We start from the raw sequence: 60,948 nt of genomic DNA, 5'->3' as shown, positions 1-60,948 counted from the left end.
TCATCAACCACACTGTTAACTCTTGAAAAACCTTAAGCAAGTTAGTTTAACATGATTTTTCCTTAACAAACTTGTGCTGGCTTTCCTGAATTAGCCCACATTTGATTAAGTGACTATTAATTTTGTCCAGAAATATCACTCCCAAGGCTAAACTGACTGGTCTGGTAGTTGCTGGGCTGATCATTACACCTTTTTGAACAAAGGTGTGTGATTTGCCATTCTCCTGTCCTCCGTCACCACTCATGGGTCTGAAGAAGATTGGAATAATATGGTCAGTGCCTCCACAATTTCCACTCTGAATTCCCTCAGTATCCTTGGATACATCTCATCCAATCCTGGTACCTTGTCAACTTTATCAGACAGCCTATATAATACCTTCTCCTTATCAATATTAAACACCACAAGTGTTTGAACTACCTCCTCTTTAACCATGACCTGTGCAGCATCATCTTCTTTGGTCAAGACAGATGCCAAATATTCATTTATACCTCAGCCATACCCCCTGTCCCAATGGATAAATCGCCTTTTTTAAAATCCCTAATCAGCCCCTTTCTCCTTTTACCGCCCTGTTACTAGGTATCAGCCAGAGAAAGCGTTTTGATTTCCTTCCATGTTAGCTGCCAGTCTCTTCTCATACTCTCTCTTTGCTTCTCTTACTTTCTTTTTCCAATTTCTCTCTGAATATTCTTTCTTTATCCCGTCTCTCAGTTGTATTAGCCACCTGATATCTCTGTTAGCAGACTTATTCATCTTCATCTTAATGTCTTCTCTTATTTAGTGAGCTGTGGATATGTTAGCCATACCTTCCTCATTTGTAAGAATATGTCATTACTATGTCTGATCTATTTCCTCTTTAAGGCAGCCCATTCCTCAATTACAGTTTCTCCTGCCAACCTTTGATTCCACTTTACTGGGTCAGATCCATTCCCACCCTATTGAAGTTGGCTTTCCCCAGTTAATTATTCTTTCTTCTACAATTAACCTTTGCCCACAGACAGGCCAACTGTTTACCTTCCAGATTTAAAGGCCGATGATATTCAGGTCCTCACGAATCGAGTGACTCTGCCAGATCTGAATTGATGTTTGATTTGAGTTTCCCATCTGTCAACCCTCCACTTCTAAGATCCAGTATCAGAAATTTACAAAAACACTAACCGTCAGTCCAAGATAGAAATTGAGAAGAGACAAACATTTCTCTTGGTTTGAGTTTGCTGTGTGTAAATCCTCCCCTTCTAACCCCCTGTAAAAGGAGTTTCTAAAATCCATCCCTGTCAGTCCGGGATAGAAATGCACAACATTTTCTCCTCCTGTTACCTCGACCAGGATGACCGCGCATGCGCCCTGCTGCACATTGCCCCTGTGAAGATGGCGGTTGTTAACTCGGGCCTGTCTCCGAGAGGAGACGCGAGTCAGAGTTGTCCCCTCTCCATTCGGTGTAACAGCAGGACCGGTAGCTTCTTATTCAAGATTTCAGACCTTCACAGGGTCTACATGAAGCCTCCCCGCCCACTCCGCCGCTTCCATCCCTCCCCACTCACCGGCTCCTTTTACTCGCCTGTGTTCGCCATTTCTCAGCGTCTTCCACCAGCTCCAGGTACAGATGGTACTGCGCATGCTCCAGTCAGAGAGCGCAATGCGCATGTACCAGTCACTGCCAGCTACTGCGCTTGCGCCAGGAGCTCCTGTAGTGAGGATAGGGCACATTCTGCACCCCCACTGAATACTGGGTAAACGTACCGCCATTGAAAGGCCTTTTCTGATAAGATAATTATGTTTTATGATCCGATGATGATTGGCACCACAGGGCCATCATGTAAAATTATTAAGTCAATTGATAGGGCAACCAAAGTGCACCATAGTTCTGTCCTGGGTGTAATTAAGATCAGAACAAACCCCGACAGTTAGATCTGAACTCACTGGAGTCTCAGCAGCGGCGCAGACAAGTGATTTGTGGACAAGGGATTTTTTTCCCATACTGACTACTGAAACTCCGTCTTGTCATTTATAATGTAGCAATTGTGGATCCAATCCTTTGACCTTCAGAATGAATACTTCCCACCACCAGCACCAACCCCCCTCCCTGTGAACTGAACATTCCTTTACCCGCTCATCCACCCAATGGCTCCCAGCCTGGATTGACATTCAGCATGAACCCAGTGAGAGGGTGAGCTGGCCCACGGGATGTCAGAATGGTCAAGAGCTGGAAATGGTTTCGATCAATACATTTAATGTGTCATTGTTAAAAACAGGAAACTTAATATTTTGTCAAACCCCATCATGCACACACTTGGTGATTTACAATTTCTCGCCCAGTCCTTCCATCTGGCTTCAACATGGTGCGTCCTGTGTAGGTTCAGCAGAGGTAGAGACAGGCTGCTCGGGAGATGGGGGCAGAGTGTCGGGAGATGGGGGCAGAGTGTCAGGAGATGGAGGCAGTGTGTCAGGAGATGAAGGCAGAGTGTCGGGAGATGGGGGCAGTGTGTCGGGAGATGGGGGCAGTGTGTCAGGAGATGAAGGCAGTGTGTCGGGAGATGGGGACAGCGTGTCGGGAGATGGAGACAGCGTGTCGGGAGATGGGGGCAGAGTGTTGGGAGGTGGGACAGTGTGTCAGGAGATGGGGGCAGCTTTTTGGGAGACGGGACCTGTATACTATCCACGTTCATCTTCATAATTCACAACACTATTCCTGATGTTCATGAGCTGCCTCACTTTCTTTCCCATTAATTCCATTTTATGATCTATCAGCAATGGACTTACTGCCATCTCGAACAAAACTGTTTTCACCACTAAGTCTCCGCTGGTATTTAATAGTCTTCATGACGTCATCGCACTGGGACTGGATGACATCATCGCACTGGGACTGGATGACATCATAAGAGTCCATTGTTTCTTAATGATCCACATCAATAACAAGAGGAAATATTAATAAACCTGAGCACATTATCTAGGCTGACACTCCAGGGTGACACTGAGGGACTGCTGCACTGTCAGAGACAGCATCCTTCACATGGAACTTGTGGAGGCTCTGGTCACAATCTTCCAATCCTCCTTATATAGTAGTGGTGACAAAGGACTGACAGATTGTAAATGTTACACCCATGTTCAAAAACACAGCAATTCCAGGACAATCAGCTTCATATCAGTTGTGGGGAAAGGCTGGAGACAATAATCTGGGACAAAATCAGGTGGCACTTGGAAAAGTATTAGTTATTTCCAGCATTTTCTGTTTATAATACTGATACTTCCCTGGATCCCAAGGCTCTCTGGGAGGTGTGGGGAGCTGGAACTTATCCATGAGAGTAACCAAAGGTCTGAGAACTGAAAGAATCTGGGGTTGGAAAGGAGACAAGATCCAAAAATGGAGCAGTTGGGAACAGGACATCAGTCTCCTCTTATCCTGGAGAAATCAAGGACTCGACGTTCTGAGAGTTTGAAACAAAGCTGATTTATTTAACAGACATCAAGATATTAAACTTCAGCCCAGCTACAGGGATTATTAACATCAATAGAAACAAACCACAACTGTCAGAATGAACATGGTTAAGTTCTGGATGTGATTAACAGCAGCAATAACAGCAGAATCCAACCTCTGCAGTCACTTGTGAACTCACTGCTGTCTGAGCAGGTGAGATGACCAAGTGAATCCCTACCCACATTCGGAGAAAGTGAACACCTCTCCCCAGTGTGAACTCGCTAGTGTCTCAACAGTTTGGATAAATGAGTGAACCCCTTTCCACACTCGGAGCAGGTGAACGCTCTCTCTCCAATGTGAATTCACTGGTGTACACTGAGGTGGAATGAAGGTTGAATCTCTTTACACAGGAAGTGCAGCGGAACGGCCTCTCCTTGTGTGAATTCGCTGGTGTTTCAGCAGGGTGGATAACTGAGTGAATCCCTTCCCACACTGGGAGCAGGTGAATGGCATCCCTCCAGTGTGAACTCGCTGGTTCAGGTTGGATAACCGAGTGAATTTCTTCCCACACTCAGAGCAGGTGAATGCTCTCTCCCCAGTGTGTACTCGCTGGTGTGTCTGTAGGTTGGATGACTGAGTGAATCCCTTCCCACACTCGGAGCAGGTGAAAGGCCTCTCTCCAGTGTGAATTTGCTGGTGTACTTTGAGGTTCGATGAAGTCCTGAATCTCTTTCCACAGGAAGTACAGCTGAATGACCTCTCCTCAGTGTGAATTCGCTGGTGCTTTAGCAGGTCAGAGGACCCAGTGAATCCTTTCCCACATACCGTGCAGGTGAATGGTCTCTCTCCAATGTGAACTCGCTGGTGTGTCTGCATGGAGGATAACTGAGTAAATCCCTTCCCACACTCGGAGCAGGTGAATGGCCTTTCCCCAGTGTAACTGCGCCGATGGATTTCCAGTTTGGATGGACAATTGAATCCTTTCACACAGTCCTTACATTTCCACGGTTTCTCCATGGTGTGGGTATCCCTGTGTCTCTCTAAGTTTGATAATCAGTTGAAGTCTCGTCCACACAGAGAACACATGTACAATTTCTCCCCACTGTGAATGGTGTGATGTTATTTCAGGCTTTATAACTGGTTAAAGCTCTTTCCAGTCAGTGCAGTGGGACACTCTGACTCGGGTGTGTGTGTGTCTCAGTGCTTTTCCAGTCACACTGATGTTTGAAATATTTCCTCACAGACAGAACAGACAAACGTTTCTCCGTCCACATTCAAAGGTGATGATATTCAGGTCCAGATGAATCGAGTGACTGTGTCAGATCTTGATGTGATGTTTGGTTTCAGTTTCCTGCCTGAAAATCCTCCCCTTATAATTCTCTGTAAAAGGAGTTTACAAGAGCCATCACTGTAAGAACAGGATAGAAATTCAGAACAGACAATCCTAGTTTCTGTGGAACATTTTTTCCTCTCTTGTTTCCCCAAAGCTGCAAATCCCCGTCCCACACACTCTCCCTCCTCCCTGGGCTGAAATCCAGACAGAGTTTTGGACAATTCCTCCTGTATCTTTTAAACAAATTTCTACAACTGGAGATAACAATGTTTGATCATTCACTTCAGTCATTACTCGTGACAAAACATTAATCTGAAACCCCCTGAACGACCATTCAGAATAGCAAATGTTAACCTTGTGTGCAAAACTTACTGTGTGGAGATTTAATGAGCGATGATGAAGGTGGTTTCTCCCAATGTCCCAGGGTTTCCTTCCTTCCTTCTCTCCCTCTCTAACTGAGTTAAACCTAGGATCAGTCTCATGGTCCATTCTGGTTCCTGCTTCTCTTCCTGATGACCAATTAACTCCAGTTAAACACTGAGAAGACTGAAGACACTGTTTTCAGTCCCTGCTCCAATTTCCATTTCCCAGACACCAATCCATCCCTTTCCATGGGAACAGTCTGAGATTAAACCAGTCTGTTCACAACCTCGGTGTCACATTTGATACCGAAATGAGCTGCTGATCTCATGTCTGTGCCACCACTAAGATCGCCTGTTTCCACCTCCGTAATATCACCTGACCTTACCCCTGTCTCAGGAGTGTCTCATCTGCTGCTGAAACCCTTATCACTGTCATGTTTACCTCCAGACTTGACCATTCCAACACACTCCTGGCTGGTCTCCCACATTCTACCCTCTGTAACCTTGAAGACATCCATATTTTTGCTGTCTGTGTCTTCACTCGCAGCTAGGCCCGTTCCCTGACCTTCCTTGGCTCCCATTCAAGGAGTAACTCAATTTCAAAATTCTCATCCCTGTTTTCAAATCCCCCAATGGCCTCCTCTCTGTGGCTCCTGCAGACCCACAACCCTCTATGATATCTGCACTGCTCTAATTCTAGCATTTCCTGTTTTAATTGCTCCACCATTAGTGTCCGTGCCTTCAGTTCCCTCGACCCCAAGATCTGAGATTCTCTCCCTCTGTCTATCACACTTTCCCCCTTTAAGACAATTGAGTATTAATAAAAAAATACATTCTGTCAAAACATTTTATCTTGTACTCATCAGGATAGAGGGAAGAATACCAAATTTCAAAAATTGTCTGGCTCGTAATGCGGCTCATTTACACTTGCTAGAAGCTACGTATGTTCATCCACAGGGACCCGTCCACTGCAGGCAGAAGGAACAAGTCCAGGCATGGGGCCTATTGTGGAATTAAACAAAAGCACAGAGGATGACAGCTCCTTGCTGTGTTCTCCATGGCAACAACCAATCAGAGCTGTCGGGCCACCCAATCTTCACCCTTTTCTCGTGCAGTAGAAATTGTTGTTCCCTTTGAAATTTGGGATTCTTGCATCTGTGCTGGTGAGTGCAAATCGAAAAGCTTTGACAGCTTGTCTCTTTTTTCAGTAATAATGAAATTCTGTACAACCAAGCAACTATTTGAGACTTTTGGTCAACTCCTTATATGTCGGGATGTCACACTTTGTTTTATAATTTCCCTGTGAAGCTCACTGGGATGATTTATGATGTTAATAGAAGTTGTTGTTGTTTCTGACTGTTACCCTGATCTCCTGTTTTACAACAACCCATTGATTTCACACCAAACTCTATCTCTGATTTGTTATCCCTCCTGCGGGTCATTCATCCGGGTCTGCAGCCTCTGTAAAGATGGCGCTCACGCATGCTCCCTGATGGACATTGCCCCCTACAAAGATGGTGACCGCACATGCGCTCTGCTGCTTCTTACTCCCGACAAAGTTGGCGGCCGTTAACTCGGGCCTACTTCCGAAGAAATGGCCTAATCTATCGTTGGACCGATAGTTCCTTATTGAGAGTTTAGGACAGAGACCGTGAATTCTTAAAGCCTCCGAACTCACCCGCCAGCCCTATCTATGCTCACGGATTTTTTTTCCAGCACTCAGTCCGCACTCGCTCTTTGTAATCCCCGCATTTTAAATCCGCTCGCTCATGCTCACGTCACGTGTCTTCACGTTCTGCGCATGCTCCAGCTCACAATGATTGACGGCAGCTCCAGACCAATAGGGACAGGGGGCGTGCCTGGAGGAGCGAACGGGAGCGGCTGTTCCTCCGGCCAATCGGAGTGAATAAGGGGCGTGGCCGGGCTTGAACTGGAGCATGCGCAGCGCGGGTGGGGATGGGGATGAAGGCGGTTGGGTTGAAAGTCCAGCGGGTGAGAAAGGGCCGAGTGCAGGAGAGGAATGGAGCCGGAGGGTGCACTGGGAGGATTCACAAACACCCGGTGTAGGACTCCAAACCTGGATTACAAACTCCCGGAGCCCAGTTTACACCGAGTGTTTGGAAACTCCTTTTACAGGGGGTTAGAAGGGGAGGATTTACACACAGCAAACTCCATCCCAGAGAAATGTTTGTCTCTTAATTTCTATCCTGGACTGACAGGGATGGATTTTTTTATAGTCTCCTTTGTACAGGATTTTCAATGGGACGGAATTGCAGATGGGGAAACTCAAACCAAACATCACATCAAGATCTAACAGAGTTACTCGATTCCTCAGGTCCTGAATATCATCGGACTTTGACTGTGGAAGGAAAAAGGTTTCTCTGTTCTGTTTGTGGGAAAAGCACCAACATTTTCAAAATCCTGGTTAGACGGCACCTGAACCACTGTAATAAAAATAAATAATGCTGGAAGTGCTCAGCAGGCCTGGCAGCATCTGTGGAGCGAAACAGAGTTAATGTTTCGAGTCAACATGACCTTTCATCAGGACAGGATTTACTGTGTTCAGTTCTGGGCATTACATCTTAGGAAGGATAGACCATATTGGCCTTAGTGGGAGAGCAGTGCAGATGTACCTGAATAACAACTGGACTCCAAGAGTTAAATTATGAGGAGCGGTCAAACAAATGCATCAGAGTAATTACAGCACAGAAAGAGGCCATTCAGCCCATTGAGTCCATGCCAGCTCTCTGTAGAGCAGTCCAGTCTGTCTCATTTCCCCGCTGTGTCTTCAACCCCCCTGCATGTTTATTTCTCTTAAATGCTGGTCCAATTTAATTTTAAAGCATTGATCATGTCTGCTTCCAGCCTGCTCGTAGGCAGTGAGTTCTGGGTTATTACCACTTGTTGTGTAAAATGTTCCTCCCTGCATTTGCCCTGTATCTATTGCCCATAACCTTCAATATGTGTCCCCCTAATCCTTGTACCATCACCAGATGGAAACAACATTTTCTTTGTCCACCTTATCTTAACCTGTCACAATCTTGTTCACCTCTGTCCAATCTCCCCTCAACTCTGTAACTACAAGAAGAACAACTCCAGCTTCTCCAATCTCACTTTGTAACCGAATTCCCTTTTTCCTGGAACCTTCTGGTAAATCTCCTCCGCATCCTCTCAAGAACCCTCACCCCTTTCCTAAGAGACCCGAACTGGATGCAATACTCCTGTTGTGACCTAACCAGAGGTTTATGATGGGTCAGCTTATTTTCCCTGCGTTTATACACGTTAAATCTGCTTATGAAGCCCACGATCTCATATATTTTGCGAACTGCTCTGTCAATATGTCCTTTCGCCTTCAAATGTGTATGCAAATCAACCCCCAGGTCCCCCAGTCCCTACACACCCTTTAGGACTGTACCATTGAGTACCCTATTCATTCTGCCAATATTCATCATCTCACGGCGAGGTTTGTATTCCCTGGAATTTAGAAGATTGAGGAGGATTTTCTCGAAGTTTTCATGATACAATTGGAAATGGTGTGGTAGATAGAGGGGAACAATTTCCATTGGTTGGGGAATCCAGGACTGAGGAACATAGTCTAAAACTTAGAGCCAGACCTTTCAGAAGTGAGATTAGGAAAATCTTCTCCAGGTAAAGTTGGGAGAAGTTTGGAATTCTCTTCCTGAATTAGCAGTTCATGCTTGATCAATGTTTAGTTTCAATCTGGCATTGATAGATCCTTCCTAACACAAGGTATAAATCAAGGGACAGGAGACAAAGGGTCACAGATCAGCCATGATCTGATTGCATAGTGGGACAGACTCGAGGGGCTAAATGGCCAACTCCTAGAATCATTGAAATTTAGAGCACAGAAGGAGGCCATTCAACCCTTTGTGCTTATGCTGTCTCTTTGAAAGAGCAGTTGTGTTTCGTCCCACACACCCACTTTCTGTTTGTAACCCTGTAATTTCCTCAATCCCAAATCCCTGTCAACTCCCTTTTAAAATTCCTCATTGAATCAGGTTCCAGCACCTTTCCAGGTAGAATGTTCCAGATCCTGACAACTTTTGGTGCAGAAACTGCTGAACTCGATGTTGAGTGTGGAAGGTTGTAAAGTGCCGAAATGAAAGATGAGCTGCTGTTCCTCGACCTCCCATTGAGCTTCATTGAAACAGTGCAGGAGGCCAAGGACAGAGAGGTCAGAGTGGGAGTGGGGCAGAGAATTAAAATGACAAGTGACCAGAAGCTCAGGGTCAAGCTCAAAGACTGAATGGAGGTTGTTCCACAAAGTGATCACCCAATCTGTATTTGGGTGATGTAGAGCAGATCGCATCATGAGCAATGAATACAGTAACTAAATTGGAAGAAGCACAAATAAATCACTGTTTGGTTTCATCTTGCACAACCTTGAGTACAGCATGAAGAAAGATACTTTACTTGAAGAATAAAGGTTAAAATATAATTACATTGTCTATCTCAGGGTGTAATCCAAGAACAACACCTTGTATTTACAGGAAGGGTTGTGGGGCTGGAGGAGGTTAGAGAGATACTGAGGATCCGGTTGACATTGTCTATCTCACCGGTGTCAAATTCATTTTCCATGGTGGTTCTGATCCAATATCCTGACACTGGGCGAGGGCCACATTCAGCAGAACTTATAAAAATGGAACTAGATACAAATAAATATATCAGTATTTACTGACACCTCGGTTTTATTTATTGTTCCTGCTGCTCCCAGTACCCGGAATCTCTTCGCTTGAACCATCACATCGACACTCGGGGCAAATGACTGGGCTGAGGCCTGTCTCAGATAAAAACACGAGGACGACTTGTCACCCAGAATCATCGAAATTATAGCACAGAGGAGGCCATTCAGCCCATCATGTCTGTACTGTCTGAAAATGAGCAATCCAGTCTAATCCCACTTCCCAGCTCTTGGTCCGTAATCCGGTAGGTTACAGCACATACCCCAGTATATCCCAGCACTTTTTAAATCTGTGTATCTCTGCCTCCACCACCCTTTCAGTCAGTGAGTTCCAAGACCCACCACCCTCTGGGTAAAAGCATTATTGAACTCCCCTCTGATCATTCCACTAATTACTTTAAATCTCTATCCTCTTGGTTCTGACCTCTGTAAATGAAATAGGTCCTTCCAATCTGGGACCCTTATAATTTTTACACCTCAATTAAATCTCCCCTCTTCCTCCCCTGTCCCAAAGAAAACAACCTCAGCCTGTCCAATCTTTCCTCAGAGTTAAAATTCTCCAGTCCTGCCAACATCTAGGTCAATCTCTTCTGTGCCTGCTCTAGTGTGATCACATCCTTCCTGTAATGTGCTGACTACAACTGGACTCAGTACTCTAGCTGTGCTCTAACTAGTGTTTTTTATAGTTCTAGAATAACCGCGCTCTCACCTTCCATTAACTTCAATGTGATAAAAACTGACAGCTGGAATCTGTCAGCATTTGAAATATATTTACAAATGATTCAAGGGTTTCTTCCAGATGGGATCTTTCTCTGTTCTGTCTATTCGAGGTGTCAGATAACAGACTTTCTCATGGGAATATCGAGCTGGTATTTTGGGCCGTGGTGTGTTTCTTCGTTCATCTTGTTGACTCTAAATGGTGAATCTTGCGGATTCAGGCACCAGATAATCAAGCTCACAACAGATTGTCTCACGCTGACTTTATTAACAGCACCACAGTAATACAGACAGGGTATAGTTCCCCGATCCAGGGAACAGGGATAATGTTGGGGTAGACTCCTCGTTGTTCGAGTGCCCAAAGTGTAAATGATTTAATCATTTCCTGTGGGTCCTCTCCTGACTGAAGAGTTCGGTGTGGGATCGACATGGACGTCCACAGAACTGACCGTTCATATTGTTGTTGGTGGTGCTTGGGTTAACTTCTGCAGCTGTGCCACCTCTGACCTTCCTGTGGGCACATCGGATGTTGAGTTTGGTGTAGATGGTCCTTGAAACACGCTGAACCAAATTTCAGTGCTTGCCTCCACATATACACTCATAGAGCACAGGAGAAGGCCATTCGGCCCATTGTGTCCACGCTGCTCACAAAGTTTTGACTACACCAGTCCCATTATCCAGCGCTTGGCCCATAGCCCTGGAGGCTAAGGAAATGCAAGTGAATATTTAAATACTTCTAAAATGTTACAAGAGTTTCTGACTCAACCACCAAAATCATTTACACCCTTTCAGGCAGTGAGTTCTAGACTCCCACTACCCTCTGGGTGAAAAAACAATTCTCCTGAACTCCCCTCTTAGCCTTCTACCTCTTACCTTAAATCTATGCCCCCTGGTTATTGACCCCTCTACTAATGGAGAAAGTGCCTTCCTATCCACCCAACTATGCCCCTCATAACCTTATACAACACTATCAGGTCCCCTTCGCTGCTCTTGGGAAAACGACCCCAGCCTATCCAATATTTCCTCATAGCTCAGACCCTCCAGCCCAGGCAGTATCCTGGAAAATCTCCTCTGCACCCTCTCCAGTGCAATCACATCCTTCCTATAAAGTAGTGACCAGAACTCGGCCGGTCGACTGCAGTGTTTTCCGAGGAGAGATGGTCTGCAATGCAGAAGTTTGTGAGGCTCTTTTTTAGGGTGTCCTTGTATCGGTTGTACTGACCACCTTGATGTTGTTTGTCCTGAGACATTTCTCCATGGAAGATCAGCTTGGGAATTCTGTGATTGTCCATGTGGGAACATGGCCTGGCCATCAGAGCTGAATTTTCTGGAGGGTGGTCTCCAAGCTGTTGAACCCAGCGTGATGGAGAACCTCGTTGTTTGTGATTTTTGTCCTGCCATCTAATTCTCAGGATGGACCTCGGGTGTCTTTGCTGGAAGTGTTCCAGAGCTTTGATGTGTCTCCAAGAGCAGACCCAGGATTCTGCTCCATACAGCAGGGTGGTCAGGACAATGGCCTGGTAAAGTTTGATTTTAGTTTTCAGTTTAATGTCATGCTGCTTCCAGACAGATAATACCATAGATTTAGACTAGATTGCACAGGAGTTCACGGGATATACAGCAGAGAACCAGGTCATTCAGCCCAATCAGTCCATGCTGGTGTTTACGCTCTACTCGAGCCTCCTCCCATTTTTTCTCAGCTAAATCTACCAATGTAATCATCTATTCCCTTCTTTCTCATAGAGCTATCCATTTCCCCCTGAAATGCACCTATTTTATTTACTTCCTGATGCAAACTCTATGCAATTCACCCCTGTCCCGAGAGGACAGGTCTTTGGCCCAGTGGGCTAGTGTGAGGGAGGGAAGCAGCAGAGGCAGCTGATCAGATTGTCTCAGTCTTAGTGACAAAGAAGCTCCATGAGCTCCTCACACTTGTTGTTGGAGGTGAGGATGGAGGTGACAGGGGAGAGGCAGAGTCCGTGAAAAGGAAATAACTTGTGTTAAAGGTACTAAAAAGACTCAATACACTGTATTTAACACACAGCACTACAAAAATACAAATGGCCCCCTATAACTGGGCTGGAGTTTATGAAGTTCAACAGAAACCGACCCCAATGAACATAGTTCAGTCCTGGATGTGATTATCAGCAAATCCCAATCACTGTCGTTACTTGTGAACGCGTTGGTGCCTCAGCAGGTTGGATGATCGAGTGAGTCCCTTCCCACACTCCGTACAGGTGAACGGTCTCTCCCCAGTGTGAATTCTCTGGTGTACTGTAAGGTCAGATGACCATCTGAACCCAGTCCCACAGTGAGAGCACCTGAACGGTCTCTCATCAGTGTGAACACGTTGATGGGACATCAGGTTCCCGGAACTTTTGAAGCACTTCCTGCAGTCTGGGCATCTAAAAGTTTTCTCTCCAGTGTGAACCCGCTGGTGTTTCAGCAGGATGGATGGATCAATGAATCATTTACCACACTCGGAGCAGGTGAATGGTCTCTCCCCAGTGTGAATTCGCTGGTGTGTCAGCAGGCTGGATAACTGAGTGAATCCCTTCCCACACTCTGAGCAGGTGAATGATCTTTCTCCAGTGTGAGTGTGTTGGTGTCTCAGCAGGTTAGATACACTGATGAATCCCTTCCCACACTCGGAGCAGGTGAACGGTCTCTCCCCAGTGTGACTGCATCGGTGAGTTTCCAGGTCAGATGGGTCAGTCAATCCCTTCCCACAGTCCCAACATTTCCACGGTTTCTCATCGCTATGACTGCATTTACGTCTTGACAGGCTAGATGATCGGCTGAAGCCTCGTCCACACACAGAACACGAGTACGGTTTCTCCCCACTGTGAACAGTGCTTTGTCCTTCCATGTTCAAAATGCAAAGATATTCAGCTTACGATAAATTGGGCGACTCCATCAGATCCTGATGTGCTGTTTGGTTTGAGTTTCCCGACTGCAAATCCTCCCCTTCTAATACCCTGTGAAATTGATTTAAAACAGAGAAAAGGGAGTGAGAGAGAAACCCACAAAAACACAAAGGCAGGTTGTGAAATTGAGCTGAATGAATCTGGGAATTTGTGGGGCCGGCACGAGGAAAAAGTGACCATGAAAACTGCTGGATTGTCATAAACACCCAACTGGTTCACTAATGTCCTTCAGGGAAGGGAACCTGCCACCCAGTCTGGGCCGACACTGGCCTCTATGGAAAGAGAGAGTGAGAGAGAGAGAGAGAGAGAGAGAGAGAAAAAGAGGTAGGTAGCGCAGGAGGTGAAGGAGATGGATTGTTTATATCTATAACATAAGCAGAACTTTGATAGAATCTTCCAATCCCTCAACCTCCACCTCCAGAAGGACCAGGGTAGCAGGTGTATATGAGCATCATTGTCTCCAAGTTCCCCTCCAAGTCACACACCATCCTGACCTGTCTGACGCACTCCCGGCCGGCCTCCCACTTTCAACCTCCCTGTAACCTTGAGGTCATCCAAAACTCTGCTGCCTGTGTGCTTACTCACACCAAGTCTTGTTCACCTATCACCCATGTGCTCACTGACCTACAAAGGCACTGGGTTAAGAAGCATCTTCATTTTAAAATTCTCATCCACTTTTTGAAATTCCATGTTGGCCCCTCCCTATCACTGTAATCCAGCCTCACAACCCTCTGAGATGTTTGTGCTCCTTTCGTTCTGACCTGCTCAGCATTCTGTCAGTTTCCATGGCCTCAAGCTCTGGAATTTTCTCCCCAAACCTCTCTTCCTCTCTACTTGATTTTTCTCCTTTAAGACATTGCTTAAAACCTACCTGTTTGACCAAACGTTTGGTCACCTGCCCTAATATCTCCTTATTTGGCTCAGTGTCAAATCTTTTAACATTTCTGTGAAATGCTTGGAACATTGTCTTACATTAAAAATACCATATAAATCCAAATTGTTGTTGTTGATTTGGACAAATACCACTGTTCCTTCATCATCACTGGGTGAATAACCTGTAACTCCTTACCTAACAGCATTGTGGGAGCACCTTCACCACACGGACTGCAGCGGTTCAAGAAGGTCAAACATCATCTTCCCCACAGGCAACTGGGGATCACAATAGATGCTGGTATCTGTGGAGAGAGACAGAGTTAACGTTTCAAGGTGTGCAGAATAATTTTTTAAAATTCGCGTGGGCATCACTCAGGCCAGCATTCAGAGGGCAGTTAAGAGTCAGCCACTGCTGTGGTCTGGAGTTACGTGTAGGCAAGACCAAGGACAGCAGATTTCCTTCCCTAAAGGGCATTAGTGAACTAGATGGGTTTTTATGACAATCATCATCGGTCATCATTAGACTTTTAATTCTAGATTTTTGTTATGGAATTGAAATTCCACCATCGCCATGATGGGATTTGAATCCGGGTCCCCAGGATATTGCCCTGGGTCTCTGGATTACTCATCCAGTGACAATACCATTACACCATCGCCTCCTCCCAGGGAGTACAAATGGTGCAGAATCTGATAGTCAATATAAACTCAGAAGTGGAATAGAAATGGACTATAGGTCAGGAAAAGCAATTCCTGACTATGAAAGAGACTGTGGGAAGATAAAGCTGGGAAGCCAGCAGCACATGGTCTGGGGGTGGGCAGTGGTGGAAACTTCATTTTGACACAATCGACAGAAGTAACAGTAAAATACTAAACATAACTCAAATACATCCATTATTAGAGACAGGGGAAGTTGAAAAATTGCAGCGAGGTGATCAGGGAGGGCAGAGGTGAAACAGATCAATGGATGAACATGGATTCAGATCCACAGTAAAGGAGTCACACCAGCCCCAGGGCCATGGAGCCTCTCACAGATACAGAGCATAGAACTAAAAGCTCTAAATTATAGGTGGATGGTGAAAAATAGTCAACTCTGAAAAAGTTTCAGTTTTCAATTTTAAAATCTCCTGCTGGATTCTGCAACTGAAAAGATATCAGAAGCACTGGAGTCAGAGAAAAATTTCCCAGTTGAGGAAATACCCGGGGAGCGGGGTGATGTCACCGTGTAATTGTCGATGTGTGATGATGTCACTGTAATTGTCGATGTGTGATGATGTCACAGACACGAGTACAGAACATATGGGTCTGGGCAAACCAGAGATCGCCACACATTGTGAAGGATGTGAGGGTATAGAGGAGATTAACCAGAACGGTTCGAGAGATGAGGGGTTTTATCTATAAGATGAGGTTCGAGAAACTGGGGTTGTTCTCCTTGGAGTAAAGGAGATTGAGGGGAGATTTGATAGAGGTGTACAGGATTATGAAAGGTAGTTAAATAAATACTGTTCCCATTAGCTGATTATGAAAGGATTAAGGGACAGAGTTTTAAGATTTTGGGCAAGATCCACAAGGGAGATGCCAGGAAAAGATTTTTTTTACCCAGTGACTGGTAATGACCTGGAACTCAATGCTTACATTCAAAGGGTGGTGATATTCAGGTCCTGGTGAAACATGTGACTTTCAGATTTTGATGTGATGTTTGGTTTTGGTTTTTCATCTCCCTCAAGTTTGCCCTCCTCATCTAACATCCTGTAAAGAGTTCACAAAATCCATCAGTCAGTCCCGAACAGAAATTCAGAAAGGTCAAACGTTTCTATTGGCTTGAGTTTGCTGTGTGTAAATCCTCCCCTTCTGTCCCCCTGTAAAAGGAGTTTCCAAAATCCATCCCTGTCAGTCCAGGATAGAAATGCACAACATTCTCTCCTCCTCCTACCTAGACCAAGATGACCGCGCATGCGCCCTGCTGCACATTGCCCCCTATAAAGATGGCGGCCGGGCCTGGCGAAGGGAGAAATCCAGACTTTTTCGGCCCGTTCTCTGCAAACACAAGACCGGTACCTTGTTATTTGGGGTCTACAGCCTGAACTGTGTCTTTATGAAGCCTCCCTGCCCACTCCTCTGGCTCTATTCCTCCTCACACACTCACTAACTCTGTTAGTTCACTACGCTCGACATTCTCTCCGCCGCACTGAGTAGCTTCAGTCACAGGCCAGCACTGCGCATGCTCATGAAACAGACCGAAATGCGCATGCACCATCATACACTGCAATGCGCACGCGCAGGAAGCTGCTGGAGTGAAGATAGGGCACATTCTGTCTTGCAGTGAAACTTGGGTTTCCGCTCTGCCATTGAAAGATCATGTTGTAGAACAGAAACCTCTGTCTTGTAATCTGAATACGATGGGTGACATAGGGACAAGACATAAAATTGTTGAATCACTTGATGCAGCGGCCAAATTGCTCAGGGCTCCACCACAATTCTCTCCTGGATATAATGATCCTACAGTTAGATCTGAACTCAGTGCAGTCTCAGCAGATGGGATGAGCTCCTGACTTTTCCCCCTATACGTGGAACATTTAAACTGTGTCATGTTAGTAACAATTCTCTGATTGTGGATCAAATACTTTGGACTTTTAAAGTTGGAGTGTTAACTTGTGGGAAAACTGAATAAAGCCCTTTGCACACGTGAAGTATCGGAATGGTCTCCCACCAGCGAGACTATGTTGCTGTGTCAGTAAATGGGATGAGAGTGAATCCCTTTCCAATTCCAGCTGGTGAACAATCTGTTTACAGTGTGAATGTACCTACACATTTTCAGCTTAGACATGATCTCGAAATCTACTGGTAATGGGTTCCACATTCTTAGCACTACATAAGAAAAAGGAGCAGGAGTAGGCCATTCGGCCCCTCAAGCCCGCTCCGCCGTTTAATAAGATGATGGCTGATCTGATAGTCACCTGAAACCTGTACCCCACCTATCTCCGATAACCTGTCACCCACTTGCTTGCCAAGAATATATCCACATCTGCCTTAAAAATATTTAAAGACTCTGCTTTCAGAGCCTTTTCAGGAAGAGAGTTCATAAGTTTCACGACCCACTGGGAGAAAAAAAATCGCCTCATCTCCGTTTTAAATGGGTGACCCCTTATTTTTAACAGCGATCCCTAGTTCTAGATTTTCCCAGATGAGGTAATATCCTATCCAAATCCGCTCTGTTCAGTACTACTCAGGGTCTTGTATGTTTCACTAATCAGGGAAAAAAAAGCAAAGTACTGCAGATGCTGGTTATCTGAAATAAAAACAGAAAATGCTGGAATTCTCAGCAGACCTTGTAGCGTCTGTGGAGAGAGAGACATAGTTTTCATTTCAGGTCTGTAGCCTTTCATCAGAACTGCACTGCATCTGAAATGTTAATTAAGCCTCTCAATCCAAAGATGCTGCCAGATGTGGTCAGGGAGCTCAAGAAGGAAATGAAAATCCCCTATGAGGAATGGAATCCAATGAGAATGAAGGGTGAACTAGAGAAAGTCAAGGCACCTTTCCCTTCTTTAAGACGCTGGAACATTGACTCTTCTGATGTTATCAGTGAAATTAACTGATCTGAGACAGTGAAAGAATTCTCGTTACTGCACATCAGGAATTCAAACCTAATATCGGCTTTGGGACGATCAGAATACTTGGTAACAGACAAGACAATGAAAGGCTCGAAGGGAAATGGCACCGGTTGTAGGAAAGCTGGTTCCCGGTGACGTGGATGTGTCTGATGTGGGTGGGATCAAACTGTTTCCATGTATCCACAATGAATGTCTCACCCTTTATTTTGGAAGAGTAAAACTGATAGAGTGCGACAGCTATCTGGGTAGTGGCAATCTGAAGATTAGACTCACTGACACGCTGGTTGGGATACCTTGTCAGTTAGGTTTATGTAAGTGTCTGTGGCGCAATTAGTCAGCGTGTTTGCCTGTTAACTGAAAGGTTGGTGATTCAAAACTACCCAGAGGGTGAAGGTTTTTACTGTTTCTCCCCCACATCACCAATCATTGCCACACAGATCTGGATTGTTATTAGCTACTTGGGCTGCAAGATATCCCCAAAACGGTGGCAGGTCTTTTGTTGTCCAGTGAGCTCCCACAAAAACAGCTTCTTTTTAAAATTACATTTTCTGTCAAATACAATGAAAAAGATTTGGACCCACTCTGTACATTCATCTAACCCATCAGAAATCCATGAAATTATTGGAATCAAACGAGCCCCTCAATTATTCTCTCTTCCTCAGCTCCACAGTGAGTGAGACAGGGAAAAGCAGAAAAGCAGCAATATTCCGGCCCTACACTTTCTAATCACCCGCTGCCAGCAGAAAGCGGCGACTGCAGCTTCATTCAGCGGGTTACTGCCCATCCCTGGGACACAAGATGCTCCAACCCGGGCCAAACCTCCCAATACACCGAGCACAGACTCAGGAAAGCGCAGGTACATTCGAATCCGGTCAATAAACCTCCGAGCAGCATTTACAGAATACCCGAGTGAGTGAGGCACAAATAAAAGTCACACAAACTTTCTAATTCTTTTCACTGTAAAATTCCTTCATTTTATTTCAAAGCTGACTGTTGTGAATCTGAAAATGAGCACCATAAGATTTGTGTTACCGAGTGACTTGTTTTCCATTGTTTGTCCGTCAGGTTTGCATTTCACTTTGTGTTGGATATTGAAGTGAACCTGATTTCAAAATGAGGGCAGAAAGGAGGTGAATATTAAATGCAGGAGAAAATCCTGAGGAAAATGGATCACAGTATTTGGAAGGAGGTGCAGCTAAGCAGTGGAAGATGTGAATGATGTTATGGATGATTGAGAGGAATGCATGGCAGCCTTGGGGCAATTGTAGACCGATTACATTCCACACTTCAAAATTCCGACCAAGCTGAGGTATCAGGTGGAAAGCAACAAAACCATCCATGCATGTTGGGATACAAAACAGATTTGTTATATGCCTGGCTAGCTCCGTCGGTAGACCATGAGACTCTTAATCTCAGGGTTGTGGGTTCGAGCCCCACGTTGGGCGCTGTAATATTTTAAAAATCTGATTAAGTGTTGTAAGGTCTGGAAACATTGACCCTGTTTCTCTCTCCAGCTGCTGAGTTTTTCCAGCATTTCCTGTGTTTGATTCAGATTTACATCATTCGCAGAAATTTGCTTTTATCTTTTTACTTCTAAATCTTGCTGCTTAAAAAAAAAAACACCAACCAATCACTGCGGCTCCTGTGCAACTTTCATCATGGAAAGCAACTGACACACATCAAATTCAAAGCACTTTATTGTTGCATCTCTTTCTGCTTCTGTCCCTGTCTGGCCTCCAGCTCCCTCTGACCGTCCAGCTCCCAGGTCAATCAGCAGCTTGATGCATACACAGCCAATTCGTGGGAATGGGTAAAACTCGTGGGTAAAGAGACACCTGGATCTCATCTTCCTCGTTCTCCCAGATACTAATTACAGGAATGTGCCCAGTGCCGATTATCCACAGTCACTCTCTCCTCCCAGTTGTTCAGCTTTGAAATTGATTTTCACACTGGGTTTCAATGTGAAGAAAGCAGAGCTGTGATAAGCTTATATTGTTCAGCAGATGTACTGCAAGAAGGTACATGACAGGCTGATGGTAACAGTGCTCTTTGGACGCGGTGAGCTCCAGTGAAGGATTGGCACCATTAATGTGTCGCTTAATTAGTCTCGTGACAAATCTCGTGCTGGAAATGACAAGAAAACTCGCTGAATTTGCTCCGTGTTTAAGTTTCAAAAGTGCCGAATACAAAGTAGGAAAGTACATCTTGCTCGAGACGGTTATAAAATGGCAGAATAGCCCGTGCTGTTGGGAAACATAAAATTATAGAAAGTTACAGCGCAGAAAGAGGCCATTCGGCCGGGGGTGCTGCTTTCAAAGAGCAGTTGTGATTGGTTGATCCATCAGGAGTGATATTTGTACCAGTGCAAACAGAAGGCAGCAAAATTCGTACTTCTCCCAGCCATATTTTGCCTCACACCAACATTTCTATAGTCAGTGCTTTGCAAACAGCCCTTCTCCTCTCCTCTTCCTTCACTGCCACTCACGAGTGTGATGTTTTCCAGATCTGAGGCGAAACTTCAACTCTCACTCCTCTGATTCTGGTGGAGTTTTTAAACATTTCTAATCAATGAGTAATCAACACTCGTTTCAACAAATTTAATAAATCGACATTCCCTGACCGGGAATCGAACCCGGGCCGCGGCGGTGAGAACGCCGAATCCTAACCACTAGACCACCAGGGAAGTTGCACCAATTTGTTTCGATTCGGCTTATCTACGCTGCTTTTGCCTATTGTTTTTCAGTTCCGATCTCTTTCACCACAAATCTGCCTGTTTAGGTTCAAGACAAACGACTTCTTCAGCCAATGAAAACAACGGTTACTGTGAGCTGGAACATGAAATCGACAGTGGAGTAAATAGTCCCACAAGCTGCTCATGTGAAACTTTCAATTTCCAAATCCCTCCGCCCTATTCGCTGTTGGTCCAATGGAAGCGCCAATCCCGAGTCACTGGACATTGGACCGAGGCATGACATTTGGATTATGGAGGCAACTTTTGACTTTTTTTTTCATTCCCGATCTCCTTCACCAGAGACAACTTTCTCCGACCAAATGGTCTGTTTAGGTTGAACAAAAGTGACTTCTTCACCTATGAGAAGAACCAATGCTGTTAGCTGGAACATGAAATCGATACTTTCCTCCTTTAAGACAGTTCTTAAAGCCTCCCCCTTTGACCGAACTTTTAGTCACCTGACCGGATATGAGGCTCGATGTCACACTTTGTTATATAATGGTCCTGGGGAACGCCTTGTGACGTTTCAACAGGTTAAAGGCGCTTTATACAAACAAATTGTTGCTGTTATAGGATATACATAGAAAGGGCCAGTCTCCTGCTTTATCTTTGACGCTGATAGTTTTCTCATCGACATTTTAACTTCAGCTAATGTGAATCAAGTTTGCGACGTTAAAAAAGTTTTTACCCCCTCAGGGAACTGAACCACATTGGCAATCACAGAGGAACAGACACAGAGAGATATACACCGAGAGTGACAGAGGCTTAAGGAGAGACACACACCCAGAAAGCAAGATGTCACCAACTTGGCTCAATGTTTGTTCCATTTCCGAAAGCAAATTTCCTGAATGTTGACAAATGAATGAAAATCAGAAAATACCGACGTATTTGGATGGGTTTCCTTCTAATTAACTGATAATTAATTTGATTAAAATCACAAATGGTGAAAACTTTAGTCAGCAGGATGCCAACCGTCATTTTCATATTTACAACAAACGTAAATTTTCGAACTTTCACTTACTCGAATAAACAAGCTTGGATAATGCTCTTGCCAGGTTTCAAACCGCAGCTCCATCACATGTGAAGCGAATATGACCCCACTCGCCTCTATAAACCCTGCGCTGTAAAGATCCCAATGGAGCGGTCTGGAATGTTAAGCGGTGACGTCATGCAGCAGCACTTTGGGTCTTTGTTTTGAAGAAATGGAATTCGGCTGTTCTCATTAGGAATGCTGGAGACAGACTGATCAACAATGTCATCATCCAATGGCACAGCGCAGTGAGAGGACCTTCCACCCATGGTGTCTATGTCAGTTTTGTACGAAGAGCTTTATAATTAATGACAATTTCCTTCTCTTTCTCCTTAGCCCTGTTTTTTTCGCCTTCAAGCCATTGAACAATTCCAATTTGGAAATGGGTGTTAAGAAAACCAACATTGAAAGCTTCAGCTGCTTCCTCACCTGAACAAATACGTCAGCCTTGCTCCAGGGACTGACGTTTGCAGTGCTTTACTTTGGTCAGAAGTTCAAGGCAATATAATTTGCAGGTAAGCCTGGATTTTTTTTATTCATTCACGTGATGTGGGCTTCGCTGTCTGGGCCAGCATTTATTGTCCATCCCTAATTGCCCTTGGGAAGGTGGTCTGCCTTCTGGAACCGCTGCAGTCCATTTAGGTAGGTTCTTCCACTGTGCTGTTAGGAAGTGAGTTCCAGGGTTTTGACCCAGTGACAGTGAAGGAACGGCGATATATTTCCAAGTCAGGATGGTGAGTGAATTGAAGGTGATGGTTCCTATCTATCTGCTGCCCTTGTCCTTCTAGCTGGGAATGGTCGTGGGTTTGGACGCTACTGTCTAAGCAGCCTTGGTGAATTCCTGCAGTACATCTTGTAGATGGTACACACTGCTGCTACTGTGCATCGGTGGTGAAGAAAGTGAATGTGGATGTGGTGCCAGTCAAGTGGACTGCTTTGCCCTGGACGGTGTCCAGCTTCTTCAGTGTTGCGGGGGCTGCACTCATCCAAGCAAGTGAGGAGTATTCTATTACACTCCTAACTTGTGCCTTGTAGATGGTAGACAGGAATTTGGGAGTTACGAGGTGAGTTACACGTTGCACGATTCCTAACCTCTGACCTGCTCTTGTAGCCACAGTGTTTATATGGCTAGTCCAGTTCAGTTCCTGGTCAATGGGAACCCCCAGGATGTTGATAGTGAGGGATTCAGTGATGGTAATGCCATCAAGTGGCGATAGTTGGATTCTCTCTTGTTGGAGATGGTCATTGCCTGACACTTGTGTGGTGCGAATGTTACTTGCCACTTGTCAGCCCAAGCCTGGATATTGCCCAGATCTTGCTGCATTTGGACATGGACTGCTTCAGTATCTGAGCAGTCGGGTATGGTGCTGAACATTGTGTAATCATCAGCTAACTTCGCCACTTCTGACCTTACGATGGATGGAAGTTCATTGCTGAAGATGGTCGGGCCGAGGACACTACCCTAAGGAACTCCTGCAGTGATGTCCTGGAGCTAAGATGACTGACCTCCAACAACCACAACCATCTTCCTTTGTGCTAGGTATGACTCCAACAAGCGGAGAGTTTCCCCCTGATTCCCATTGACTCCAGTTGTGTTCGGGCACCTTGATACCACACTCGATCAAATGCTGACTTGATGTCACCTCATCTCGGGAGTTCAGCACTTTTGTTTGTATTTGAACCAAGGCTGTAATGAGGTCAGGAGCTGAGTGGCCCTTACGGAACCCAAACTGCGCATCAGTGAGCAGGTTATTGCTAAGTCTGTGCCACTTGATAGCACTATTGATGACACCTTCCATTATTTTTTTGATGATGCAGAGTAGACTGATGGAGCGGTAATTGGCCGGGTTGAATCATTCTCACTCTTTCTTTCCCAGTTTTGTCGGGGGAACGAGGGGAGACAGTGTAAATTGCAGGGTTCTGGGGAAAAGATCAGGTCATGGCAGTGACAGGACGGGCTTTCTCCGCTGTAACCATTGCATGATTTCATACAAATAATAGTAATAGAATAGCAGCTTCTGTAGTCGTGGCCGAGTGGTTAAGGCGATGGACTAGAAATCCATTGGGGTTACCCCGCGCAGGTTCGAATCTTGCCGACTACTTTTCTCATTATTTCTGATTTTATCGGCGCACAGACAGAGCTAATTATCGTTTGAATCGAGAGAAAGTGATCCAAACACACCCGTGTTCTCTTGTTTCCGTTCATTTGTCAGCCTTCTGCAAATCTCCAGTTGGAAATGGAAAACAAAACGGAGCCAATCTGGTGACATGATTTCACTGTGGCATTTGTCTCTCCTTAGGCCTCTGTCACTCTCGGTTTATACCTGTCTGTGTTCCTCTGTGTGGGTCAATGTGGTTCAGTTCCCTGAGGAGGTGAACACATTTTTACGAGCAGAAACTGTATTCACATTAGTTGTGCAACTTCACATTACAATGTTACAGTGAAAAATATCAGGATGAAAGAGACAAGAGTAGTTTGTCTCTTTCTCTGTATGGACTACAACAACAACTTATATTTATAAAGCTCCTTTTTCCTAATGAAACGTCACAAGGCGTTCCCCAGGAGCAGTTTATCACAAAGTGTGACACTGAGCCACATATTCGCTCATATGACTAAAAGCTCGGTCAAAGGGGGAGGCTTTAAGAACTGTCTTAAACGAGGAAAGTATCGATTTCATGTTCCAGTGAACAGCAATGGTTCATTCTCATTGGCTGAAGAGGACACTTGTTTTCAACCGACATAGACCATTTGGTCAAAGAAACTTGTCTTTGGTGAAGTTTGTAAAAGTTAACTCCACTACAGTTTGGCGGCTGATAAACAACTCCCGCCAATGTTTGCTGCCTGTTGCAGTTTCTTAGCTCCACCCAAACTGATTCTATATCTTGATCCTTCAATCGAAGATCCTCTCTCACTAATGTACCGATCTCGTTCCTTATTAACAGCGCGACCCCGCCTCGTTTTCCTTTTTGCCCATTCTTCCTAAATGACGAATATCTTTGAATATTCAGATCAACCAATCACACTGCTCTTTGAAAGCAGCACACAGGGCCGAATGGCCTCTTTCTTTGCTGTAACTTTCTGTCATTTTATGTTTCCTAACACCACGGTTAAGATTAACTTTCTTATCTTCTATGTGATGCTTTGAATTCAAGACAATAAGCAAATTCAGCAAGGTTTCTTATCATTTTGAGCACAGAATTTGGAACAGGACTCGTTGAACGATATTTAAATGGTCTCAATCGTAAGAAGCAGCTCACCGAGTCCAAACAGGCACCGTGAGCATCAGCCTGTTATTTACATTCTTGCTGTACATCTTCTGAGCTATAAGCTGATCACAGCTCCACTTTCTGCACATTGAATGACAGTGTGAAAATATTCACAATTTCAAATCTTAACAACGCGCATATTTGTGATTTTCTGTGCGTGTCAATGTCGTTCAGTTTCCCATTTTCACCACCCAAACATTATCCATGTTAGTTATCTGACTTCATATCAGCAAAAAAAAAAGCAGTTAACAGGACATTTCTCTCTCTTTATTTTGAGTGGAGACTGTTCAGCAACTAAACTTCTGGATGTTACAAAGCGGAGGATGATTAAGTTTTCACATGATGTTATTAAGTAGCTGAGAATGCTCGAGGGGCCGAATGGCCAATTCCTGATCATAATTTTTAATATCCTAATTCAGTGTCAATGTTGGTGAAGACAATGTTTGTGTCTAATCTGAATGTGGTAGTGAGGCCGAGTGGGCTCAGCTGCTGGTTCAGGTTTCGATCTCTCTGGTGATTTGGGCTTTACTCCCGCCGCTGCCAAACTTTCTGGTGGTATGTTATTTCAGGCGCTTCCAAAAGATTCTCCGTGCGGTGAAGGAGCAGCTGATCTGTGCCGTGTTGTATTTCAGTTGGAAGAATGAGGAGAGACAGTGTAAATCCCAGGGAGACTGGGAAAAGGTGGGGCAATGGCACGGACTGGAAGACGTTCTTTCACTGGAACTCCCTGTATTCATTCTATTATTTTAAACAAACAACATGCAGCCTTTACCCAGTTGTCCTGGCCGAGTGGTTGAGGCGTTTTTCCACGTGGTTCGAATCCTGCCAACTCACCTTCTTCTCAATCTTGATTAACACAAACTGTCTGCAGAATAAATTATCAGTCAAATGAAAAAGAAAATCACCGAAATACCCCCGTGTTTCTTACTTCTGTTCATCTGCAAAGATTCACTACATTTGGCCGCTGAAATGGAACAATAATTGGCCAAGTTGGTGACATCTTTGCTTTCTGGGTGTTTGACTCCCCTCTGGCCTCTGTCAGTCTCGGTGTATAACTCTCTGTGTGCCAATGTGGTTCATTTCCCCGACGGGCCAACACATATTCACCATCACAAACTTAACTCACATTAGATGTGCAGCTTCATATTAAAATGTCAAAGAGAAAAATATCAGTATGAATGATGCAAGTGGAGTTTGCAATTTTTGGAAGGAGGTGCAGCTAAGAAGAGGAAGATGTGAGTGATGTTATTGATGATTGAGAGGAATGCATGACAACTTTGGGGCTTTTGTAGGTCGATCACCTTCTACACTTTGAAATTCAGAGCAAGCTGAGGCTCCAGGTGGAAAACAACATTTATCTCCCTGAATGTTTGCATAGGGAGCCATTAGTACGTATACCCGGCTAGCTCAGTCCATAGCACATGAGACTCTACATCTCAAGGTGGTGGCTTCAGGCGCTGCCTGTTTTTAAAGCTTTTCTGTTTTCATTGGTGATTCCCAGTTCTCCATTCCTCCGGCAGTGTCACCGCTCAAACTGAGTCTCTTTCCATCCCACTTTGTTAATGTCACAGCCGCTGGTTTCTGAGCGAACACTGCCCTCGGCTTCACTGGAAGTCGGAGAGTTCTGTGCAGAGGGTTTCGTGCTTTCACCACCGCAGCCCAGGTTCAATTCCCATTCAAGGGAAACCTTATTTCTTACCGCTGTGTGAACTGTCAGAATGCACAGGAATTCCTCTAGTAAACTGTTAAAACGAACCTGGAATTTAACGTCAGGAAGCATTGAGTGATTCATGTTGATTGAAAAAATGAAGAGAGGCAACATCAAACAAAGTGTACAATTCTACAATTCTCTGTTACACAGCAAGTGGTTAGGATCAGGAATTCACTACCTGAGAGTGTGCGAGGGGCAGATTCAATCGCGGATTTCAAAGGAGAATTGGACAGAAAATGCAGGTCTCCGGGGAAAAGGCGGGGGAGTGGGACCAATTGAGTTAGTTTCCAGAAGAGTAAGAGGCCTCCCTTTTCAGACGGAGATGAGGAGATTTTTTCTCCCGCCGAGGGTGGTTAATCTGTGGAATTATTTTCCCCAGAAAGCAGTGGAGGCTGGGTCATTGAATTATTCAAGGCAGAATTAGACAGATTTTTGATCGAGAAGGGGTTATGGGGGTTGGGGGCAGACAGGAAAGTGGAGTTGAGCCAACAACCTGATCAGCCATGAGCTTATTGAATGGTTGAGCGGTCGCAAAGGGCCGAATGGCCTCCTCCTGCTGCTAAATCCTATATTCCAATGACTCCGGCCGAATGGCCTCTATCTGTGGTGTAACATTAGCTCTCATTCTGTGACATTATGAGGGGCTCCAGGGGCAAAATGGCACAATTCCTACTCCTATTTGTTATGATCTAATTCAGCGCTGACACCACTCTAGGCGATGGTTACGGTGCTTCGGTTTGCCCCGTAGGTATGTGGCCCAGCGGCCCAAGGCCCCGAAATTCGGTAGTAGTGTTTTATGAAACGTGAGTCATAATCTTAACCTGTGTTCCCGAGTCCAATTAATAAACAGATATCACAACTGGTCTTAATGCCTATACTCGAGGAATACCACTGTACACTTCATTCCACTAAGAAAAACAACCGTAAACCGCTATTACCACCCTCTCTACTACTTCCTCGTAGTGCTTAATCAAATTTGTCTGTTTTGTCTTTTATAAACCTGTGTTGGCTGTCATGCATGAGCCCATGTATTTCCAATTCACCATGAAATTTGGCCCTGATTTTGCTCACTAGACGTTCACATGGCGCCGTTGTGAGGCTGACTGGATATAATGCAGCAATGATTTTCATACAGCACAGGAAATGTCTCTGAAGTGAATTTGTATGGAGGCTGCTGGATTGTAGCGAGATTTCCAATGTCAATGTGTTTAATTAACATCAAATGTTTTTACGTGAAAAATGTTGCACAGTTTAAAGATATTTTTATTACTGCTTTGGAAATGAATATTTCTTCCTGTTGTATGTATTATTCTTTAATCCAGTTTGAAATGCAGAATCTAAAAAAAAGTGATCTTCTTTTCAAATGAATATGTATACTTAAATTGATGTAAATAAAAAGATGCAACCCGAAAAATAAATTCTTCAAATTTGTTATGAGGACGAACGAGCTCCTGAGCAGGATCTGAGTCCACTTGTAACAGGTGTAAATGGACACGAACGCAACTTCTGGCCAATCCTTCCAAATTGTTTCTGCTGCATCACAAAGCGACATTGCAGCACCGTCATGTTGCTATTCTCCGGAATCCATTGAGACCCACCGAAACTTGTCAGCAATCAGCAACATTCAGACCACAAAACCCTGGCCAATAATTCATTGAGTGATCGATTTTTTGGGCAGATTTCGGAGAGACACAAGGAAACAATTGATATTGACCCCTGCAAAGTAAAATCAACTCCTGCCACCGTCAAGGAGTCTGGCTCCAATTTCACAGAATGCATTATGCAGGTTTCCCTGCTTCAGCTGTAGTGGTGCAGACTAGAAGCATTGCAACCACTGGCCCAGTTGCAATTTTTCCCTTGGACACGTCACCTGGTCCAATTCTCTTCCTCTGAGGATTTAGAAAAAAATATTCATTCGGTGTGGGCGTCGCTGGCTATGTCAGCACTTATTGCCCATCCCTAATTGCCCTTGAGAAGATAGTAGTCAGCTGCCTTCTTGAACAACTGCAGTCCACGTGGTGTATCTACACCCAGGGTGCTGTTAGGGAGGGAGCTGCAGGATGCTGCAAGACATTGTGAGAAATTCAGAAACTCATCATAAGGCCAACCGCCCCCCGCCCCCACCACCAAACACACAAGCCAAAGTACCTCCATATGGTCTACAACAGCAGAGCTTCTCAACATTACATTGCCTGGTATTAAGCTGGCAAGGCCGTTAAGAGGCACTGGTGCAGGGTTCATTATGCAGCAGTGAAACTTCTGTTTTCTGGATAACGTATGAACATGTTGTCTGGTCCACATTAGTTATCCTGCCTTCATTTCAGTAGTTCTGGACTGGACACTAGCTGAGAACAGCTTTCTATACTTTATTGTGAGCTGATATGTTGCACCTTAAACATTCTTAAATTCACACAGTGGAAATGGCCCTCAAACTGTTTGACTGTGTACCTAGGATGGAAGGTCATGAATGACATGGACAAGAAGAGGAAAGGAAAAATCTGGGGTACAATTCATTCTGGATATTAATGCCTTTATCATTTAACAAATTTAACAATGAGATGCAATGGATATTTAGCCCCATTCTTTAACTCTTCTCTGAATTTACTCTGGGTCACTGCATAAATAAAAGGGTTGATGCAGGAACTCAAAAGTTGAAGCATGTATCCATTTTCCTCCAGAATAAAGGTTGATTCAACTAAATAGGAACCTGAGAAGTAAGTAACGTTCGTAATTTGAACATAGAGGAAAGTCACAAGAAGTAATAAATATAGCAGAATAAAACTTCCCGATACACAGAAGAGTAAAACAATGGACATTCTCCGCTTCTCCATCTGTGGGTCACGCTGATTCTCTCTATTGTTCTGGGCCCGGAGTCTCCTGCGGGCTTTATTGGCGGCTAGAATGTGTCTGACGGTCAGGACATTGAGCAGTAAAATCAGAACGAATGGGAGACAAGGGGTTAAAATGTGATGCATCCAGTCATATGCAATCCATGCAGGTGAGGTATAAAATATTAACTTTATGTCGCAGAACCAGGGTACATTGTTATTATGTACAAAGGTTCATATATAAAATACAAGAAAGTGTTTTTAAGACAGCTAATTGTGCAGATAGTACCAATCACCCGCGTCGCCGTTTTTTTGGAACAATATTTTAATTTGACTTTCTGGCAACAAATGGCTATAAATCGATCAAAAGTGAAAGCCACAGTTAAACAGGCAGAACTGTCTATCGCTGAATATATTAGTGCAATGCGGGCACTACATGCTGGTGTGATGGAGAGGAAACTGAATGGGAAATAAGTACTGGAAATCCGGTTCAATAACACAGCGGTGATAATAACCAACAGATCTGTCACTGCCAAGTAATGAGTTATACATTTGGAGAGACCACATCTTTCTCGGGACAGGATCACAATCACTACCATGTTAGCTGCAACAGAGAGAGAGACAGGATAGAGACTGAGGCTGCGCGTGAATTTGTGATGATACAAGAGCAAGAAATTTAAAGCTCCAACTCCAAACAAAATGAGCAGTTTTACAGGATTCTGCATGAAATGTTTGCTTTTCAGGTGTTGCTCCGAGTTGGACAATTTCTAACGTTAATTGTTTTTGTGTTAAAAATGATCATCTAGATTAATAAGGCAGGTCAATTACATGAGAATGTAAAATAATATCATGCAAACTAACAGAGAACAAAAAGGCACCAAAACAACGGAGAAATAAACAGAGCAGCGCCGAATAAACAAGGGAAACACATCAGCGAAACATTACAGAAAACAATTAGATTGCATTATAACAATACATCCAATAAGAAATGAGGAAACTAACAAGAACACAGCTTATATCACGCTGAGGATCAAAAACGTTCTCTTCCAATTAATTACTGTATATCGTTCACTGTTGGAAATTTTGAGCATCAACTTGCTCAGAAATATCATCAAACAGCGAGGAGTGGAGACACAATGAGCGTTTCCGGAATTTGCAGGTGGAATGTTGGTGAACAGATAAAGATAACTCCCAGATCCTCACTGAATACTCACTGGAAGATGGGCGTCGATCTGAGTCATGGAGCTGGCATGAAAGAATGACCAATTTTGTCCTTTAGTGGATATTTTTAATTAAATCTTTGTGACTCAGATGCGAGAGGTTCCATCAATTAGGCAGCCTCACTCAATGTGGAGAAAATAGTGAAGACGGGAACAGTCTGGGCCATTGCCAGGTGCAACGTGCAGACGGGAATTCCAGAGTCAATAGTGGTCAAAGTAGAACGTCAGCTGTAGGTCATGTAGAAGAGGAGAAACAGACTGAGAGTAGCAACACTGCTCTGTGAGTTTGGTGCAAATACCAAGCATTCTTCAAAAGGCCTCTGTTACAGTGTTTATATATCTGTCAAAACCCAGTGCCTCGTGGTGTCCTTTCAACAAATGCCATCAGTAAGTAAAGTCAAGAATTGTTCAATTGTTCAATTCTCTTGATTAATGAACTATTTGTGGAAATTATTCTGCGCTATCTTCATGAAGAACACAATAGATTTACATCATGATGACAGTGTGATAACTCAAACACTGTTAGGCCGTCAGTAACAAAATGATTGCATTTACACCGTGATTTGCCCCTGGTAACGATGCCGATAACACAATAGGAATGCATTTGCACTGTGATAACAGTATGGTAACTCACCCACGGTAACGGTGTCAATAAATCAACAGAACTACATTTACACCGCGATAATAGTTTGGCAATTCACCCACAGTAATCATATCAACAACGCAATTGAACTGCATCTATGCCATGATATGCTAGCGGTAATTGGAAGAAATTATAATAACAAAGGGACAAAATGGTATTGGACTATATGATGACAGTATACAGTTAAATGGAAGAAGTTATATAGTTGCTGTGAAGAAACTGTGATGGTAAAATTAAAATTGCATGGTCATATTATATCGCCAGGCACGAGAAATTGCACACTTAATAGGGTAATGTTATACCACTAATAAAGAGAAATTACACTTTCAACAGGGAAACATTATACAACTAACAGCGAGGAATTAGACCCTTAACAGGGTAATATTATACCACCAAAAGCGAGAAATTACAGCCTTAACGTTGTATTATACCAATGTATTATACCACTAACAAGTAGAAAATATTCCAATGAAGAGAACATATTCTGCAGATAAAATGTGGGCTTTATACCGTTAAAGTCGAAAAAAATGCTGCAAAAGGGAAGAAGTTACGCCAGTTAAAAGAGGGAAATTGACCCGTTAATGGGTTGAATTACACAGGTGAAGGGGGACAACATTCCGTTAAATTGGAGAAAGGATATGTGCATCGTGGAAATGCTGCACTTTTCAGTGATAGAAGTGATGCAGCTAAACTTAATTCACGTATCCAATATGTAACTACAACACTTTACCTGGAAGCCCGATAGCTGCGAGGACGGGGTAATAAATGGCAAACACCAGGCCTTTCGGTGATCCGTGCATTTTCAGCGAGAGCTCAGAGCGCGTTCTGCATTGCACTAAATGATTCTCACATTTATAACCGATATCAAGCTCCTGGGAGATAATTAGGTGGTTTGATCCTTTACATTAATTGCAAAAAAAACAGATTAAACCAGCTGCGTCAGGACTGCTGTTCATGTTTTGGTGGAATAGAATGTTTTTTCAAGGGATCTGACAGAACTGACAGGAGATTGCAGTATGATCCAAGTTGATTTTCTTTAAAAAAGACACCGACATGGATTTTTTGGTCAGGGGTGAATCACAGCCATTTGACACAGATTGCCCTGAGAAATGCGAATTTGACTAGTTCAATTGGCTGCCGCCTGAATTTCAAGCTTTGGCTGCAGCCAGCCCCAGGGACAAAAGGATGTGTGAAACGCAGCAGAGGCGTGAGTTTCCGGTGAAGCCGCGGCCCTCATGATGTCACGAGCCGAACGCTTGCCCCTTGGGCTCCGTTTTCAGCTGAAAGGCAGGTGTGGGTTTTCAGACGGGTTTACATACTTCTCAGCGCCTTAAAACTTTCCAAAACTTTTAAACATTTTTAAATACTTGAAAACACTTTTCAAATATTTGAAAAATATTTATAAAAGCGTTTACATGCTTTTAAATATCAACGATGCAGAACACGCCCCGAGGCAGGAATTTTCAAACAGGACAGGAAATGTGTATGGAGACTGCTGGATTATCACGTGACATTCGATGTTAATATGCTTGGCCAACGCTCGAAATTGTAATACGAGTATATACAGCAGCCTAAAGATCAGTGTGCAGTCCCTGTATGAACTGCATGAACTACCTTCTCAATGACTATTGCATTGACCACCTTCTCAATGACTATTGCATGAACCATCTTCTCAATAACTATTGCATTGACCACCTTCTCAATGACTATTGCATTGACCACCTTCTCAATGACTATTGCATTGACCACCTTCTCAATGACTATTGCATGAACCATCTTCTCAATGACTATTGCATTGACCACCTTCTCAATGACTATTGCATGAACCACCTTCTCAATGACTATTGCATTAACCACCTTCTCAATTGTAATTAGGGATGGGAAATAAATGCTGGCCCAGCCAGCGAGCCCACATCCCGTGAATGAATAAAAAATTGCATTACCTTACTGCAATTCTCTCACAAAAAAAGGCCACGCGGCTTCAGATTTTTCTTTTCATAGCCTTGTGTTTACAATAGGATGAATCAGCTCTACACCGCGATCTTTGATGAGATTTTTTTGTTCTAACCTTCCTTCCGCACCAGTGTGACTCTCCGGGCGATTTGTTTTAATGCATAAGAATTCTCTGAATGAATTTCTTCAGTTTGTAACGGGTCCCCGAATGAAGGCTTCTCTGCATCGATGGGAGAAGTGCGCCACTTTGCTGGAACACGAATCTGGATAACAATTGATTTCCAAATGTGCTTATACATTTTTTCCAATGATGTAAATACAAAAGTAAGAAATGGATTTTAAAACGGAGTTTGCAACACGTTTTCAGCTGAGATCCTCAATATTTCAAAGAGTTGCATTTTTGTTTCAAATTTGCACTGAAAATGTATAGTTAAGTTGATTTAAAAAATGCAGATCCAACACGACGGTCGAAGCCATTAATGTGGGGGTTACTAAGGCTGCTTCCTAATCGTGGCTGCCCCCCACCCACCACCCCTCCCCTCCCCGAGCAGGCTTTTAGCTGATCTCAGCTCTCAGTCCTTCAAATTTAACACCTACTGAGCCATCAACTTGAATTGTTTAATGACACTTCCAGCCGCTTTTGAGGCGACGCAGCAGGGCCACCATCGGAGGAGAACATTCCTGTCGTCCGAAAATTCCTGTTGCACATCAAGTCTGTGCATGTTCGTACGTTGGCAGCTGCGACTTATTAATAGTGGCGAACTTCTCAGCGTTCGACACTATTGGAATCGTAATATTGGGGTTATTTACATAGGCCATAGCAAGGATGGTACTGTGCACAGACCCGGTTCTTCATGATTACATTCAGTGCCGACTTGTCCGGGCCAGTGTCGTTATATTCAATGTGGTTCCAGGTGCTCCCGGGTGCACCCAGGTGATTTTAAGAGCTTGCCAGTGTTCACAAGTGTTCCTCTGAGCTGTAATGTATCTAGTTTATCCAAATGTTTGCATTAGTGCATTTAAAGGGGTTATCAATGTTTACAGGTGTTAGCAAGAGAATACAAGCGCTAGTAAATGCGTTGACGTTATTTGAACGTATTCTTAATTCAACTTTTTAATTGCAGGCCACCCTCACCCACCCCTCACACATTCACTCACAACCCGGATTCTATTCACCCCTCGACCCCTGAATGTTTGTCTCTGCTCCCTCTCTCCCCAGTCTTTGCTCTTCCCCCCCCCCCCCCCCCCCCCCACCTCATTCCCAGTGAAATCAGTCAGACTGAGGATCCTAGCCTAGCTGGCTAGGCTAGCATTAATTTCCCATCCCCTTTTGCCCTTTTTCAGGGGGAAGTTTAAGAGTTAATCACATTGCCGTTGGTCTGGAGGCACATGCAGGCCAAACCAGTAAGGACGGTAGATTTCCTTCCCGAAAGTACATCAGTGAACCAGATGGGTTTTTACAACAATCGACAATGATTTCATGGACATCATCAGGTTTTTAATTACATATTTATATTGTATTCAAATTTCACCATCTGCAATGTTGATCCCTTGCCTCCAGGGCATTATCGAATGTCTCTGGAACACTAATGCAGTGATAAAACAACGGTGCCACCGCCGCCCAGGTGCGTGGATGCCAGAAGGGTGGGTATTGTCAACAGAGCCATATGTAAGGGGTTCTGAGGTGCCAGAGGTCTTGCCCTGTGTTTGTGACAGTGATACTGAGTTAAAGGGATGCGCTCCTGGAACAGGCTGTACACCTGCTAGAAACAACCTTAAATAAGCCAGTGAAAAAGCGAGTGTAGTATCCGGCAGGTAACCCAGTCCTGCACACTGCTGGGCTCCAGCGGAACCATCAGCGTGGGCTCACAAGGAGCCATTTCTGGTAAAATGCAAGTTCCGGCTTCCACTGTAAGTGGGCCCTCGGTAAGTTGTGGTGTTATTGTGGCCTTAAAATAGTGTATTTGGGCCGGAAAATCGGGATCATAAATTAGGACTCCCTATGTTTAGATGCAGAACATGCAGGATATGTTTTAGGAAGGTGAAGAGTTCTGCCTCTCAAATACCTCGGTACATGAGTGTGGCAAAGATAGGTAAGTCAATATACACGCATATTCACACTTTTACGCACTGTTTCCTAAATATATTCAAATCGTATCTGCATCTTTTCCCATTCGGCACCTAACGTAGAAATCTTTGAAAGTACAATTTCAAGTGAACTTTCCTTTTTCGCTGCTTCAAAATGTATCTGCGCTTTCACATACATGCACAGTAACCCTAATTTAGAATACATTACTTTCGCCTTTACACTGGACCCACGCATTAACTTACTATTCCTTTTTCTATAGCTGTCTATATCTCCAAGTGTCCATCACAGTTTGGTATTCCTATCTAATATCATCTCCTGGTTGTCACACCCCTGGCTAGTTAATTTAAAACCTTCCTAATAGCACCAGCAAAACTCATTCAGGTGCAGCCCGTTCGGCCTATTGGTTCCATCTCCCCCCCATATCCAGTCCCTAGAATCTAAAGCCCTTCCTCCTGTATCCACTTTCAAGATATAATTTCTTATTTCTGTATCCACTCGCGCTTGACACTGGGAGTAATCCGGAGATTACTACATTTGAGGTTCTTCTTCCTAATTTTCTACCTAGCTGCCTAAATTCAGACAACAGGACAACATTCCTCTTTCTGCCTATGTCATTGGTATGGATGTGCGCCACGACATCTGGTTGTTCGCCCTCCCTCAGGGGGCTCTGCCGCCCCTCAGTGACCCTGGCACCAGGGGGGTACTATACCATCCTGGATTCATGTCCGCAGGCACGGAAACAACCATCTATTCCCCGAATTATCAACTATGCTGCAGTCTCCTCTGCCGGCTTTGTCTTCATATAGCGTGATTATGTTTGCACCATTCTTGTCCTGTGGAACAGAGCCTAACCTCCAGCAGAGGAGGAGAAGGTTTATAAGGTCACAAAGATGAATTATTAAATTCACGCATTATCACTAATTTACAAAGATAAATCATTTTACTTACTAAATATTTTCGGCACCTTATTTTGTTCAAAATATATTTCAGTTCATATAACATCATCAAAAGTAATTGAGATCCCATTGACCAATCTGACACCAAGGAATCATATCTGACCCCAGCGATCTGTAAAAAATGTAACTCGGTCAAATGCAGACGCTGGTTCGCGCTCCAGTGGCGCAATCGGTTAACGCACGGTACATATAGAGCAGCGCAGTCAACGGGCTATGTCGAGGTCGTGAGTTCGAGCCTCACCTTGAGCTTTACTGGAGCTACTACATGTGGAACCACATTTGGATCGTAGATTCTGGAATTAATGGCACGGTTTTCAGCAGGCCTCATTGCAATAGGCCTCCAATGACAGAGCATAAGCGCACCCCCGCTCCCCGTGCTGTTTTATTAAAGTACGTTACACAGGGGTGCACAAGAAATCTGGAAAACCAACAGTGGCTCAATTACCATCTCTCCCATGCTTGTAACTTGTTCTGTTTGACTAAAAGCGTCAAGGAAATCATGTTTAAAGGACAAGGTGTTGCACTTCCGCCACTGATCACACAAGATAACACCCGGCTGGAAGTGATTAGTAAATACTGCTCCGCAGGTTCCACGGTGACTGACAGTCTGCTCCTTGATGCAGTTCCTGATACAGGCACGGGGAAAACACATATCACCTGTTGCAGAAATAACATCAAGCTGACCTTTGGCACCAAGCTGATGGTGTATTCGGGCTGTGTCCTCAGTACCTTGTTGTCCGGCTGTGAATCATGGACGACATACAGCTATTAAGAAAAGAAGCTCCACAGTTTCCATCTGCGCTGTGAGGTGGTGATTGGGTATCTCCTGGCGGGACACAATCAGGAAGCGGCAGTCCTCTCAAAGGCAGAGCTCCCAAGTATGTTAGGCTCATCAAACAGGGAGGTTGAATGGCTCAGGTCCGTCGTCAGGGTGGAAGATGCTCACAAAGCTAAGGGCCAGGCGGCCAGTGAGAAGCCCAAGTTTCCGCTTCTAGGACGTGTGCAAGCGTGAATTGAAGGCCCTGAATGTCGATTATCATCCCTCAATGTCACCGGCTGACGATAGAGGTAAATGGCGACACATCCTGTGGACTGTTTTGCATCACCATGATGCCCATTGGCTGCAGCGGCCTGGCAATAGACGCCAAGACTGGAAACAACAACCCATAACATCACTTGCAACTTTATGTGAGGCATTTGTGACGGAAACTGCCTCTCAAAGATTGACCAGCTCAGCCATCAGGAAATGTGCAGCATGTGGAGACAACCCACCTGAAATAGATTCTTTTGCTGTGCGTTCATCATCTTTCATAAATGGAAGGATGATGATCATTGTGAAATTCACTTGCAAATAATGTGTGTTCCACATACGCACAGACAGGTCACACACACACACGCAGGCACAGACAGGCACAGGCGCACATGCACACCCACGCACACATTAACAAATGCACAGACACACACCAATGCATACAGACAGACATGCACACGCACAGACAAAGTCATACACAGGCGCACGCAGACATACATGCTCACATGCAAAAAGACACATACAAGGATGCACGCACGTAGACATAAATATACACACACAGAAACGCACGCACACACAGACACACACACACACAAAGACACACATACGCACAGAAGCACACACACAGACACGTACACACCCATACCCACAGGCACACACACAGATACACGCACAAACAGACACAAACACAAAGACACACACACACAGAAGCACACACACATACACACATACGCATAAATACACACACAAATTCACACATGCAGACACACACACAATCACAGACACAATGTCTCACAGACACAGGCACATACACACACACACAGAAGCGCACGCACACACACACACGCTCACACTCACAGGCACACACATGCCCACACACACATATACACATACACATATACACATGCACACATAAATAAACATACACAGATGCGCACACATACACAAACACACACCGACATACACATACACACACACAAATACATGCACATACAAACACACACACATACACACACACAAACTGACACACACATACACACACGCAGATGCAGACACATATACACGGACACAGGCTGCGCACAGACGCACATGTGCGCACACACACACACACACACAGAAACACATGCACAGACACACACTGATGCATACAGACAGACACATACATGCACATACAAAGACATACACAGGCGCACACAGACATACATACATGCAGTCACGCGCAAAGGCACATACACAGACACACGCACGTACACATAAACACACACACACACAGAAACGCACGCACACACACAGACACAAAGACACACACACACACATGCACACACACAGAAGCACACACACAAACGCGTGCACACACAGGCACACCCACAGACACACACACATAAATACACACACAGACTCATAATTAAGCACACAGAGACAAGCACACATACAGAAACACACACAGAAGCACGCGCACACACACTGACACACACATACACTCACGAATATGGCATCTTGCTCTAAAGGCCGGAAAAACCGCATTTCAAATTAGTATTCCCATCTTGACGATCTGTGTGGCTCCGTAGCACTTAAGAATCAGAGCAATGTGTACCATCTACAAGATGCACTGCAAGAATTCACCAAGGCTCCTTCTACAGCACCTTCCAAACCCGCGATACATGGGAACACCACTGCCTGGAGGTTCCCCTCCAAGTCACTCACCACCCTGACTTGGAAATATATCGCCGTTCCTTCGCTGTCGCTAAGTTAAAATCCTGGAACTCTCTTCCTAACAGCACTGTGGGTGCAGCTGGGACACAGGGACTGCAGCGGTTCAAGAAGGCAGCTCACCATCACTTCCTCAAGGGCAATTAGGGCTGGGCAATAAAAATGTTCGAGTAACCAACGACCCCCACGTCTCGTGAAATAATGAAAAAAAAAACTTTTCAAATGATCATCGGGAACAGAAAAGCCGATTCTTGGAAACGAAATGATCAGTTTGACATCACTTTGTAAACAAGGGAACACAACCGAATAGTTATCAATAAATAGTTGCATTATTAAACTATCTGCAATTAAATTACAGGAGCTCTTGTGGTTTTAATATATTCAATGAGGGTGGAGATGAACTGAAGATTAATATAGGGGAATTATACTTTTTTCGGTTTTTTCTTTCAAAAAAGCCTTATTAGAAAAGCGGAGATTTAAATGAATGAGCAATTTCTCATAGACAGAGAGGGAGAACGAGAGGGAGAGAGAGAGAGAGAGAGAGAGAGAGAGAGCAATAAGTTTCAGTGAGTTAGACGCTGTCTCAGGTAGAGAGATGACCTTTTAACTGATACCCAGATCTAACATTGACCTTGTACCTGGCAGTCCAGTCCAGCAGTGACATTCTAACAGATAATCCAGTCAAACAGTGATCTTGTAACTGATAACTCGATCTACTTCTCCTTCTACTCTACTTCTTTCTCCAGAGAGATGTTGACCAACTTGTTGAAAGCTTTCCCCGGAATTCTCTGTTTTCTCTTTCAGGTTTCCAGCATATGCAGCCTTCACATTTTGGAGGAGGAAATGGACAACATGCACAGGGGTGTGGAAGAAAAATAACATACTGATAAATCATAAAGACATTCGCATATATTTCACAGAGGAATTTGCTTGAAGCCAATTACGATTGGACAAAAATTGCTGGGAATTGACAAATGGAGTAATGATAAAATAAAGAACGTTTGCATTGAGACAATGGAGGCAAAGAAAATGAAGAATTAAAAGGGATGACCCGTAATATGGGTACGGGTAGCGGGAGAGGTTCACAATCTACTTTGTCCCTGTTGCTTAAATTCTATGTCAATAAGCAAATAATTAGAATGAGCAGCACTCCTGCAAGTGAAAACTGATGTCGAGAGGAAAACATAAATCACTTCGGAAAGGTTAGAATTTCCCAAAGCGATCCATGTTGCCTTCCCCTTTCTTCAGACTGAAACAGATCGAACAAGAGCTTTCTAACCATTCGCCCCGGCAGCAGGAGTCTTCTGCCACCATCTTCAGGAGAGCCCTTTCAGGGCTATCATGCTTGCCTGCTTAATTAACTCATGCATCATATTTAAACTTGCGGATTCTTAATAAAATACTTTCGAATCACTATGAGCTCGACTTCCGTCTTGGATGAAGCACGATTCCCGGAGGGCAACCTTACAATATGACAGGTGTCCGATTGATCACGCAATTGATAGCCAGGCTGAAAATGGAAAGTCCAAGGTTGGGCTCGGGTGGGGGCTTGGTCTGGGGGTGGGCTTCCAATAACATGTAAGATAAGCAAATAAGGAGTATGAGAAGAGAGAGCGAGAGATGGAGAGAGATTGGATCAATGTGTTTCAAGCCTTGGAAGATTTCGACAGAGTGACTGAAGTCCAAATCTTTCCAGTGCCTGAAGGTACCATAACCAAAGGGAGATACTTAAATTGTTTGCAAAAAGAAAACAAAGATGCATGGGTGCCAGGAGGAAGAGAATAGAAAATGTATTTATTTGACACAACGAGTTGTTGAGATTTGAAATGCACTGTCTGAGAACTTTGAGGATTTGGATTCATTGTTAGACTCAAACGGAAATAAAAAAAAATTTGAAGCAGGAATACATGCAAAGGTGTGGAGATTGAGCCGGATGTGAGACTAACTGGTTTAAATAAAACAGATTGGACTCTTTGGAAAGAACGACCTCATTTTGCTTGTGCTATTCTTTCATTCTATAATTCCTACTGCACCGAGTTTCCTTTGAAAAACAGGAGCGTTTGATGAAACACTGCACAATAGACTTGATACCAGGTTCGAATCCCATGTGATGAAGTGGGACAGCAGGAAACGCAATTTACTAAGAGGCAGAAAGCAGAGAAGATAAGTGAACTGCTGTTTTCAGGCCCGGTGAGAAATGATGTGATGTTCTCTAGGATATTGGTGGGCATCACTGTTCTTTTGGTAAATATTTATGCCAGGGGCCTGGGTATGCAGACCATAATTGCAACGTTACCAGATGACATGAATCTTATAACTATTAATCAATAATAAGAGATATATCAGCGCATTTCACGAGGACAGAGAAGGAATTGTTACATTTGTAGAACACTTGACAGATCCGATTTAATACAGGGAATGTGAAGTGTGCCATTACGGTGTGAAGTTACAGAGAAAAGTAATGCAGATTTAAACAGGGAGCAGGGACAAAGAGACATCTGAGTCCACGTTATCAGATGTTTGAAAGTGGCAAGAAAATGTTGAGAAGAACACTGAAATACATACGGTGACTATGGCTTTACAAACTGAGATAGGAAAGAGGCAGAAACACAAAACCTTTATATTCCATTAAATTGACACCAGCTGGATGGGTGTATTCATGCCAGAGTTCAGCACTTTGCCCGGGATGGACAGGACTTCAGGAATTTCAGAGCAGGTTTAATAGAATGATATCACGAATCGTGGCTATTATTAGGTGGAGAAACTGTAGGAACCCTTGAGAACAGTGAAGATAAGGGGGAATTGTACTAGGCCTTCAAATCATGAAGTCAAATCATGATCCACATAACGGCCCTAGGTGGCGACATAGTGGAGTTGCCAATGGATTAGCATTCCAGAGGCCCAGAGCAATGCTTTCGGGATATGGCTTCAAACACCACCATGGCAAACCTGAATTCAATGAATATTTCAGTGCCATGCCGAAGCCGTTGTCGTGATCTGCTTCACGTCCTTTAGTGAAGGGAATCTCCTTACCTGCTCCGGCCTACATGTAACTTCACACCCCCTCAGCAATGTGAATGGCTCTTAAATACCCTCTTTCCAAGGATAATAAATGAGGGTCTAGCCAGTGACGCCCGTATGCAATGAACGAATGAAAATATAATCACTTGGCTGAAGCAAAATGAGAAAGATTTAAGGCAGTTGTGGAAAAAACTTAGAACCGAAATTACTAAAATGTTATTTACACGTTTCGCTTTTATGATCTTGAGTCCATTGGTGTAACCTCACTTAGAATATTTTGTGCAGTTCGACACCCCACATCATTGAAAGGCCAAAACATTTACTTGATTACGAACGAATGGGATCTAGATGTGCCGATTGGCAGCAACGAGTTTAGTTAATCAGATTTTGGAATGCATTGGAAAATCAAAACTGAGACAACATTGTGACCCAATTCGGCCACTTCATAAATCACTGGTGTGCCCCCACTTCGAATATTTCATGCAGTTCTACACCTCACAGGGTGTTCAAACTATTGAGTGCAAACAGAGGAGTGTCAGCAGAATTATTTAAGAGTGTGGTTTGAAATGGATTTTGAGAAATGATTACGTAAATTGGGAATGTGCCCATTGAAAATGACATTTACTGTTATTAAGCAACATGTGCATCCTCTTTGCCAAATTGTAAAGTCGTTAGATTTTCCTGAAGCTAATCCTGTTCAATTTGGCGGACTATCACCCACACCAACTTTGCTTCGTCTGCAAACGTAACCTTTCCTCTTCTGGTTACTCACCACCATGCATTTGTAAAGAGAGGTGATATGCTTGCTGTTCTGGCTTTTAGGATAACCCATTGATTAGGTAAATTAGAACACGACAGGTTTTGTCACATTGCTCATAATAGGAGAACTAAAGGACATGTTCTGCACTTAAATGGGAGAAATCTGAACCAACCTGTAAATCCAACGTTTCCGTGTGTGAATTCTCAGTCGATGGAACAGGCTCACTATAGGCACAGTTAGCATTGATTCCTGCAAAGAAGGTAGACATCACCCATTGTTAGGGTAATATTGTAGGCCACAAAATATGAACAATTTGATACTAAACAAATCGTATGTGGGGCGTGCTTTGGAGGAACAGGTGATGTCGGCACTTTGATTCAAAAAGCTCTCCACAAGTGTGTATCAATAGAAACTTAAGAAATAGAGAGTCAGTGCTGTTTTGGATCAGCAACTTTCTTGGCATTTTAAAATTTTGCTGCCTGGATCTTATAATGCAAAGGGTCTAAATGCAGAATAGCCTGTGAAGGCAATATAATTTATTAAGATGTTATTTTCATTATTATTTGCTTCATTATTGTTTGCATGCCTTTAGATATTTGGTTTGCAACGGATTGTGTTCTGTTCGTTTGGAACGTGTGGATGTGAGAGGAATAGAGTCGTTGTAGTAGGCTGAAGAAAGGAGCGAAAATGAACAAGATGGCCATTTATCTGGGATGGGTATTGAACCAGTGCTCTCGCGTCATTCTGTAACACACACCAGCTATCCAGCCAACGTAGCTAACCGACGCCCCCAGCACCATGTCCCTTATATGATATGATTCATATCACACGATGAGCAAGAATCTTAAAGCGAATGACTGTGACAGAAAGAGCAGCAGCAATGGGTAGGATACAATGAAAGATCATGTTTTATTTTAACCACTTTAAACATTTCAATAATCTAACAATTAGAAACAATGGATATTTCACCCCATGCTTTAACTCCTTCCTGAATTTACCCTGTATCCCTGCATAAATAAATGGGTTGATGCAAGAACTCAAAAACTGCAGCATGAAGCCACTTTCCTCCAGAATAAAATTTGATTCATTGAAATTTGAACCTGAGAAATAAGTAACATTCGCAATTCGGACATAGACTACCGTTATAAAAAATAATAAATACAACAGGATGAAACTTCCAGAGATGGTGAAGAGAAAAACAATGGACTTTCTCCGCTTCTCCATCTCTGGGTCACTCTGATTCTCTCCATTGCTCTGTGTCCGGAGTCTCCTGCGGGCTCTATTGGCCACTAGAATGTGTCTGACGGTCAGGGCATTGAGCAGTAAGATCAGAATGAATGGTAGACATGGGGTTAAAATGATGAGAATCCAGTCATATATGGCCCATGCTGCAGACCTATAAAATGTTAATTTTATGCTGCAGAACCAAGTCATGTTCTTAATGATGTACAAGGGTTCATATATAAAATATAAAAAGGCATTTATCAAACAACTCAGTGTGCAGACGATTGCGATCACGGTGGTTGCAGTTTTCTCGGTGCAATATTGTCGTTTCAGATTCTGGCAGCAAATGGCCACAAATCGATCAAATGTGAAAGCGACTGTTAACCAGACAGAACTGCTGAATGCTGCATAATTTAGAACAGAACGAAGACTGCAAACAGGCGTGAAGGACAGGAAACTGAGTGGGAAATACATTCCAGCGATCCGGTTTAATATCACAGCGGTGATAATGACGAGAAGATCCGACACTGCCAAGGAAACCAAATAGCAAATAAGACACTTAGAGAGGCCGCATGGTTTTCGAGACAGGATCACAATCACTGCCAAGTTAACTGTAAAAGGAAGAGAGAAAGTCTTCGTGAAAGAGGGATAGTGTGTCTGTGTAAGGCATCGAGAACAGGAATATTATTGTTTGCATTCTCCACAACATTTTTCTTTTCGCGGGATTCCATGTGAATTCTGAATTTGATAGGTGACTCTGAGTTGAAAAATATCGGCTATGCTGCGACCACTTGTTGCTTTGTTATAACCAATCATCCGAATTAAAAGTCGGACAAACCAGTGACATCAGAATGTAAAATTACACAATGAAACATAATGGAGCGGAAGGGAGCTTCGAAAACACATTGAAGCCAACAGACTACATCATTAGAAGTGTTAAGTCACGCAACAGAGCTACAGGAACCCTCGGATGATTCACCCACATAAGGAGTGTGAATAACTCAATAGAACTACATTGACTCTGGGACACCGTCCTGACAAGGAGCGGTTAGCATAATGGCTTTGATGTCCGTCGTGTGGCTCACAAAAAATAAACACCAGCGCGGTTTCGATTCCCGTTCAGGTCGAGGTAGGTTTGGGGCTTGACCCCTCGCCTTGCCTCTGAAAGGGGTAGGTAACGAGGAAAGAAACACTGAGGAGAATAATCAGTTCAGGAGGCGGCATCATTAGACAATAAAACAAAGGATCATCCTCAGGTAGATGAAAGGTCCATCAGACCGGTGAAAGACAAAAGGAGATACGCAAGCCGAGAAATATAGTGAACCATTAAACAGGAGAAAATACACCTGTTAAAGAGGTGAAATGCCTGGTAAAGGGGGGAAATAAGTCCATTAACGGGAAACAGGGAATCAGATACTATGAAGAAATGGGAATTGTAAATGAGAACAGTCATACAGCTCACGAATGATCCCTCTAAAGAGCAACCGGCCATTGGACTTTACCTGGAACGCCGACAGCTGCAAGGACGGGGTAGTAAATGGCAAACACCAGACCCTTTGGTGATCCGTGCATTTCCCTGAGAAGCTAGGAACACGTTCTGCCTTGTTCTCAGCGATTGTTACATTTATACCCGAAGTCAGGCTCAAGGGAGACAATTATATTCTTTGAACTGCTGCATTAATTACAGTGTATGAAACAAACAGATTAGTGAAGCTGCTGCCGGGCTCGTGTTTATATTTCCAGGCGCTAGAAAGTATTTTCCAGTGGTCTGACACGATACTGATATGAAAAAAAACATGGTCTGCAGTATAATCCCATTTGGATTTCTTCCAAAAAATATACTGAAAATCTAAAGAGGTAGCTGCCATAGTGAAAATATATATTATACACCAGAATTTTCAGGTTTAACAATTGGAAGTTGAACGAAGTGATCACAGAACAAAGGGCAAAGTGTCATAGATATGCTGGTCCCAAAGGAAATGAAGGTGTGATCGTGGGTTAGATACAACGTGACTGAAACTCTTCCTGACTCTGTGCAACGACTTGAAAGTAAAACTATCCGCATCTTAGTTGTTGACTGGTCCAGTTAAGCACCGGTTACATTCAGTGAATACGGGCTCAATTCGCAATTACTTTTTATGCAGACTTACCCAAGACATTAGGTGAGGTTCAACGTGGGCAGGTCCTGTTCACGCTAAATAGTCCGGTTCAGTATAGTTAGGCTCGGTATGGACCCTGATTGGAGCTCTTTGAAGAAGCAGCAGTGGATGTGTTGTACTTAGAATATTAGAAGGCATTTGATAAATGAAAAATCAATGTTAATTGCGGAAATTAAAAGCTCACAGTGTAGGGGATAATACATTGGCTTGGATAGAGATTGTCTAGCTAAGAGGAAACAGAGAGTAGGAATAAATGTGCCATTTTTTGGTTAGCTAGATGTAACGCGTGGTGTGCCACAGAGATCGGTGCTGGAGCCTGAACATTTTATAATTTATACAATGTTTTGTCTGAAGGGACTGAAGGAATGGATGCTAATTTGCCGATGATACAAAGATAGGTAGGAAAGTAAGTTGTGAAGAGGACATAAGGAGGCTACAAAGGGATATCGAATGGTTAAGTGAGTGGACAAGGATCTGGCAAGTGAAGTATAATGTGGGAAAATGTGAAATTGTCCATTTTGGCAGGAAGAATGGAAGAGAAGCATGTTATCTCAATGGTGAGAGATTGCGGAGCATGAGATGCAGAAGGACCTGGGTGTCCGAGTGCACGAATCACAAAAGGTTAGTATGCACGTGCAGCAAATAATTAGGAAAGCTAATAAAAAGTCATCATATATGTTAAGGGGAATACAGGGCTTTGGTGAGAGCTCATCTGGAGAACTATGTACGGTATTATTATCCTTACTTAATGAAGGATGTAAACGCTTTGGATAAATTTCAGAGAAGGTTTACGAGACTAATATCGGTCGCAAAATGGCTGCCTTATGTGGAAAGATTGGACAGGCTATGGTTGTATCCACTGGAGTTTATAAGGGCAAGAGGCGATCATGAGGGGACTCCAAAGGGTGGATATGGAAAGAATGTTTTCTCTTTTAGGAGAACCTAGAACTAAAGGTCAGTCCTGCCCTGCAAAGTTACATTCTGTAGTTAGGAATGCTAATAGAATATTATCATTCATTATGAGGGAAATTGATTAGAAAAGTAGAAACGCTCCGCTTCAGTTCTACAGGACACTGGTGACATCACATCTGGAGCACTATGTACATTATTATTCACCATCCTTAATGAAGGGTGTAAATGCTTTGGAAGTACTTCAGGGAAGGTTTACTAGGCTAATACCGGACACAGGGAGGCTGTCCTATGTGGAAAAGCTGGACGGGCTAGGCTTGTAACCACTGGATTTTATAAGAGCGATTATGAGGGGACTTGAAAGGGTGAACGTGGAGAGGATGTTTTCTCTTTTGGGAGAACCTAGAACTAGGGGTCTGTCCTGCCCTGCAAAATTACATTCTGTGTTGACAAGATACTATTCAGTGTAGATACTTTCAACATTCCACGGGTCCAACTCAACACGATTACATTCAGTGTGGCTCGATGCACGTCAGCGAGATTGGATTTCGTCGGGATTAAAATTATAAAATTCTTGAAATGCTGAGCACAGGTGCTGCCAGATTATATCCAACAATTCATGTCTTTTTGCGTTCAGATTCTCGGCAACCAATGTATTATGTCTTTACTTTTATTGTAAAAGGACCAGTTTGGCCAGTTTCTATTCAGGGAAAATGCTCGTTTATTTTGGCTTTGCACATAAGCAAGATATATACACCGTTAGATCCTCTATGGACTGGTCATGTTCATGCATGCTTACAGCTAATGTGAGCACCTGTCATTCAGACTCTTCCCACTTATACCTTTGGCTCATCTGATACCTCCGTTATTTCAGCAGCTTCTACTTTCCAGCTGTAACCGTTTCCTTTTCACCACGGGCATCGAATCTCTCTACTTCTCTATTTCCCACCAAGAAAATCTGAGGGCTCTCCCCATCACATTCACTCTCCCCCATCTGGCTGAACTTGCTCTAAAGTTGAAGAGCAGCACCTTTAACCCCATTCACTTTTCCCAAATAAGTGGCAATGCGATGGAACACGCATGTGTCCTAGTTAATGTTGCCTTTTTGTGGGATATGTCGAACATTATCTGTTCGAGTTCTAATCGCACCAATTCACTTATCTATTTTCTTCCGGTGCATTGATGACAATATCCTTTCTGCTTACTGCTCCCAGCCATAAAATGGAAAAAAAATCATTCCGTTTGCTTACAATTTCTAAAATTCCATTGTATTTCCATGGTCCATCACCATTTTCCTTCCCTTACTCTGTGTGCATGCTTTGCGGACACACTATCGTCCAGTATACACGATTAATCCAACGAATTTGTGCAGCAACCTGGATTATGCTTCCTCACACACCACTTCATTTAAGGAATCTAATAGATTATCCTCACTTCTCAATTTTCATTGCATCTGTTCGATGATGTAGCTTTCCATCCCAATGCTTCTGAATTGTCTTGTTTATTACTGGACTGAGAATTCCATCTCCCAATGATTGACAGTACTGTACCCGTCACATTTATGAGCTTCAGTTCCTACCTTTCACCTGCTCTCCGCCTCAAGACCGGTTCCAGCCTGTCCTCATTCACCACTGCCCCCAGCGCACCCACCCCACTCCCACCCCACCCCACACAAACAGCCTCCACTTTCAACGGACAATTCACCAATTAATAGGAAACCTCCAGCATCATTCCATCATGATAACTCTCCACCCTTCGAACCCTCCTTTCATTTTTTGCATTGAGAAGGGACCACTTCATAAGCTAAAACTTGGTCCATACATCAAGTACCCCAACGCCACCTCCACTCTCCACAGAAGCTCAGCGTGCAAGCTCAGCAGATGAACCAGCTGTCATTTTACCATCACGTTCCTCACCGCCCCAGGACATTAGCATCCTAAACAGGCAGTTCCTTGTACCTGTTTTCATTTCATATACAGTATTCGCTGCTCAAGATGCAACCCCCTCTACACTGGAGAGACAAAATGCGCATTGGGTGAACTGCTTGTGGAGAAGCTGCATTTAGCCCACAAGAATGACCTTGAGATTCCAGTCATATTCACTTTATACCTTTGTACAATCTCAGCCTCAGGTCTCTGCCTTCAGTCGCATTCATACTTCCAATGAATGTAGAGATCTCTCTCTCTATATATATATATATATATATATAAATCAGCTCAAGGATAAGGCGCATAGCAGCTTGCGAGATTTATGACGTTGTTTTCGGATTGAAGCCTCTAATGGATCAAGCTGAACCCTTATAGCTGATAGGCAGAACTATTAGTGATCTTGTAAGAAATGTTAGGGCCTAGAAACAGGCTTTTCAGTGACATCAAGAGCTTCACTTTCTTTTCAACGTTTTACTTCTCTTTTCCCAAAGAGTTTACATGGAACAATGCAATTTAAGATTTGGAACTCTCCATCAACGCCTCTTTATTTTTGCCTTGCACCATCTTCCATATTGCAATTTAATCCCCTTTGCTTTTCATTTTCTCACAGCTCTTCCCATTTATCTTTTTCTCCTCCATCTGCTTGTCCTCTTTCTTCAGGTATCGCATTGGTGGAACATGTGTTTCCATTGGGTCGGCCCATGATTATAGACTGGCAAAGGACAGTGGTTGATTACCCTTGCCTTCTGCAGTATGGCTGAGCAGGAAGCTCTCCCGCTCTTATGGCCTGTCATGGAAAAGGATGGCAGGCTGACATGGAACTTGATTTACTGCCTTATCTATGAACCTTCCATGGCCATCAGTGCCGGAGGGGGTTTTGCACTGCAACTTCTGACTCAGAGACAGGGAAGGTAACATTACACCACAAGACCTTCTATGTGACCTCTACACTTGCAAAAAAAACCTTTAAATATTTCCAGTTCTGATGCAAGAACTGTCTGCCCTGTAAGTTATCTTAACATTTTCTCGTTTAATTCCGTTCAGAACGGATTGCATTCTCCGTGGATAAGTTCAGTTTAGCGACGTTAACTTCAGGCTGAGAAAGTTGGGCTATGAATGGTTCAGATTATTTTGAACTGCTCCAATGCAGCCTCTTCAGTGCGGAACTGACAAGACGAGCTCCAGCAAGAGTGCACAGGTGCAGTTGTGCTCGTTTACATTTTGTGTGAAAACGCGTAGTTCAGCACGTCTGCGTTTCACGTTGCCTGGTTAAGCTCATTGCACTTATGTTAAGTGGAGACAGGGTCCAGTTGGGCACATTATTTCTCAAAAAAAAAAACAGAATGAGCATGTTACCGGACCATGCATTACATCTTGAATATTACCTTGACCATCTATATTCAGGGATCATAAGGCAGAATGGGAAACATGAGAAAGCATGACAGCATCCCGGAGCTGAATCCTCAAGGAAGATGGCCCCATATTTCAGAGTCTAGGAGTGATTTATCTGCCAGTGTTGGCTCCACTGTTCAGGATCGTTGGTCATATCCAAAGGAGCACAATATTTCTATCAAACTGCAATATACAATTATGTCCTGATAGCAGAGTTACACGCAAGGAGCAGGCTGCAGAGTTACGCCAAATGCCATCAATCAGATTCATTGGGTAGAAAAAAAATTAACAAACATGCAACCCTTAAATAAATCAGTTGAAACAATCACAAAAAATACGAAATGCCCGTTAACTCTCAGCAGTCAACCAGCAACCGATGAAATGTTACTTGACAGAAAGACGATGCATTAACAGTACTAGAACATGAGAATTAGACCGAATTCCATTAATCACCTGGTTTAAAACCAGGAAAGTAAATGCAATGAAAGATGGTCGACATAATTAATATGTGATACAGTGGAACGCGAGCAGCAGCGAGGAGCGGGTAATACATGGAAATTTTAAAAATAAAATGCCCACGGGGGCAACGTTCATTTGGAACATTCGAGAACGCTGCTTGAATATCTTGGAGATCCAATGATCACTGTTTTTTTACACCGGGGTCCCCACTCTGTGAAACATTGATACACAAAGTTAAAACATTCTCCATGTTAATTTGTGGTGAGCTTTGCAGTGAGACAACGTGATTCCACACTGACTGGTTTTAATTCAAATAACTGAACAAGCAAGATGAGTTACTGCTTCCACCCCATGAATTTGCATTCTGAAATATAAAAGAATGCAAAGTGCCACTCAAAACAATTTATATTAATAAATAATTGTTATTCGTCTGTCAGGGGTAAAGTTAACTGAAGTGCAAAAAGATGGACAGAGACATGTGAAACACTGGCCTAAAGGTTACGTGGGTGCTGGGTTATGTCATGATCAATGAGGATGGAGGAGATAATAATTCGTATTTGGAATCCAGTCCAACAGTGACGTTGTATCTTACAACGCAGACTAACATTGACCATATTACAATGTATCTCTAACAGAGAGATTATATATGATATCTGAGGATTAACAGTATGCTGCGTCTGGGAACCAGGTGTATTAATGAATTATAAATATTGCCCCGGTTTAACAGTAACCTTATAGCTGACAGCACGCAAGAACAATGAACATAACCGAGGTCAACGCTAGAAGCGGCCTTGGAAGTGACTCCTAAGTAGAACTGTAACCTTATAATTAATCCTTAGATCAAGCCATACCCTTGTAACTGACAGGCAGGACTACTAGTGATCTTGTAAGCAACGTTAGGGTCTAGAACCAGGCTTTTAAGTCATACCAAGAACTTACAGTGACTATGTAAATCATAGGCTATTTAACAGTGACCATGTAATCGATACCCCACACTTGCACTAGCCAGGTACCTGATACATCAGTGAAAATCTGGCACTGACGTTGCATTGTCTATGATGTCACAAAGCTCTTGCACAGAGTCATGGGGGCAGCGTCACTTAGTGATATAACAGAGGGTGTAGGGCCCCGAGAATGGAACCTAAGAACTAAAGCATTGTTGTCATTGGCTCATTATTGGCTGTGTTTTGACAGAGAGCTATTGCCGGTAGTGAAGTGGTTTTGGATTTCATGTGCGTTGAGGCATTGCCGTGTTCACATTACACACTGTACATCACCGCATTTTTCTTCGTGTTTAAAGTAGATAAAGGACTAAAATATCTATCCAAATATCAGCCTCTCGTGGGAAATGAACGGGTATTATGTTTTCCGGATGATGTGTGCATAGCAGAAAGTTTCAAATGTAGTCTTCAATGTGACATTTTATTTGTTCAATTTCACGGGGATATTTCCGCCCACTGGAGAAATTTTAAGACAAACGATGAAAACAGAAGCAACCTGTGACTTCTCAGCCTGCAGCTCTCGGTTAAAAATTCGCTACAGTGAGTGTGTGTGTGTGCTTGTGAAGTGTTTGTGCTTTATTGTGTGCATGCCTGTGTGCATGTGTCTGTTTGTGTCTGTGTGTACGTACATGTGTGTGTGTGCGTGAGTGTGTGTCTTTGTGAGAGTGTGTGTATGTGTGTGTTTGTTTGTGCTTGTTTGTACGTGTGTGTGTGTGTGTATGTGTGTGTGCTTATGGGGTTGGCGGGTGCATTATAATGCCGCAATCACTAATATCCATCTTAAAACTTCTCACCCAGGTTAGTTAGAGTCTATTCTGTTAGATGTCATGCTCGAAGCCCTGGGAGGCGGCGCGCCTCAGTGACCCATTTGTCCATAGGTTGTGAACTGACACACCCGACCTCCACCTGTTTTTGTTAAAACAAAAAACAAGGGGGAGGAAGGTTATCCGGGGCCATTAGAATGTGGTGTTAAGGTTACATTCAGATCAGCCATGATCTTATCGAACGGCAGAGCAGGCTGGAGGGGCCGAGTGGCCTACCCTTGCCCCTCATTCATATTTTCGTGTGTAACCATAGCATTTTTCCCCATCTGGCCTGGTGCTTTACTCTTCTCCTTCCTGGCAGTGCAAGTTACATCACTCAGCGCACCATTCATCTTCTTCCAACCATTAACAGATAACAATAAGATTTCAACCTCTTCTTGCTTCCTTCTTCGATGCTTCCACATCCTTCCTGAGAACGAAAATAGGCTCCTGGGAAGAAGGAATTGCCCTCTGAGGAGGCTGTGGGTCGAGTAGGCTGATATCCCCTGCAGTTCACAAGAACAGTGATGATGGAAGGTGAAGTAGATCCGACAGTCCATCGAGCCGACTCTGCCTTTCAATACGATAATTGCTGATTCGGGGCTTCAACTTGGCTTTCCCGTCTGCCATCCATTTTCATTTTGCCCCTGAGAAAACAAGAATATGTTTGTCCCAGTTTTAAATAGAGTGAAATATGGAGTATTTATAACACCCCTGGGTGGAGAGTTGTCGGTTTCAAAACCCACTGAGTGAAGAACGTTATCTTCTCTCTGTCCTAAGACTGTGCCCTCGTGTCCCACATTCGCTAGCCAGCGGAAACAATCTCTCATTGGTCTTCCCCAACCACTCCTAAGCCTCCACCCCCTCCATCCCCGCATTTTGGCAGTTTTTCTCACTCTTTATAAATAGCAGGAAGGGTCGCAACCGCACTTCCCACATGCACATTTGATCATTTAGAATTGCCTAGGATTCTGAAATGAACATGCATTGATATCAAGGTTGCTAACAAAAATAAATCGAAATTAACAAGTTTTTTGGAGGAACTTAAATGTTATAATTGGCATCGAAGTTACTCTGGGAAATCATGAGTTGACAGTATCCTTTCCAAGCTTTGTGACTGACTCGAGTAGGAAGCTCCTGCAAATTCATGTTCGGAATCTGGACTCACGAGTTTTGCAAAAATTTATGAAAAGTACAAGTTGAGCATTGCACTCGCCGTTTCTTGATGCATATATATGCCTGTTTACAGATGCCCACCTTTTAATAACGCAGCCTGCTATTATATACAGCTACCTGTGAATCCATATATGGCTGGCACTCTGATCAGGCAAGAAAATAAAGAGTGATGGATATCGTTACTGAGCATTCATTTTTGATGTGCATAATCACACAGCAGTTGCACAAGAGATTTATCTATTTTTTTACACTTGTTTGTCTAAATGTTCAGCCGAGAAGCTGAGTGTTTTTGGACCCTGCTGACTGCTTTAATGCCCTGGTCACTGAATGTTGGTTCCCGAGTAAAGGTTTGCAGCGCCATCACTGGAGGACAAAATGCATTGCTCGCATCCTGTTTGCTGTGAATTATGCCAAGCTTCATTTTCCTAACATCTTTTCAATGTTGTTGTGTTCCTCAGTATGTAAACCTCCGCTTTGCCAAAATCAGCCAAGTTATTACAGTGTTTCCTTCAGCTTGTCTGTAGCGCTTCTATGCTGAATGGAATAATACATTAACAGGCAGATATATATGTGTCGCTCTCTATATGCGTGTGCTTATGTGTCTGGCTCACATTTTCCACATTTTTCTGACTAGCTTTCTGTTTCTATCTGTCACTTGACCCTGACTCCACGCCATTTTACTCTGGCCATTAACCTTCAAAGTGATGGGTATATCCAAGTTAGATTTGCTTTCAACAATGGACTATCTAACGTTAAGCTAAGTATTATCAAATCAGCAGTGTGAATATTCGGTGCCGCAGGAAGCATGATTGACACTGTCCGTGATGAACTATTAAGGACAATTGGCGATAGTTAGCAGCGCATTCAATAACCTCAGAGCCCAAAATGCATTGGTCTCCTCCTGCAGGAGGCAATTTAAACCAATCATGTGCTTTAATTTAGAGCTGTAAAACGTCTTAAAGTCCTTATTGGACACGTGAAACCAAGAAAAAAGGCTCCTAAAATAAAACTGGCGGCAGAGTTTTCAGAATCTGGTTCTTGATGTCAGCCTGTTTAGAATGCTAGGAACAATATTTTAAAGTTCAACACGCTACACCTGCTGGATCTGCACGAACGATGGTGACGAAAGTGAAATAATGATTCTATATTCACATAACATTCGTAAAATGCTATTTAGTCATCCGCTGAACCTGCATTTTTTCCTCCAACACTGTCCTTGCATTACAACAGCGAATACTGCTCAGAAGTGTTTCAGTTGCTCTAAAGCGTTTTTGGGGCGTCCTGAAGCATTGAACAGCGCTTAATAAATGCAAGTGTTTCTATCTGTGAACGAACAGAAGGATGAAATTGTGAAACTTTGCTACATTTATCAATCACTGAGAGTTGATGTTTGTGTGTGTGCAGGTTTTGGTGTGCGCGGCGCGTGTGTTTATGTGTGGGCGTGCGTGTTTGTGTGCGTAGGTATTCTTGTGTGTGCATGTGCGTCTGTGAGTGTACGTGCGTTTATGTGTGTGCTTTGTGTGTTTATGGGTGTGGGGGGTGGGGGGGGGGTCTTCACGTGTCACGTGTGTTTGTGCGTGCGCGGTTGTGTGTTCGTGTGTGTGTGTGTATTCGTGTTTATGTGTTCATATGCGTCTATGCGTGTATCTGTTTGTGTGTGTGCGTTTTTGTTGTGTGTGTGTTTGTTTGCTTTGTGTGTGTGCTTCTGTGTGTTTATTTCTGTGTGCGTGTGTCTGTGTGTGTACGTGTTGTATGGTGTATGTGTGTGTGTGTGGGCGTGCGTTTATGTTTGTGTGCGTCTGTGAGTGTGTATGTTTGTTTGTGTGTTTTGTATGTGTGTTTCTGTGTGTGTTGTGTGAGTTTCTGTGTGTATGTGTTTACCTGTGTGTGTGTGTGTGCATGCGCACGCTCGCGCCACCTTTGTGTGTGTGTGAGTGTTTGTGTGTGTGTGTGTATGTAAACGTGCGTGTGTGTTTGTGTGCGTCTGTGAATTTGTCTTCTGTTTGTGTTTTATGTGTGTATGTTTATTTGTGTTGTATATCTGTATATGTTTCTGTGTGTGTGTGTTTGTGTGCTGTGTGCGCGCGTGTTCTTGTGTGTGCGTTTCTTTGTGTTGGCGTGTCTGTATATGTTTCTTTGTGTGTGTGCGTGTGTATCTTTCTGTGTTTGTGTGTGTGTTTCTTCATGTTTGTGTGTGTGTGTGTTTGTGTGTGTGTGTGTGTGCTTCTTTGTGCACATCTGATTACGCCTTTCTGCTGTCCACCTCAGTCTCTCCCTCTCTCTCTCTAACGCTTCTTCTCTCATTTGCTCTTTGTTTCCCTCCACTTGATCGATCACTGTCATGAAAAATCTACCGCTGTTGATGGTTAATTAACCCAGGTTTGCTCCCTACGCCATATTGCTCTGACGCACCCCCAACAATTACATAGTCATGTCATGGATTGCTCAGCTTCAGTACCACAATGGATAATTATTAGTCGTGATGTTAATTTTCCTGATGAACAAGATTATGTTTTTAAAAAATGTTATAAGACATTCATATCCCTTGGTGCGACTTCAGATAATCATGAGGAGATAAAACCAAAGGAGTAAATTTCGGAGAGGAGAATGCATATTTGAGATGTTTTATTTTAATAATCAGCGGAAAGGGCCGAAGAACTAATAAAAACACATTAATAAAGACTGAACTCACATTCCTCTCAAAACAGTAATGGTTTGTATTGCTGTCCGGTCGCGAAATGAAGAGTAAATCAATGTTTTCTCAAAACAGTTTACAAAACTGTCAGGCTATAACACGCAGGAATGACTGGGCAGGTTGACGCTCATGTCTATGGGAGAGAGAATGCTGACAGGCACATGATGCAATCTGGTAATTTCCACTGCACGTTTGTAACTGGAGGTATGTTATTGGAAATTTTATCTCCATGCATAAGGAAGGAGAGATTTCACTTAAATTCGCTACATGTGTACAGACGTGTATTCTAATGAGGAGCAGAAGCAGGAGTAGGCCATTCAGCCCTTCCACCCTGCCCCAAAATTCAATAAGTTAATGGATGATCTGATTCTAACTTCAGCTCCATGTTGCCATCTCTCCCGCTACCCTTTCACCACTTGCAAGAATATATCTAACTCTGCCTTCAAAAAAATAAAGAAGACTCTTCTCTCTCAGTTGGTCGTGAGTCATTGGAACTCCCCTCCTCAAAAGGTGGAAGCAGAGAACAAAAACACCTACTCATCCCTGTCTTAAATGGGCGGCCACTTATTTTTAATCAATGACCCCTAGCTCTAGATTCTCCCACAAGAGGAAACATCCTTTCCACACCCATCCCCCCATTCCAGGCATTGGCCTAATAAACCTTCTCTAAACAGCTTGCAACGCATTTGCATCCTTCCTTAAAAACGGAGGCCAGTACTGTACAGAGTACTCAAGGTGTGCTCTCTCTGGAGTCCCATAGGAGTGAAGGATAACCTTCCTAATCTTGTAGTCAGTTCCTTTCACAATAAATGATAACATTCTTTTAGCGTTCTGAATTGCTTGCTGTACCTGCGTGATGCATGAAATGGGGCACTCAGCTTCCTCTGCATCTCAAGGCTCTGCAATATTTAGCTACTTTGATAATATGTTTCTTTGTATTCTTAATGCTAAAATGGACATCTTCACATTTCCCTAAATTAAGGATAATTTGTCAGATCTTTGCTCATTCAATTACCCTATCTGTATCCTTTTATAGCCCCTTTATGTCATCTTCATTACTTACTTTCCTCCCTAAAATTGTATCATGAGCAAATTTAGCGAAAATATAACTTCGGTCCCTTTATCCAAGTCACCTGGGGACACCCTCTAAAGGTCTAAGTACAGTGTGCCTCTCCAAAATAATTGGACAATGAAATAAAAGTTTGCTGATGGACATTGTGATTAGATGAATCTGGGAATTAGCAGGCAGAAACGATGAGGCCCAGAGTAACCCTTTTTATCCAGTAGTTCTGCATGTCTCTCATTTTACAGCCGAAATATGCATGACACCGTCGGAGAGCAGAATGCGTGGGGACAACTCAGTGGTGCAACACACTTCCCAGCCCAGGGATCAAAACCTGCAGCTCGGAAGCGCTGGGGGCATCTTCCATAGGACAGTGAACAAACTGGTTCTATGTGGGCATAAGAAAGTCAGGTACTGAGCACACTTGATCCAACAGAGCTATTACAAAGTGCCACCCGCTCTCGGGCAACTTCGGGTTTGACACCGAAACTACTTCATATCGTCGAGACTTCAATAGCTTTCCCCTGGCACAGCTCAGACTGTGATGTATGAGGGGGTTTATAATATGGCTATGTACGAAACTGTCTCTTTTAATTTGCTCTCAGAATGTGAGGATTTTCCAGGAACGCCGTCCAGAAATCCATCACAGCAGCCACACCATAAACAAGCATAATTGAGCACAGGAATAGGAGGATAAGGCATATCAATGCGTGGCTGGAAATATGGTGCAGGAGGGAGGGCTTCAATTCCTGGGCACGGGGACTGGCTCTGGTGGAGTTGGCACCAGTACAAGCCGGCTGGTTGCATCTGAACAGACCGAGAATAAGTTCCTTGGGAGGGTTTGAAACTAACTCGGCAGGGGTGTGGGAACCAGGGGAGAGTATTAAAGAGGAATATCACGGTGCACAAAATACTTGGAGACATATATAACGCTAGAAAGGAGATTAGTAAGGTAATAGGTGGGGTTTTGGAGAGGGAAAATATAACAAATTCTAAATCAGGCTTACTATACATGTATGTGAATGCACAATGTACAGTGAATACGATTGGGGAGTTACAGACGAAGGTTGCCATGTGCAAATATGATATTTTGGTGATAGCAGAGACCTGGCTCAAGGAAGCGCAGAACTGGGTGTTAAACATTTCTGGTACAAGGTATTCAGAAAAGTTAGGTAAGGAAGGAAAGGAGGAGGTTGGCGTTATTGGTTAAGGAGAGCATTGCAGTGCTGGGGAAGGAGGATGCCCCACAGGGTTCAAGGACAGAATCAATTTGGCTAGAGCTAAGGAGCAAAAGAGTGCAATTACATTGCTCGGTGTATTCCATAGACAGCCAACTAGTGAGAAGGGGGTAGAATGACAAATCCCCAGGGAAAATACAGAGGGTTGCAAGCATTATAGAGTAGTTTTAATGAGGGACTTTAATCACCCGAATGGAGACTGAGACAGTGGTAATGTAAAAGGTGGAGAAGGGCAAATGTTTCTAGATTGCGTTCAAGAAAGAATTACTGTGGGAGAATAAAATACATCTACAGGATAACAAAGGGTTAAGTGGTTAAACCATAGTGGAATACTACAACGAAGTCTCCTTGCACCAGTAGCAGACAAACCTGCGCTGTCAGCTATTGTGAAGGAAGAAAAACAAGTATCATAAACAAACTACCAAGAGTCCTTGAAACAAACTTAGGATGTCTTTTATCAGCACATGAGACAGGGCCTAGTCATGCTATCTGTTGTCTGTCCACATGACTAGTCGCCAGATGGGCTATTCAAGTTTTTGTGTAACTACTCAAGGTTTTTGCGTAATTATAAACTAATTATAAACTAAATATTGTATGCATGCCAAAGATAAAATTTCAATGTTATTAATTACTAAGTGTCAAGCAGCTTTTGTAATTTGCATGACCTCTGTTACGCACGCTTTTCGTATAACTATGTGTGTATTCTGATGCTTCCTCAGAGTGCTGGCTAGCTCCGTTGTATGCTGCTGGGCTCTCCGTGATATCATGATTCAATAAAGGCTTCCGAGACAAACCTCCTGGGTCTGAGTGTTCACTCCATTTTCCGCGACAATTACTACAGTAGTATGTGTCCAATCCAACAAGAAAAGAAGCACTGTTGGACCTGTTTCTTGGAAATGAGGTGGGCCAAGTAGATCCAGTGTCAGTGGGGAACATTTAGGAGACAGTTACCATTGTATTGTACATTTTAGGATGATGAAAGCAAAGGACGACAGATAATCCGGTTAAGAATAATTAGCCGACTTCGATGGGGCATGGAAGGAGCTGGGCCAGATAGGCTGGAAGGAAAGATTGGCGGGGAAAAAAGAAACTGGAGTGGAACAATGAGCTAACTTCAAAAAATAATTGGTTCACGCACAGTCAAGGTGTATTCCAATGAAAGGGAAAGGTGAGACAAACAAACCCAGAGCTCCCTGGATATGTAAAAAGAGATAAAAGTTAAGTTGAAGTAGAAAACATATGCTTCTGACAGGTGTCAGGTCGAACATACAACTGAGAAACAAGAGGCATACAGGAGGTTCAGGGGGGAGGTGAAAAGAAACAGAGTAGAGAAACGAAGCAGGATTATGAGAAAAGGCTGGCAGCCAACACAAGAGGGAATCACTAAGTCTTCTCTCAGCATGAACATAGTGAAAGGGTAGTAAACGGAGGGGTCGGACCGATTTGCGAGCTAAAAGGGAATTTACACATGTCTGAGGTATTAAATGAATAATTTGCATTCGTCTTGGACAAGCTGTTAGAAGCTATCAAGGCCTTGGTGAGAGTAAACGAAACTCTGTCACTTGAAGGGTTCTAATTGATAAGGGGGAAGTGTTGTATAGAATGTCGGTACTTAAAGCTGACAAGGCGCCGGGACACAATGAGGTGCGTTCAAGGATATTGAAAGAAGCGAGATTGGATATTGCAGGGGCACCGACCATAAATTTTCAGTCTTCCCTAGAATTGTGGTGGGGGTGGGGGGGGTGGGGGTGGTGGTGGGGGGGTGGGGGGGGGGGGGGGGGGGGGAAGTGTTCGGGGGGGGAGTGGCGGTGGTGGTGCCAGAAGACTGGAGAATTGCAAACATTATGTCCTTATTCAAAAATGGTTGTAAGGGTAAACCCGGCGATTACAGGCCAGTCAGTTTAACTTAGTGGTGGGCAAGATACTAGAAACAAGTATTCGGGGTAGAATTAGCAGCCGCCTGGAAAAATATGGGTTGATAAGGAAGAGTCAGCATGGAGTTCTAAAGGGGAAAT

At 43.6% G+C, this 60,948-nt stretch overlaps 3 non-coding genes across 3 annotated transcripts; 2 read left to right on the top strand and 1 right to left on the bottom strand.

The window, feature by feature from the left end:
* Positions 1–19,309: 19,309 nt before the first annotated feature.
* On the top strand, positions 19,310–19,382 carry trnak-cuu (transfer RNA lysine (anticodon CUU)). The gene has a single exon. It is a non-coding gene; the product is annotated as a tRNA-Lys (tRNA).
* Positions 19,383–20,548: 1,166 nt separating this feature from the next.
* trnae-cuc (transfer RNA glutamic acid (anticodon CUC)) lies at positions 20,549–20,620 on the bottom strand. Its single transcript has one exon. It is a non-coding gene; the product is annotated as a tRNA-Glu (tRNA).
* Positions 20,621–23,718: 3,098 nt separating this feature from the next.
* trnas-aga (transfer RNA serine (anticodon AGA)) lies at positions 23,719–23,800 on the top strand. Its single transcript has one exon. It is a non-coding gene; the product is annotated as a tRNA-Ser (tRNA).
* The last annotated feature ends 37,148 nt before the right edge of the window (positions 23,801–60,948 follow it).

Source organism: Cetorhinus maximus, chromosome 23 (genome assembly GCF_964194155.1).
Source record: "Cetorhinus maximus chromosome 23, sCetMax3.hap1.1, whole genome shotgun sequence".
Lineage (NCBI taxonomy): Eukaryota > Metazoa > Chordata > Chondrichthyes > Lamniformes > Cetorhinidae > Cetorhinus > Cetorhinus maximus.
Note: the sequence above shows the minus strand (reverse complement) of the source record. Positions and strands in the feature narration are given on the sequence as shown.